The sequence below is a fragment of the Hemitrygon akajei genome, chromosome 28, assembly GCF_048418815.1.
Source record: "Hemitrygon akajei chromosome 28, sHemAka1.3, whole genome shotgun sequence".
NCBI classification, from domain to species: domain Eukaryota; kingdom Metazoa; phylum Chordata; class Chondrichthyes; order Myliobatiformes; family Dasyatidae; genus Hemitrygon; species Hemitrygon akajei.
The window spans coordinates 16,112,341-16,183,519 of record NC_133151.1 but is presented as its reverse complement, the minus strand read 5'-3'; the positions used below and the strand labels follow the sequence as shown (position 1 = coordinate 16,183,519).

Here is a 71,179-nt window from a genome sequence, read left to right as displayed (position 1 = left end):
ACAGGAGCCTGAAGACACACACTCAACGATTCAGGAACAGCTTCTTCCCCTCTGCCATTAGGGAGGAGGTACAGGAGCCTGAAGACACACACTCAACGATTCAGGAACAGCTTCTTCCCCTCTGCCATCAGGGAGGAGGTACAGGAGCCTGAAGACACACACTCAGCGATTCAGGAACAGCTTCTTCCCCTCTGCCATCAGGGAGGAGGTGCAGGAGCCTGAAGACACACACTCAACGATTCAGGAACAGCTTCTTCCCCTCTGCCATCCTAAATGGACATTGAATCTTTGGACTCTACCTCACCTTTTTTTTTTAAATATACAGTATTTCTGTTTTCGCATGTTTTTTTTAAATCTATTCAACATATGTAATTGATTTACTTGTTTATTTATTATTGTATTTTATTTTATTTATTTCTCTCTCTCTCTCTCTCTCTCTGCTAGATTACGTACTGCGTTGAACTGCTGCTGCTAAGTTAACAGATTTCACGTCACATGAGCCTGATTCTGATTGTACGGGATGGGGTTGCCCGCCTCGTGTCCAACCCTCTTCCTTTCGCACCCGGGATCGGGGCTGTCCGAGCTGCAGTTCCATGCCGTCAGGCTTTTGCATTTTCTGCCCCAGGGGGAGAAAGGGATTTTTCTTTATCCTCCCCCTCCCTCCTCTGGCCAGATTTAGTGTGGGTCAGACTGTACAGTGTGCTGGAGGCTCCCCACCCCGATTTGGTGGCTTTCCTGGACTGGTGCTCGGATGTGAGGCTGCCTCTGTGTGGGAGAGATGAGAGAGAGGCAGACTTGATTCCCTCCGAGAGGGCCACCACCCTGTCGTAGGGTTTGGAGGCTCGCGTGCCTCGGTGACCCGGAGAGCGACGTCGGCTGGAGTCAGGGCTTTACACTTTGGCTCTTGGTAGGATCACCCATGCCAAACAGGGTCAAAGGGTAGAGATCAGACTGAGAGTGGTCCACCAGTCCTAGAGGTTCAGGGCTAACAACCCTGACTGGTCAAACAAAACTGTTACGGAAACAGCAATGAAGTTTGGATCAGAGTGTGACGGTATTCCCGAGTCTCCTGACTTGCCTGACTGACAGTGGTGGAAACCGAGAGGAAGCTACTGACCCGATGGAGGAAGACCTGAACACCGACAGAGACGGAAGATCTTCATTGTTGTCCTAAACGCCAGCGGTGTAACAGGCAGTTCTTTGGGCTAATTTGTCACACGTACAAGTGAGGTGCCTCTCTTGGAGTGTTGTGAGCAGTTTTGGGCTATAGTGTGTCCTATAGTGGGGGGAGTCTAGGACCAGAGGACACAGACAGAGTGGATGTGGGGAGGATGTTTCCTATTGTGGGTGAGTCTAGGACCAGAGGACACAGATAGAGTGGATGTGGAGAGGATGTTTCCTATTGTGGGTGAGTCTAGGACCAGAGGGCACAGATAGAGTGGACGTGGAGAGGATGTTTCCTATAGTGGGGGAGTCTAGGACCACAGATAGAGTGGATGTGGAGAGGATGTTTCCTATAGTGGGGGAGTCTAGGACCACAGATAGAGTGGATGTGGAGAGGATGTTTCCTATTGTGGGGGAGTCTAGGACCAGAGGATACAGATAGAGTGGATGTGGAGAGGATGTTTCCTATAGTGGGGGAGTCTAGGACCACAGATAGAGTGGATGTGGAGAGGATGTTTCCTATTGTGGGTGAGTCTAGGACCAGAGGGCACAGATAGAGTGGACGTGGAGAGGATGTTTCCTATAGTGGGGGAGTCTAGGACCAGAGGACACAGATAGAGTGGATGTGGAGAGGATGTTTCCTATAGTGGGGGAGTCTAGGACCACAGATAGAATGGATGTAGAGAGGATGTTTCCTATTGTGGGGGAGTCTAGGACCAGAGGACACAGATAGAGTGGATGTGGAGAGGATGTTTCCTATAGTGGGGGAGTCTAGGACCACAGATAGAGTGGATGTAGAGAGGATGTTTCCTATTGTGGGGGAGTCTAGGACCAGAGGATACAGATAGAGTGGATGTGGAGAGGATGTTTCCTATAGTGGGGGAGTCTAGGACCACAGATAGAGTGGATGTAGAGAGGATGTTTCCTATTGTGGGGGAGTCTAGGACCAGAGGACACAGATAGAGTGGATGTGGAGAGGATGTTTCCTATAGTGGGGGAGTCTAGGACCACAGATAGAGTGGATGTGGAGAGGATGTTTCCTATTGTGGGGGAGTCTAGGACCAGAGGGCACAGATAGAGTGGACGTGGAGAGGATGTTTCCTATTGTGGGGGAGTCTAGGACCAGAGGACACAGGTAGAGTGGATGTAGAGAGGATGTTTCCTATTGTGGGGGAGTCTAGGACCAGAGGACACAGATAGAGTGGATGTGGAGAGGATGTTTCCTATAGTGGGGGAGTCTAGGACCACAGATAGAGTGGATGTGGAGAGGATGTTTCCTATAGTGGGGGAGTCTAGGACCACAGATAGAGTGGATGTAGAGAGGATGTTTCCTATTGTGGGGGAGTCTAGGACCAGAGGACACAGATAGAGTGGATGTGGAGAGGATGTTTCCTATAGTGGGGGAGTCTAGGACCACAGATAGAGTGGATGTGGAGAGGATGTTTCCTATTGTGGGGGAGTCTAGGACCAGAGGGCACAGATAGAGTGGACGTGGAGAGGATGTTTCCTATTGTGGGGGAGTCTAGGACCAGAGGACACAGGTAGAGTGGATGTAGAGAGGATGTTTCCTATTGTGGGGGAGTCTAGGACCAGAGGACACAGATAGAGTGGATGTGGAGAGGATGTTTCCTATAGTGGGGGAGTCTAGGACCACAGATAGAGTGGATGTGGAGAGGATATTTCCTATTGTGGGGGAGTCTAGGACCAGAGGACACAGATAGAGTGGATGTGGAGAGGATGTTTCCTATTGTGGGGGAGTCTAGGACCAGAGGACACAGGTAGAGTGGACGTGGAGAGGATGTTTCCTATAGTGGGGGAGTCTAGGACCAGAGGACACAGCCTCAGAATAGAGGGACGTCCATTTAGAATGGAGATGAAGATCTATCTCATTGGCTTGAGATGGCTCTTTAACCAGAGAGTGAATCTGTGGAATTCTTTGCCACGTGTAGCTGTGGAGGCCGAGTCATTGGTATATTTAAAGCAGAAGTTAATAGACTCTTGATTAATCAGGGCATGAGGGGACACGGGGAGAAGTCAGGAGATTGGGGCTGAGGGAGAAAATGGATCAGCCATGATGAAATGGTGGAACAGACTTGATGGGCCAAATGGCCTAATTCTGCTCCTATGTCTTATGGTCTTGTGGCATGCCCATAACTCAGCAACCCCTCACCCGTACGTCTTTGGACTGTGGGGGAAACTGGAGCAAACAGAGGAAACCCATGCGGTCACGGGGAGAAAGTACAAACTCATTCCAGGCAGTGGCGGGAATTGAACTGGGGTTGCCAGCACTGTAGCCAGCTCCTGCCTGTACGGAGTTTGCATGTTCTCACTGTAGCCACGAGGGTTTCCTCTAAGTGCTCTGGTTTCCTCCCACATTCCAAAGACATGTGGGTTAGGGTTAATAGTAAGTCAAAGATTTAGGTTATGTATTCAATCTACACTAACTTCTAAGAAAGTAGTGAAATCAAAACAGCCTTGTAAGGTGACAGAGTTTAGTCGCACGATGCCAAAGGGTTAAGGGGTATCTACACCCCCTGTTCAGTGTCAGTCTCTTCCACATTGTTGGCCAGAAGGACTGACAATCAGTGAACCACAATGAAGGCGGCCATTTTGTGAGGCTGCCGATGCAGCCTCCATTTTGTGAACTGTTTGACCTGATTTCTGACTCTGAGATCATTTAGTCAGAGCATGCAAGAGTGATGCAAGGAGTTTTGTGCTAATGACCTGCTAAAACTGAGACCATTCTCAGACAAATAGATATTTATTATGTAAAGCGGCTGGCTTGCAGAAGGAGCAGGAGGAGGCTCGGTGTCTCGGTCACCTGGTTTGAACCCGCTGGGGTAGGAAAGAACAAAAAGGCGCCAGGCTGAGGGTAAAGGCCCTAGAACAATACTGGCTGAAACCCTGGACCAGAGCCAATTGAAAAGTGACCCAGGTAGGTCAGGTGACTTCAAGCCAATGAGATGGAACAGATGCAACACTGGAACTGATACAAAGTTTTTAAAAGTAAGGAACTTCGAATGCAAGGAAGCGCCAACTCGCCGGATCCGGATCAACCATGGTGGATGTGGAGGATTCTGCGGACTCGGGAACGCTGGCCAACCTAGACTCCTTTTCCTGGGTATTACCTTTTCTATTCTTTGACTGTTTGTGAAGGTCGGGGAAACTTTGTAATCGTGCACGTTGGTATTCGGTTGCACAAATTCATGTGCTTTTCGGTGGAGACAAGAAAGGCACTTGGCAGTAAATACAGATTCTCTCTCTGCCTCCCTGATCATTATTAATCAGGGCTACATCCCCATAACAACAGGCGGTCTCGCTGCAGACTATTACTGGGTGCTATGGAAGTGTAGCAGTTAGGGCCAGTGATCCGGGTTCAAATCCCACCGCAACCTCGTGGATTTCCTCCGGGTGCTCCGGTCTCCTCCCACATCCCAAAGATGTATGTGTCAGGGTTAGTAATTTGTGGGCATGCTATATAGAAACACAGAAAACCAACAGCACAATACAAGCCCTTCAGCCCACAATGCTGTGCCGAACATGTCCGTACCTTAGAAATTACTAGGCTTGCCCATAGCCCTCTCTTATTCAAAGCTCAGACAGACAGACATACTTTATTGATCCCGAGGGAAATTGGGTTTCGTTACAGTCGCACCAACCAAGAATAGTGTAGAAATATAGCAATACAAAACCAGAAATAATTAAATAATAATGTTAATCATGCCAAGTGGAAATAAGTCCAGGACCAGCCTATTGGCTCAGGGTGTCTGACACTCTGAGGGAGGAGTTGTAATGTTTGATGGCCACAGGCAGGAATGACTTCCTATGATGCTCAGTGTTACATCTCGGTGGAATGAGTCTCTGGCTGAATGTACTCCTGTGCCTAACCAGTACATTATGGAGTGGATGGGAGACATTGTCCAAGATGACATGCAACTTGGACAGCATCCTCTTTTCAGACACCACTGTCAGAGAGTCCAGTTCCACCCCCACAACATCACTGGCCTTACGAATGAGTTTGTTGATTCTGTTGGTGTCTGCTACCCTCAGCCTGCTGCCCCAGCACACAACAGCAAACACGATAGCACTGGCCACCACAGACTCGTAGAACATCCTCAGCATCGTCCGGCAGATGTTAAAGGACAGTCTCCTCAGGAAATAGAGACGGCTCTGACCCTTCTTGTAAACAGCCTCAGTGTTCTTTGACCAGTCCAGTTTATTGTCAATTCGTATCCCCAGGTATTTGTAATCCTCCACCATGTCCACACTGACCCCTTGGATGGAAACGGGGTCACCGGTGCCTTAGCCCTCCTCAGGTCCACCACCACCAGCAGATGATTCTGCTCGCACCATGTGACAAAGTTTCCCACCGTAACCCTGTACTCAGCCTCATCTCCCTTGCTGATGCATCCAACTATGGCAGAGTCATGGATAACTCCATGGATCTATCCAAGTCTCTTGAAAGACCATATCATATCTGCCTCCACCACTGTTGCTGGCAGCCCATCCACACATTCATCACACCCTGAGTGAAAAACTTACCCCTGACATCTCCTCTGTACCTACTCCCCAGCACCTTAAACCCGTGTCCTCTTGTGACAACCATTTCAGCCCTGGGAAAAAAGCCTCTGACTATCCACACGATCAATGCCTCTCATCATCTTGTACACCTCTATCAGGTCACCTCTCATCCTCCGTCGCTCCAAGGAGAAAAGGCCGAGTTCACTCAACCTATTCTCATAAGGCATGCTCCCCAATCCAGGCAACATCCTTGTAAATCTCCTCGGCACCCCTTCTATGGCTTCCACGTCCTTCCTGTAGTGAGGCGACCAAAACCGAGCACAGTATTCAGTTCTCTGTTGGCGCCCATGGACCTCCGTTGGTCATTGAGGCAAGCAATGCGTTTTCACTGTACGTTCGGAAGTGCGGGCGATAAATAATCTTCGTGAAAACATCTTAAAGTCCGCACTGTCCGGCCCGGTTTCTCTCTAACCTGATGTTTTAGCTGGTGTTGGGCGCCATCCACTGGAGGGACCAGGGATCGCAGGCACTGGAATCTGCAGACTCAGACGGACCAAGCACATCGAACAGTACAGCACATTACAGGCCCTTCGGCCCACAGTGTTGCGCCGACCCTCAAACCCTGCCTCCCATATAACCCCCCCACCTTAAATTCCTCCATATACCTGTCTAGTAGTCTCTTAAACTTCACTAGTGTATCTGCCTCCACCACTGACTCAGGCAGTGCATTCCACGCACCAACCACTCTCTGAGTGAAAAACCTTCCTCTAATATCCCCCTTGAACTTTCCTCCCCTTACCTTAAAGCCATGTCCTCTTGTACTGAGCAGTGGTGCCCTGGGGAAGAGGCGCTGGCTGTCCACTCTGTCTATTCCTCTTAATATCTTGTACACCTCTATCATGTCTCCTCTCATCCTCTCATCCAAAGAGCAAAGCCCTAGCTCCCTTAATCTCTGATCATAATCCATGCTCTCTAAACCAGGCCGCATCCTGGATAATCTCCCCTGTACCCTTTCCAATGCTTCCACATCCTTCCTATAGTGAGACGACCAGAACTGGACACAGTACTCCAAGTGTGGCCTAACTAGAGTTTTATAGATCTGCAACATTACATCGCGTCTCTTAAACTCTATCCCTCGACTTATGAAAGCTAACACCCCATAAGCTTTCTTAACTACCCTATCTACCTGTGAGACAACTTTCAGGGATCTGTGGACATGTACCCCCCAGATCCCTCTGCTCCTCCACACTACCAAGTATCCTGCCATTTACTTTGTACTCTGCCTTGGAGTTTGTCCTTCCAAAATGTACCACCTCACACTTCTCTGGGTTGAACTCCATCTGCCACTTCTCAGCCCACTTCTGCATCCTATCAATGTCTCTCTGCAATCTTCGACAATCCTCTACACTATCTACAACACCACCAACCTTTGTGTCATCTGCAAACTTGCCAACCCGCCCTTCTACCCCCACATCCAGGTCGTTAATAAAAATAACAAGAAGTAGAGGTCCCAGAACAGATCCTTGTGGGACACCACTAGTCACAACCCTCCAATCTGAATGTACTCCCTCCACCACGACCCTCTGCCTTCTGCAGGCAAGCCAATTCTGAATCCACCTGGCCAAACTTCCCTGGATCCCATGCCTTCTGACTTTCTGAATAAGCCTACCGTGTGGAACCTTGTCAAATGCCTTATTAAAATCCATGTTGATCACATCCACCAAACTACCCTCATCTATATGCCTGGTCACCTCCTCAAAGAACTCCACCAGGCTTGTTAGACATGATCTGCCCTTCACAAAGCCATGCTGACTGTCCCTGATCAGACCATTATTCTCTAAATGCCCATAGGTCCTATCTCTAAGAATCTTTTCCAACAGCTTTCCCACCACAGACGTAAGGCTCACTGGTCTATAATTACCTGGACTATCCCTACTACCTTTTTTGAACAAGGGGACACCATTCGCCTCCCTCCAATCCTCCGGTACCATTCCTGTGGACAACGAGGACATAAAGATCCTAGCCAGAGGTTCAGCAATCTCTTCCCTTGCCTCGTGGAGCAGCCTGGGGAATATTCCGTCAGGCCCCGAGGACTTATCCGTCCTAATGTATTTTAACAACTCCAACACCTCCTCTTCCTTAATATCAACATGCTCCAGAACATCAACCTCACTCATATTGTCCTCACCATCATCAAGTTCCCTCTCAGTGGTGAATACTGAAGAGAAGTATTCATTGAGGACCTCGCTCACTTCCATAGCCTCCAGGCACATCTTCCCACTTTTATCTCTCTTCCCACTTTTATCCTACCTTCACTCCTGTCATCCTTTTGTTCTTCACATAATTGAAGAATGCCTTGGAGTTTTCCTTTACCCTACTCGCCAAGGCCTTCTCATGCCCCCTTCTTGCTCTTCTCAGCCCCTTCTTAAGCTCCTTTCTTGCTACCCTATATTCCTCAATAGACCCATCTGATCCTCGCTTCCTAAACCTCATGTATGCTGCCTTCTTCCACCTAACTAGATTTTCCACCTCACTTGTCACCCATGGTTCCTTCACCCTACCATTCTTTATCTTCCTCACCGGGACAAATTTATCCCTAACATCCTGCAAGAGATCCTTAAACATCGACCACATGTCCATAGTACATTTCCCTGAAAAAACATCATCCCAATTCACACCCACAAGTTCTAGCCTTATAGCCTCATAATTTGCCCTTCCCCAATTAAAAATTTTCCCGTCCTCTCTGATTCTATCTTTTTCCATGACAATGCTAAAGGCCAGGGAGCGGTGATCACTGTCCCCCAGATGCTCACCCACTGACAGATCTGTGACCTGACCCAGTTCGTTACCTAATACTAGATCTAGTATGGCATTCCCCCTAGTTGTCCAGGATATTCCAGGATATTGCTCCCCCTCGAGTTCAGGTGCAACCAATCCAATCTGTACAGGTCCCACCTTCCCCAGAAGAGATCCCAATGGTCCAAAAATTTAAAACCCTGCCCCCTGCACCAGCTCCTCAGCCACGCATTCAACTGCCATCTCCTCCAATTCTTACCATCACTATCACGTAGCACTGGCAGCAATCCTGAGAACGCCACCCTTGAGGTCCTGTTCTTCAGCCTTCTGCCTAGTTCCCGAAACTCACACTTCAGGACCTCATCCCTCTTCCTGCCTATGTCGTTGGTCCCAACGTGTATCACGACTTCTGGTCGCTTTCCCTCTCATACCAGGATGTCATGTACCCGGTCAGAGACATCCCGGACCCTGGCACCCGGGGAGGCAACAAACCATGTGGATTTCCTTCTCACGTCCACAAAATCTCCTGTCTGCTCCCCTGACTATAGAGTCTCCAATGACGACAGCTCTCCTCTTCTCCGTCCCATCCTTCTGCACCACAGGGTCAGACTCAACGCCAGAGGCCCTGCCACAGTGGTTCACACCTGGTCGGTTGTCCTCACTAACAGCATCCAGGATGGTAAACTTATTATTCAGGGGAATGGCTACAGGGGTGCTCTGCACTACCTGTCTACTCTCCTTCGCTTTCCCCCTCGGACTGTCACCCAACGACCTGCTTCCGACAGCCTAGGTGTGACTACCTCCCTGTAGCTCTCATCTATGACTGCCTCATTCTCCCTTATGAGTCGAAGGTCATCCAGCTGCTGCTCCAGATTCCTCACACGGTCTTCCAGATCGCCCAGCCGCAAACGGTTCTGGCAGATGTGACTCTACGGGAGAGGGGAGCTCCCCGAAGACTGCCACCTCTCACAGGAGAGGCACATCACCGTCTCAGCAGGCATTGTAAAGACTAACTCCGCCTCTTCTCGTCGAAACCTCTCGAGTCAAAGCCTCAAATCTCCACTCCTTCACTGGCCCACTCACTCACTGGCCGCTGGAGGAACTCAGCGGGTCGGGTAGCGTCTGTAAAGGCGAAACGGGCTGACATTTCGGGTTGAGACGCCAGCTTCTATCTGGGTGTTATGAACATACGGAATGATCCCCTGGCATGGGAGCATTATTGTCTGGGAAAATCAGGTTGGTGCCGGATCCCAATTTCCAGAATGTCTACAAGATGGCTTTTTTAGAGTGGCTCGTGGTTGAGCCCAGCAGGGGATCAGATGTTCTGGATCGGGCTTGGTTCGAGTACAAGAAGAGGGGTACCCTTACAATCAGATTACAAAGGCAGAACTTCTTTTAAAATTGAGATACGGCGCAGAGTAACCCCTTCCAGCCCTTTGAGCCGCGCCGCCCAGCAAATTCCCTGATTTAACGGGCGGTACACCAGCCGGTACATCTTCGGGTTATGGGAGGAAACCCGGGCACTGGGAGGAAACCCACGCGTTCACGGGGAGAACGTACGGTAAGGCATTGTGCTAACCACTACGCTAATCTCTGCCCACTCCTTACAGGACAGTGACGGGAATTGAACCCGTGACGCTGGTACGGTAAACCGTTGTGCTAACCACTGTGCTATGGCGACGCTGTCCGTTTTTCAGAGTCGGACTATGACCAATTACTGAGCGGAGTTCATGGGAACTGGCGAATAGAAATGCTGTAACGCATTCGCAAGTGGAGTGGGCCAGTGCTTGGAGAGGCTTTGGCTCGTCAGGCTTGGCCATGGTTAAGTACCTGGCGAGTTTCTCTTTCTGCTTTATCCCTCGTTCCTCGTCTGTTAGGGTCCAGAATGGCTCCAGGGACGGTGTTTTGTTCTGTGTGTGGGATGTGGGAATTCTGGGAGGCCTCCAGCTCCCGGATAAACACATCTGCACCAGGCGCACAGAGAGGACGTGCATAAGGAACTGGGGCTGCAGCTCGATGACCTTAAACTCGTACAGGAGAACGAGGAGGTGATAGACAGGAGCTACAGGGTAATAGTCACCCCTAAGGTGCGGGAGGCAGGCATCCTGGGTGGCTGTCAGGAGGAGGAGGGGACTGGGCAGTCAGTGCAGAGTACCCCTCTCAATAATAAGTACACCACTTTTGATACTGTTGGGGCGGGATAACCTACCGTGGGAAATGCAGTGACCGGATCTCTGGCACCGGGGCTCAGAAGAGCAGAGAGGTGAAGAGGATTGTGGACTTCAGGAAGGGTAAGACGACGGAACACATACCAATCCTCATAGAGGGATCAGAAGTGGAGAGAGTGAGCAGTTTCAAGTTCCTGGGTGTCAAGATCTCTGAAAATCTAACCTGGTCCCAACATATCGATGCAGTTATAAAGAAGGCAAGACAGTAGCTATATTTCATTAGGAGTTTGAAGAGATTTGGCATGTCAACAAATACACCCAACAACTTCTATAGTTCTACCGTGGAGAGCATTCTGACAGGCTGCATCACTGTCTGGTATGGAGGGGCTACTGCACAGGACCGAAAGAAGCTGTAGAGGGTTGTGAATCTAGTCAGCTCCATCTTGGGCACTAGCCTACAAAGTACCCAGGACATCTTCAGGGAGCGGTGTCTCAGAAAGGCAACGTCCATTATTAAGGACCTCCAGCACCCAGGGCATGTCCTTTTCTCACTGTTACTGTCGGGGAGGAGGTACAGAAGCCTGAAAGCACACACTCAGCGATTCAGGAACAGCTTCTTCCCCTCTGTGTCACGGTCCCTTCTGGTAATCCCCCACCTGGCTATTTACCTCAGGAATTGGGCTTCAATCCCCTCGTTTACTTTCCAGTCATTCCCAGGTTCCACTAACTACACACACCTGCTTTCCATCCGCAAATGCAGGATAAAGAGCCTGTGATCACAACAAGGATGTACACTTTTGGCCCGGGGAAAAGCCTCTCATCGGCCACCTGCGGGTTTACTTCGTCCTCTACCCGTCCCTGGTCACACATCGCCCCGGACTTCGTCACTGGTCTACCCCCTTCACATGGGAACACCCTCACCGTGGTAGACAGGTTCTCCAAGGCGGTGCGCTTCGTAGCCCTCCCCAAACTCCCTCCCTCTCAAGAAGCCGCAGGCCTTCTCGTCCACCACGTCTTCCGCCTTCACGGACCGTCTCTGATCGAGGTCCCCAGTTCCTCTCACACAGGTTTGGGAGGCCTCCTGTCAAGCCTTGTAGGTGCTTCGGTCAGCCGGTCACCTGGCTTTCGCCCTCTGACGAAAGGGCAGACGGAACGGGTCAGCCAAGACCTGTGGGGCGACGCTACGTTGTGTAACGGCGAGCAGCCCGTCGACCTGGAGCGACCCCCCCCCCCCACCCCGTGGGTTGAGGACGGTGAGCTGGGCCACCGGGAGGTCCCCACCCGAGTGTTCCCTGGGGTACCAAACCCAGCTCTTCCCCGCGCCAGAGGAGGAGATCATTTTAAGGACTCTTCGTCTCATGTCCTCTGTTTTTATTGATTGTTTATAATTATTATTTCTTTCTTTTTGTATTTGCACAGTTTGTTGTCTTTTGCACACTGGCTGAGCGCCCGAGTTGGTGCGGTCTTTCACTGATTCTGTTATGGTTATTATCTTATTGTGGATTCATTGAGTACGGCCGCAGGGAAATGAACCTTCGGGCTGTATACGGTGACAGGTTTGAACTTTACTCCGGAGTTTGAACTTTGTTGACTAGTGAACCAGCTGGTGCCAAGCAGTCGTTCCTAACTTTCACTCCCCCGACTGAAGTTTACCTTGTGCCTCGTAATCTTTTGCGTTTTGCTCCCTCGTGTTTTTGTGGAAATTTACAGTCCGTTACTGAAGTTGTCACCCACCGCTGATCTGCTTTTCCGACACGCCCCCCCTCTACACTTCCCGACTCTGGCGGTGGCCTGTCCTGGGGGGGGGGGGGGGGGGTTGGAGACCCTCCGGTGAGAGAGGGGCTCCTGCTGCTTGTTGCTCTCCCGCATTGTCGATGTTCGGGTGTAGTCGCTGTTTGTGTTGTCCTGCCCGATATCGTGGGTACGCTATGCAGGCGCTGCGATGTGCGGGGGCCCCCCTCCCGGCTGCGTTGGCTGTGAATGCAATCGGTGCGTTTCACCAAACCCCCCCGTGTTTTTCAAACCTCCGTCCACCCCAACATAAACAGAGCAATATTGTGTGTGTGTGTGTGTGCTATCCAGCGCAATGGGAACTGTACAGATCTGTAAAACACCTACTTCACAAAAAAGATTGCCCAGCATCGGAGGGTCAGCACCTTGGGTCAAGACTCACGGTATATCTTCACCTGGAGAACAACGAATAATACAGCGCAGTACAGGCCATTCGGCCCACAATGTTGTGCCGACCCTTAAACCCTGCCCCCCCATGTAACCCTCCACCTTAAATTCCTCCATATACCTGTTTAGTAGTCTCTTAAACTTCACTAGTGTGTCTGCCTCCACCACTGACTCAAGCAGTGCATTCCACGCACCAACCACTCTCTGAGTAAAAAACCTTTCTCTAATATCCCCCTTGAACTTCCCTCCCCTTACCTTAAAGCCATGTCCTCTTGTACTGAGCAGTGGTGCCCTGGGGAAGAGGCGCTGGCTGTCCACTCTATCTATTCCTCTTCATATCTTGTACACCTCTATCATGTATCCTCTCATCCTCCTCCTCTCCAGAGAGTAGAGCCCGAGCTTTAAAGGACAAGGGACACTCCTTTCAGGATGACACATTTTGGACAGGGAGGACAGGTGGTTTGAAAGAGGGGTTAAAGAGGCCAGTTCTGTCAAACTGGAAAAGCCATCCCTGAGCAGAGGGAGTGGGACACGACACCGCCTATCAGCTACTTATGGTGCACATCCCTACCCAGGCAGCTCCACGACGGTTCACACCACCACTCATGAGACTAAACGACCCTCTCATTACCTCCACGACTCTTAATGGCCCTCGTGGCAATGCTACATTTTTAAATAACTACCCAGCACGGATCAGAACTGAAGGAGCCCCTCGGATGAGTGGCCAGATGTTTTCTAGACAACACGGCCTTGACTTAACGACTGTTTTGATGTCCGTTGCTCTGAGGATGAGCTTCGTCACGTGAAAGGGACCGTGAAATGAGTATGTACGTGCTGAGGGCAGCCGGCAAGTATCGCCAGCTCCTGGAGTGGTGTGCGCAGGAGCGAGACGTGCCAGCTCCTGGAGTGGTGTGTGCAGGAGCGAGACGTGCCAGCTCCTGGAGTGGTGTGCGCGGGAGCGAGACGTGCCAGCTCCTGGAGTGGTGTGTGCAGGAGCGAGACGTGCCAGCTCCTGGAGTGGTGTGCGCAGGAGCGAGACGTGCCAGCTCCTGGAGTGGTGTGTGCAGGAGCGAGACGTGCCAGCTCTTGGAGTGGTGTGCGCAGGAGCGAGACGTGCCAGCTCCTGGAGTGGTGTGCGCAGGAGCGAGACGTGCCAGCTCCTGGAGTGGTGTGCGCAGGAGCGAGACGTGCCAGCTCCTGGAGTGGTGTGCGCAGGAGCGAGACGTGCCAGCTCCTGGAGTGGTGTGTGCAGGAGCGAGACGTGCCAGCTCCTGGAGTGGTGTGCGCGGGAGCGAGACGTGCCAGCTCCTGGAGTGGTGTGTGCGGGAGCGAGACGTGCCAGCTCCTGGAGTGGTGTGTGCAGGAGCGAGACGTGCCAGCTCCTGGAGTGGTGTGCGCAGGAACGAGAAGTGCCAGCTCCTGGAGTGGTGTGCGCAGGAGCGAGACGTGCCAGCTCCTGGAGTGGTGTGCGCAGGAGCGAGACGTGCCAGCTCCTGGAGTGGTGTGCGCGGGAGCGAGACGTGCCAGCTCCTGGAGTGGTGTGCGCGGGAGCGAGACGTGCCAGCTCCTGGAGTGGTGTGCGCAGGAGCGAGACGTGCCAGCTCCTGGAGTGGTGTGCGCAGGAGCGAGACGTGCCAGCTCCTGGAGTGGTGTGCGCGGGAGCGAGACGTGCCAGCTCCTGGAGTGGTGTGCGCAGGAGCGAGACGTGCCAGCTCCTGGAGTGGTGTGTGCAGGAGCGAGACGTGCCAGCTCCTGGAGTGGTGTGCGCAGGAGCGAGACGTGCCAGCTCCTGGAGTGGTGTGCGCGGGAGCGAGACGTGCCAGCTCCTGGAGTGGTGTGTGCAGGAGCGAGACGTGCCAGCTCCTGGAGTGGTGTGCGCAGGAGCGAGACGTGCCAGCTCCTGGAGTGGTGTGCGCAGGAGCGAGACGTGCCAGCTCCTGGAGTGGTGTGCGCAGGAGCGAGACGTGCCAGCTCCTGGAGTGGCGTGCCACAGGAGCGAGATGTGCCAGCTCCTGGTGTGGTGCCGCAGCAACAGCATCAGTGAGACCGAGGAGCTGATTGTGGACTTCAGGAAGGGTGAGACGAGGGAGAACACACCAGTCCTCACAGAGGGATCAGAAGTGGAGAGACTGAGCAGTTTCAAGTTCGTGGGTGTCAAGATCTCTGAGGAACTAACCTGGTCCCAACATATTTATGCAGTTATATAGAAGGCAAGACAGTGGATATATTTCATTGGGAGTGTGAGGAGATTTGGTATGTCACCAAAGTCTCTTGCAAATTTCTACAGATGTACCATGGGGAGCATTCTGACTGGCTGCATCACCGTCCGGTACGAGGGGGCGGCTACAGCACAGGATTGAAATAACCTGCAGAGAGCTGTAAACTCAGTCATCTCCATCTTGGGCACCAGACTCTGTAGGATCCAGGACATCTTCAAGGAGCGATGCCTCAGAAAGGCAGCGTCCATCATTAAGGGCCCCCATCACCCAGGACATGCCCTCTTCTCATTGCTACCATCAGGGAGGAGGTACAGGAGCCTGAAGACACAAACTCAGCGATTCAGGAACAGCTTCTTCCCCTCTGCCATCAGGGAGGTGGTACAGGAGCCTGAAGACACACACTCAGCGATTCAGGAACAACTTCTTCCCCTCTGCCATCAGATTTCTGAACGGACATGGAACCCATGAACACTACCTCACTACTTTTTTATTTCTATTTCTGTACTACTAATTTAATCTAACTATTTAATATTTACAAGGCATTCTACAAATATGTCAAGAACAAGAGGATGAGCAATGTGAGAATAGGACCAATCAGGTGCGATAGTGGAAACATGTAGCGGAGGTGTTGAATGAATACTTTGCTTCAGTATTCACCAGGGAAAAGGACCTTGACGATTGTAGGGATGACTTACAGCGGACTGAAACACTTGAACATATAAACATTAAGAAAGAGGATGTACTGGAGCTTTTGGAAAACATTAAGTTAGATACGTCACTGGGATCGGACGAGATAGACTCCCGGCTACTGTGGGAAGTGAGGGAGGAGATTGCCGAACCTCTGGCGATGACCTTTGCATCATTAATACCGTGGACCCCTACCATTAGCGGAGGCTGGGAAGCGCTGGTAAGTTAACTAACTTGTCCTTCATCTGGACTGAAAGAATGGAGGTGGGGGGAAGGGTTGGAGAAAGAGATTGCAGGTCATAAACTCTGCAAAACTGCAGACCGTTATCTCACTGTTATCAGAGTATTAAACAGTTCCATAGTCCAGTGAATTCCACCCTTGATCTCCCCGTCTAACACATTAGGATCTTTCAGCTTATCGTTTCCCTGCACGGCACTTTCTCTGTAACTGTAACTCTTTATTCTGCATTCTGTTATTGTTCTACCTCGACACACTGTGTAAATGATCTGATCTGTATGAACTGAGTGCGGGATAAGCTTTCCACTGTGTCCCGTGACAATAATCAACCTATTCAAATTCCATAGAGTCAAGGAGCACTGCAGTAGCAAAAGAGACCCTTCAGCCCATTTAGTCCATGTTGTTCCGGCTGCCTAATCAGCAGCGGGAGCATCGCGCGGCTTAGATTAAATGGCCGCTGCGCGCTCTTCCTTGTGTTGGGGTCCTGGGAGACCCAGGATCTCCCGGGGAACTGTATCCGGCTACAGCTCTCTGAAGACCGGGCGGGGGATCTGGAGCAGCAGCTGGGTGACCTTCAGCCTGTACGGGAGAGTGAGGAGACGGTCGGTCGGAGTTACAGGGAAGTTGCAGGGGGCGAGTAGCTGGGCGACCGCCAGGAGGAATGGAAACGTGAACGGGCAGTCAGCGCAGAGCACCCCTGTGGCCGTTCCCCTCAATAATAAACATTCCGCTTTGGACGCTGGTGTGGGGGTGACCTCCAGGGGAATGCCACCGAGACCAGGTTCCTGGCAACGAGTCTGGGTCCACTGTGCAGAAGAGAAAGAGGGAGAAGAGGAAAACGGAAGTGATAGGGGGCTCGATGGTGAGGAGATTCCGTGGACGTGAACAGGACAGGTTGCCCCCCAGGTGCCAGGGTCGGGGATGTTTTGGTTTACACCCACAACATTTTGGAGAGGGAGGGAGAGCAGCCAGATGTCTTGGTACGTATTGGTACCAATGACATAGGAAGGAAAAGCAAAGAGGTCCTGTAGAGAGAATTTAGAGAGCTGGCCAGAAAGCTGAGAAGCAGGACGTCCCGGGTAGTAATTCCTGGATTACTGCCTGTGCCACGCGCCAGTGAGGGTAGAAACAGGATGATGCGTGGCTGAGAAGCTGGTGCAGGGGGCAGGGCTTCAGGTTCTTGGATCTCTTCTGGGGGGGTATGACCTGTTCAAAAGTGACAGTTTGCACCTGAACCCGAGGGGGACCAACATTTTCGCGGGCAGGTTTGTTTGAGCTGTTGGGGAGGGTTTAGACTAATTTGGCGGGTGGGGGGGGGGGGCAGGAGGAACCGGAGTGAAGGGACTCAGGATAGGGCAGATGGTAAAAAAAGCAAAGATACCATGCAGTCAGACTGTCAGGAAGGGCAGGTAGATGATAGGACACAATTGCAGCCAGCAGGGTGAGTATCAGTGCATTGGGGATGCAGGAGCAAAAAGGGAATCAAAAACAGTACTCGAAGTGTGATATCTCAATGCAGGGAGTACACGAAATAAGGTGATGATCTTGTTGTAATATTACAGTTTGTCAGTAATGATGATGTGGCCATCACTGAATCGTGGCTGAAGGATGGTTGTAGTTGGGAGCTGAATGTCTAAGGTTACTCGTTATATTGGAGAGATAGGAAGTGTGGCTCTGCTGGTAAAGAATGGCATCAAATCAGTAGAAAGATGTGACATAGGATTGGAAGCTGTTGAATCCTTGTGGGTTGAGTTAAGAAACTGCAAGGGTGCAAGGACCCTGATGGCAGTTATATACAGGCCTCCCAACGGTAGCTGGGATGTGGGCCAGAGATTACACCAGGAAATAGAAAAGGTGAGTCTAAAGCACAATGTTATGATAGTCACGAGTGACTTCAACATGCAGGTCAATTGGGAAAATCAGATTGGTAATGGATTTCAAGAGAATGACTTTGTTGAATGCCTACGAGATGGGTTTTTAGAGCAGTTTATTGTTAAGCCTACTAGGGGATCAGCTATACTGGATTGGGTGTTGTGTAATGAACTGGAGATGATTAGGAAGTTTAAGGTAAAAGAACCCTGAGGAACCAGTGATCACAATATGACTGAGTTCAACTTGAGATTTGATAGGGAGAAAGTAAAGTCTGACGTAGCAGTATTTCAATGGAGTAAGGGAAATTACAGTGGTGTGAGAGAGGAGTTGGCCAAAGTAAATTGGATGGAGCTGCTGGCAGGGATGACAGCAGAGCAGCAATGGTGTGAGTTTCTGGGAAAAGATGAGGAAGGTTCAGGATAGAATATTCCAAAAATGAAAAAATACTCAAATGCAAAATAGTACAACTGTGGCTGACGAGGGAAGTCAAAGCTAATGTAAAAGCAAAAGAGAGGATTACAACACAGCAAAAATTAGTGGGAAGACGGAGGATCGGGAAGCTTTTAAAACCCTACAGAGAGCAACTAAAAGAATCATTAGGAGGGAAAAGATGAAATATGAAAGAAAGCTAGCAAACAATATCAAGGTGGATAGAAAAAGCTTTTTTTTAATTATGTAAAAATAAAAGAGAGATTAGTGTGGATATAGGACCGCTAAAAAATGAGGCCAGAGAAATAATAACGGGGGACAAGGAGATGGAAGATGAACTAAATGAGTATTTTGCATCAGTCTCACTGTGGAAGACACCAGCAGTGTGTCAGACATTGAAGGGTGTGAGGGAAGAGAAGTGAGCGCAGTTACTATTAAAGGGTTCCCGAAAAGCTGAAAGACCTATAGATATATAAGTCACCCAGACCAGATGAATTGCACCCTAGGGTTCTGAAAGAGATAGCAGTAGAGTTTGTGGAGGCATTAGAAATGATTGTACAAGAATCATTGGACTCTGGCATGGTGCCAGAGGACTGGAAAATTACAAATGTCACTCCACTTTTTAAGAAAGGAGGATAGAAGCAGAAAGGAAATTATAGACCAGTTAGCCTGACCACAGTGGTTGGGAAGATGTTGGAGTCAATGGTTAAGGATGTGTTGATGGAGTACTTGGTGACACAGGACAAGGTAGGACAAAGTCAGCATGGTTTCCTCAAGGGGAAATCTTACCTGATGAAACAGTTGGAATTCTTTGAGGAGATTACAAGTAGGATAGATAAAGAGGATGCAGTGGATGTTGTATATTTGGATTTTCAGAAGGCCTTTGACAAGGTGCCACACACGAGGCTGCTTAACAAGTTAAGAGCCCATGGTATTACAGGAAAGTTACTAACATGGTTAGAGCATTGGCTGATTGGTAGGTGACAGTGAGTGGGAATAAAAGGATCCTTTTCTGGTTGGCTGCCAGTGACTAGTGGTGTTCCTCAGGGGTCGGTGTTGGGACCACTTCTTTTTATGCTGTATATCAATGATTTAGATGATGGAATAGATGGCTTTGTTGCAAGTTTGCAGATGATACGAAGATTGGTGGAGGGGCAGGTAGTGTTTAGGAAGCAGGGAGGCTGCAGAAGGACTTGGACAGATTAGGAGAATGGGCAAGAAGGCGGCAAATGAAATACAATGTTGGAAAACGCACGGTCATGCACTTCGGCAGGAGAAATAAATGTGCAGACTATTTTCTAAACGGGGAGAAAATCCAGAAATCTGAGATGTAAGGGAACTTGGGAGTCCTTGTGTTGAACACCCAGAAGGTTAACTTACAGATAGAGTTGGTAGTGAGGAAGGCAAATGCCGTGTTAGCATTAATTTCAAGAGGTCTAGAATACAAGAGCAAGGATGTGATGCTGAGGCTTTATAAGGCACTGGTGAGACCTCACCTTGAGTATTGTGAACAGTGTTGGGCTCCACATTTAAGAAAAGATGTGCTGACATTGGAGAGGGTTCAGAGGATGTTCACAAGGTATCACATGAGGAATGGTCTGTACTCGCTGGATATCAGAAGGATGAAGGGGGATCTCATTGAAACCTTTCGAATGTTGAAAGGCCTAGACAGAGTAGATGTGGAAAGGATGTTTCCCATGGTGGGGGAGTCTAGGACAAGAGGGCACAGACTCTGGATAGAGGGGCATGCATTTAAAACAGAGATGTGGAGAAATTTCTTTAGCCAGAGGGTGGCGAATTTGTGGAATTTATTACCACAGGCAGCTGTGGAGGCCAGGTCTTTAGATGTATTTAAGGTGCAGATTGATTGGTTCTTGATTGGCCATGGCATCAAAGTTATAGGGAGAAAGCCAGGGAGTGGGGCTGAGGAAGGGGAGAAAAGGATCAGCCATGATTGAATGGTGGAGAAGACTCAATGGGCCAAATGGCCTAATTCTGCTCCGGTGACTTATGGTCTTATTGTGGTTATACTGTTATTGCACCAGTTTTGCTGAGCACAATAGGTAGAAGACCAAACAGTTTGCTTAGAAGTTTAAATGTTCCAAACAAACCAGCTGAAATGAGCTTTGCTGATATTGTGAAAGTAATGCAGGATCATTTAGCGCCAAAACCGTTGTTGAATACAGAACGCTTTAGGTTTCATAACAAATCAAAAGTCAGGGGAGTCCATTTCAGTGTATGTGGCTGAACTGAAGACATTGTCAGTTTGGTAATGGGCTTAATGAGGCATCAAGAGATCACTTGGGTTGCGGAATCTCACAAGAAATCATTCAAAAATGGCTCCTAACTGAAGCACAACTTACATTTAAAAGAGCAGTAGAAACTGCTGTATCAATGGAAACGGCAGACAGAGAAGCAATTGAGTTGCAGTCAGGAGTGAAAGTGAATCGCAGCAAAATTGCAGCGTCTGAACAGAAACCGACCAGGCGGAACAAATCGTGTTACCGTTAAGGCAGGGGCTCACCTACACCACACCGACGTAGTTTTAAAGGTGAACCATGCAGAGAATGCAACAATGCAGGACACCTACAAAGAGCGTGTTGGGCAGACAAAAATAAACGGACTGAACAGGGAAGAGAAAAAGATGAAAAGTCAAGCTGCCATCACGATAAGAGCCCTGATCTGCATTCTGTAGCCGAAAGATCTGAAGATGATGAGAATGACACAGGACTGAGTAGCCTTGAGATTCACAGTGTGAAAACTAACAACAGACAAGCAACAGGGCTCACACCAGAAGTGAACGGCAAATTAATTAAAGTGGGATTGGACGCTGATTTGGCTGTTACAGCCATTCCACAAAATGAGTTTGAACGGCATTTCAAAGATACTGAACTGGAGCCTGCAGATGTCCAACTAAGAACTTGGACTGGAGAAAAGATAACTCCTGTGGGAATGACTTTTGCATCAGTGAAATGCAATATCCAACAGACCGTGTTGACTTGTATGTGGTAAAAACAGGCATTGTGGGGCTGTGAATGGCTGAGACAACAGCCACGGGAATAAAGTCAAATGAAAGAGAATTAAGGAAGAGAGTTACTGGATGATGCCACACCAGTCCAAGGGTGGCATTGGAAAACTCAGATCAAGGATTAAATAGAGTTAAGTGAAAATGCCACAGCCAAGTTTTACAAAGCAGATTTGGTTCCTTATACCATCCGTGATAAAGTAGCCAGTGAGCTATATAACCATATAACAATTACAGCATGGAAACAGACCATCTCGGCCATTCTAGTCCACACCGAATGCTTAACTCTCACCTAGTCCCACCGACCTGCACTCAGCCCATAACCCTCCATTCCTTTCCTGTCCATATACCTATCCAATTTTACTTTAAATGACAATACCGAACCTGCCTCTACCACTTCTACTGGAAGCTCATTCCACAAAGCTACCACTCTCTGAGTAAAGAAGTTCCCCCTCGTGTTACCCTTAAACTTTCCCCTCTTAACTCTCAGCTCATGTCCTCTTGTTTGAATCTCCCCTACTCTCAATGGGAAAAAGCCTATCCACGTCAACTCTATCTATCCCCCTCATAATTTTAAATACCTCTATCAGGTCCCCCCTCAACCTTCTATGCTCCAAAAAATAAAGACCTAACTTGTTCAACCTTTCTCTGTAACTTAGGTGCTGAAACCCAGGTAACATTCTAGTAAATCTCCTCTGTACTCTCTCTACTTTGTTGACAGCTTTCCTATAATTCGGTGACCAGAACTGTACACAATACTCCAAATTTGGCCTCACCAACGCCTTGTACAATTTTGACATTACATCCCAGCTAGATCACATGGAGGCTGGAGGAATTCTTTTCGGGTATAGTGGGGCTCTTAGGCAATGTCACTGGTCCCAGTTGCCAGGAAGAATGGGTCTGTCAGCATCTGTGGTGATTTTAAGGTCGTCATCAACCCAGTACTGAAAGTAGATCAACACCCTTAACCCAGGAGAGAGGATATCTGGAGGGAAACGGTTCAGCAAAGTGGACTTACCTACAGACAGAGATGGAAAAGGAATCCAAAGTGCTTCTCACCATAAGCATTCACAAAGGGCTTTATCGCGATGGTAGGTTTGTTTCTGGAATGTTGCCTGCACTTGCACGCTGGCGGAAAGCTCAGGACCAGGTGCCGTATGGCTGTCCGGGCGCTCGTCGTTACCTGGGTGACATCACTGTTACCGGTCAGGATGACAAGGAACATCTCCAAAATCTCAAGACAGCGTTGAAAAGATTAGAAGATTCCGGGCTCAAAGCACAGCACAACGAGCGTGAGTTCTTCAACCGACTGCGGTCACACCATTGACGCGCAAGGATTTACACAAGTGTGCTGAGAGAATTCGAGCAGTGGTGGATGCCACTTGGCCGAACTGGGACGTGTCCCGGCTGCAGTACTTTTTAGGATTTGTCATTTACTACAACTGCTTCCTGCCAAACCCGGCTACTGTGCTCCAACCCTTGAACTATTCACTGCAGGTCAGGAAGAAATGGCAGTGGACAATGAAGGTGCTGTATTTAAATACGCGCAGCATTCGGAATAAGGCGGACGAACAAGATGGCTTTTCCCCAGGGCTGAAATGGCTAGCACGAGAGGGCACTGTTTTAAGGTTCTTGGAGTAGGTACAGAGGAGATGTCAGGGGTAAGTTTTTCACTCAGAGAGTGGGGAGTGCGTGGAATGGGCTGCCGGCAACGGTGGTGATGGTGGATACGATAGGGTCTTTTAAGAGACTCCTGGACAGGTATATGGAACTCAGAAAAATAGAGGGCTCTGGGTAACCCTAGGTAATTTTTCAGGTAAGGACACGTTCGGCACAGCTTTGTGGGCCGAAGGGTCTATATTGTGCTGTAGGTTTTCTATGTTTCTGTGGTTTGCAAGACTTTGCAAGACTCCCAGAAGGTTAATTTACAGGTTGAGTTTGTGTTAAGGAAGGCAAATACAATGGGGCATTTATTTGTTTCAAGGGGAATAGAATATAAAAGCAAGGAGATAACGCTCAACCTTTATAAGACGCTTGTCAGGCTTGTCTAGTATTGTCAGCAGTTATGGGCTCATATCTCAGAAAAGATGTGTTGTAATTGGAGGAATGAGGGGGTTAACCTATGAGGAGCGTTTGGCAGCTTTGGGCCTGTACTCACTGGAATTTAGAAGAATGTGTGGGGATCTCATTGAAGCCTACTGACTGTTGAAAGGACTAGATAGTGTGGATATGGAGAGGATGTTTTCTATGGTGGGGTTATCCAGAACTAGAGGGCACACCCTCAAAATTGAGGGCCGACCTTTCCGAAAGGAGGTAAGGAGGAATTTTTCTAGCCAGAGAGTGGTGAACCTGTGGAACGCTCTTCCACGGACTGCGGTAGAGGCCAAGTCCGTGGGCATATTTAAGGCGGAGGTTGACTGTCCCCTGATTGGTCGGGGCATCAAACGAGAAGGCAGGTGTATGGGGTGGAGTGGGGTCCAGGATCAGCCATGATGGGCTGAATGGCCTGGTTCTGCTCCTATGCCTTATGGACAAAGTGGTATGAGGTGGCTTTCCAAAAATGGTGATGTCACACTCTGTACTCACACATTATGACCCACGTCGCCCAGTGAAGCTTGCCTGTGACACTTTGCCTAATGTTGTCATGTCACAGGTTACGAGTGTTTTGAGTGAATGCCCCACAGCCTTTGCATCATAGGCTCGTTACCGCTGCAGAGAAAAAACATGCACTGATTGACCGAGAGGCCTCAAGGAGCAAAACACTCCAACCCGAACTTGTGTGGGAGAGAGTTCACCCTCGTTACTGATCATCAGCCACCGGTGGCAAAACACACCAAATGCCATCTGAACCAAAGATCCGCAGTTGCTCCCTGGCCTGCTGGGTTCCTCCAACTTATCAAGTTTGATTTCCAGCACCTGCAGATGTTCTTGTGCCTGTGATCATCAACCACCAGTGTCCATTTTCAACCCACAGAAGGGTGTTCCACTAACAACTGCCACACCAGTGGGCTCTGTTTCTTGGAGGACTCGATCACAAGATCAAATTCACGAGGACAGCTAACCATGGAAATGCTGACGGATAGTCCGGTTTACCCTGGGAAAAGGAAATACCCGAAACATTGACAAAAGAGGACACTCCTCATGACATACTCTCCCTCGTGTGAATTGAAACTCTCCCTATTACGGCAGGGATGATTCACAGGAGAGGCAGAAAAGACCCCCCGCCCCCCACTGTCTCCGGTCTACACAGCCACCCACAATAGTTGGAATGTGCAGCTCCCCCGTTTTTACCAGCACCTGGACGAACTTGCCCTTGACCGAGGTTGTCGGACGTGGGGACTGAGAGTTGTTGTTCCGTCCAAGCTGAGAGCTCGAGTGTTGGGGGAGCGACATACCGGTCGTCCAGGTGCGGTCAAGATGAAAGCATTGGCTCGAAGCCTTGCCCGGTGGCCTGGGATAGATCGGCAGAGCGAACAGCTTGCTGGGCGCTGTTCAGGAGGCCAATACGTCTAGAAGAAAGCTGTCCTGGTCGATGAGAATCACTTCCTGCAGTCCCAGAGCCAACTCCTACAACCTCCACCGAGGAGGCTCCAGTACCTGAGGTTGTTTCACCTGCCAAGCAGAGTGACCCCCAACCCCCTTGTGAGGAAAGACATTATCCCACGAGAGTAAGAAATCCTCCACAGTGATTAAATCTTTAGGTCTAATCTTCAGGGCCGATTTAAAATTTACCAAGTTTTCGATGTTTATATAGTAGTTGTACTTTATAGAATACTGTGTGTATAGTTGAGATGCATTCTTTACTGAGCTGGAGCAGGGAGGAGCCTAGTGTATTTAATATTTGAGTAATATTGTAAATATATTGTATGATTAAGCGTTCTTTGATTACATAATTCATTACGGGTTATATGTAAAAGTATGTGAATGGTATACGTCATCACGATACCATGTCATACGGGCACAGCACACTTAAGGTAAAAAACAAAACTAAGATACCTTTTTCCTGGCTCCCTGTTTTTCTTTCAATTAGTTTTATGTTTTGGAGTTATGAAACAAAACACATAGAAACTGGAGAAGGTGTGATACTCTATCTCCTATTAGGGAATGAGATAGGTGAGGTGACAGAAGTTTGTGTAAAGGGAACAGTTTGCATCTAGTGATCAGAGTGCCATTAGTTCACACCTCATTATAGGAAGGATGTGGAAGCTCTGGAGAGGGAGCAGAGGAGATTTACCAGGATGTTGCCTGGTCTGGAGAACAAGTCATATGAAGCAAGGTTAGCAGAGCTGGGACTTTTCTCTTTGGAGCGTAGAAGAATGAGAGGGGACTTGATAGAGGTCTACAAGATTAGGAGAGGCATAGATAGGGTGGATAGTCAGTACCTGTTTCCCAGGGCACCGACAGCAAACACCAGAGGGCAGATGTACAAAATTAAGGGAGGGAAGTTTAGGGGAGACATCAGGGGTAAGTTTTTTACACAGAGGGTTGTGAGTGCCTGGAATGACTTGCCAGGGATGGTGGTAGAGGCTAAAACATTAGGGGTATTTAACAGCCTGTTGGACAGGCACATGGATGAAAGAAAAATGGGGGGTTACGGGGTAGTGTGGGTTTAGTACTTTTTTTTTAGGAATATATGGGTCAGCACAACCCGGAGGGCCGAAGGGCCTGTCCTGTCCTGTAGTGTTCTATGGTTTTAGTCTCAAGGTAAATGTGCAAAAAGATGGGTCTGGTCCGCGGGCTGAGATTCTAAGTTGGAGAAAGGCCAGTTTTGATGGTATCTGGTCTCCGGTCTTCTCCAGCTCTGTATCCCTTTATCAATCACCTTTCCGGCTCTCAGCTTCACCCCACCCCCTCCAGTCCTCTCCTATCATTTCACATTTCCCCCTCCCCCCACTACTTTCAAATCTCTTACTATCTTTCCTTTCGGTCAGTCCTGACGAAGGGTCTCGGCCCGAAACGTCGACAGCGCTTCTCCCTATAGATGCTGCCTGGCCTGCTGTGTTCCACCAGCATTTTGTGTGTGTGTGTTGTGAGATGTAAGGAAGCTTGGTTTTCAAGAGATCCCAGCCGCAGTGTTCACTATCCGCTCACCGTCCCTCCCCTCCTGTGACTGACAACCCCTCCACACCTCCGATTACCTGCCCCGCCAGCAGACGCGGGCGGGGTGTGAGCAGCCCCTCTCTCCTGCCTGAGACCAGCGGACCCGCCTGGTTGTGGCCACCCCTACACTACCAACCACTTCCCAGGGAGCAGAGGGTTAATTGAACAGCGACCCTACTCAGAGTCATGCTGGGTTTTTATATCCCACTTTTAGAATCAGTTTTCAAAGGTATTAACCGTTTATTCACAAAGGGGCCAGTGTTAGATCGGACTACGGGATCCGAGAACCCCTCATCTTCTTTGCTCCGTGGGTCAGATCTGTCGTCCCCCGTTCCCGCGCTCATCCTGGTCACGTTGAGTCCGAACTTGAAATGGGTTCTGTTTACATGAACATCGCATCACCAGGAAACCCGCGCACACACCTGCCCTCGCTGGAGCCATGGAAGGAACTTCTTTAACCCGAGAAATCCCGCGGGTGCTGGAATTCCGGAGCAACGCGCGCAAAACGCTGGAGGAGCTCAGCAGGTCAGGCAGGTTCTGTGGAGATGGATAAACAGTCGACATTCTGGGCTGGGACCCTGCGTATCCATCCACAATACTGACTGGGACCCCCATCCTGTACAAGGACTGGATGGGACGGAGTTTGTCAAGTGTGCTCGGGGAAGTTTCCTTCATCAGTGCCTGGAGCTTCCAGTGGGAGAGTGGGCGATACTGGGAATGGGACAGGGCAGGTGACAGAAGGCTGTGTAGAGGGAACACTTGGCATCACGTGATCACAATGCCACTAATCTCACAGTAAACATGCAGAGAGAAAGGTCTGGCTCACAGGTTGAGATTCTGAATTGGAGAAAGGCCAGTTTTGACGGTATCAGGAAGGATCTGCCAAGTGAGGATCGGGACTGGCTGTTTCCTGGCAAAGGTGCGCCTGGCAAGTGAGAAGGGGGAAATTTTGAGAGCACGGATCTTGTGCGTGACTGTCAGAACAGCAGGTCCAGGCAGGTAGGAACAAATGAGGTAATTGAGGATGACAGGAAATGCAAGAGAACACAAAGAAAGAAATCAAGGGGGCTAAAAGAAGGCAAGAGGTTGCCCTGGCAATCAAGGTGTGTCATGGTCCGGTCCATGAAGTCTGCATTCCGGTCCATCGACACTTTATTCCGGGTTTTCCTGTTTTCCCTCGTTCCATTGGATGCCTTAATTGGGGCACCTGATTCTCGTTTTGGGCTGGCTACATAAATACTTCTCAAACCAAGGTTTCCCTGTTAATGGTGAGAGCAATGAAGAGATCGAGACCAACCTCCCCACGGAAAGATCTAATATGCTACGTTATGCTAAAAAATCTAGGAGAAGGAGCGCCCTTGAAGTTACTGCATTTTTACAACGGAGTGTGGGAGGAGGGAAGATTACCAAGTGCATGGAAAGAAGCAGTAGTAATTCCAATAAGGAAACCTGGCAAGGATCCGTCAAAACCCACTAGCTACAGGCCAATAGCACTAACATCAAATACATGTAAGGTAATGGAAAGGATGATAACAGAAAGGTTATCGTATGATCTTGAGAAGAGAGGAATGCTGGCAAGTTATCAGAGTGGTTTTAGGAAGGAAAGGAATTCCATGGACTCAGTGATAAGGTTAGAGACTGAAATAAGAAAGGCCCAGGCAAATAAAGAATCAGTAGCTGCAGTGTTTTTTGACATTGAAAAAGCCTATGATATGATGTGGAAGGAAGGCTTGGTGTCCTCATCCAGTTCTGGGGCCTGTTTCAGTCCGTGTGCCTCGCCCAGCCCAGTGCTGGAGATTCCTCGTCCCGTGCTGGATCATTCCCATCTGAATCCACAGCGGTTTACCTCGGCAAATATCCTCGGCAGTCATCCCGGCCCTGCGCTCCAAGGAGGAGTCCCGGCCCCGCACCCATGAGCCTAACTAAGCCCAGTCCACGAGCCGGGCCAAAACTAATCCAAGAGCCTCGTCCGATGCAGGAGGTTCACGTCCAGTCCTGTAGCCACGTCTCGTCCTTGCCTAGATCTGGGTTCCGAGCCGGAGTCAAGACCCAGGGTCTAGGTCCCTGTCCAGTCTCTGGCTCGGAGTCCTAGCTCAGGCTCCTAGTTCCAAGTTCCTTGTCCTGGTCCCGCTTTCCTAGTCTTAGTTCTAGCCCCGGCCCTGAATCCTAGTCTCGTCCAGGTCACAGGTAAACTGGGCGGTGGAGAAAGCTTTTGACCATTGGCCTTCATACATCAACGTTGAAGTGCAGGAGATGGGATGTTATGTTGTACAAGACAACAGTGAGGGCTAATTTGGAGGATTGTGTGCCGTTCTGGTCACCTACCGACAGGAAAGATGTAAATAAGATCTAGAGAGTCCAGAGAAATTTTATTAGGGTGTTGCCGGGGACTTGAGTTATTGGGAAAGGTTGAATGGGTTTGGTCTTTATTCCCTGGAACATAGAAGATTGAGGGGAGATCGCTAGAGGTATATAAAATGATGATGGGTAGAGTTTTTTCCCCACTGAGTTTGCGTGAGGCTACAGTACTGTGCAGGTTTATGTAGCTAGCGTGCCGATGACTTTTGGACAGTACTGTATTCGTCAACGTGCGCGCAGAGCAAGTTTGTAAATCTGGCGGGGACAAAGGATGTTGGGGGTGGTGAGGGTGGAGCGCCGTGGGAGGGGTGTAGGACAGGTGGCAGTGCCAGGGGTGGGGGTGGGGGGTGGCGCGGGTGCAGACCCACCCAACCCTGAGACACCAGGCAAGGTCACTCGATTCCAAACGGGAAATTTGTTATTTTTTGGGGGGGAGCAGAACGGGGCAATAGGTAAAATTATCATGGTGCTGCGCAGCACTGTAGCACCCTAGTGATATATTTATGTGCGCTTCAGACTCTTGTCCAGTCCTGTCATGAGTTAAAGGTGAAAGGTTCAGGGGAACATGAGAGGGATCTCCTTACTCTGAGTGTGAATCGAGCTGCCTGCGCAAGTGGGTTTAAGCGGAGTTTGGATGAATGCGAGGGGTGCGGAGGGCCACAGTTCAGGGGTAGGCCGACGGCTCGAGGCCGATTAATAGTTTGGCGCAGACTGGAATCGCTCTGTGACCACGGGCTCCCATCTTGATAAGCAGCCTCGGGTGTGGCATCATGTCAAAGGCCCCATGAAATCCCAAGTAAGGAACATCTGCTGACGGGTCTTTGTCTAGAACGGGGGCTCCCAATCCTTCCGATGGTGTGGAGCTCCCTACTGTTAACTCAGGGGTCCGTGGCCCCCCCCAGGCTGGGAAGCCCCGGTGAAGGTTCGTTAGCCGGAAAGGAGGTACCAGCAGACCCAACGTCAGCTTCCGCTCCTGAATGGACCCCTTGTACGATATCGACATTTGGCCTCGCAATCTACCTCGTTGTGATGTTGTGTTTTATTGTTCCCCTGCGCTGCACTTTCTCTGTCGCCGTCACACTTCAGTCTGCGTTCTGGTACAGTCTGACATTGTTCCACCTCACTGCCCTGTGCAATGATCTGATCTGTACGGACAGCGTCTTGTGCCATGTATCTCTGTGACCGGAATAAGCCAACTACAACACCGATACCAATGAGGGAGGGGCTCCTTCTATCCCCCTTTCAATGAGACAACAATGGGCCCCACCACCCTCCCCTCCAGGGTGCCTTCTCCTCCCAGCCCGCCGGCTTCCCGGATTCAAGTGATCGCTGGTGACCGCAGGAAACAAGAGAGGCAGGCAAGATCACATCAAACTTTATTGTGATTTGACAAATGGAGGTCAGGATGAAGAGCAAGAGGAGGCCACTCGGCCCGTCTGGTCTGTTCCAACATTCAGCGAGGTCCTGTCACAGCTTCCATCGCTGCCCGATCCCCATCAAACCAGAAGACATTGGAGCAGAATTAGGCCATTCAGCCCATCGAACATGCTCTGCCATTCCATCATGGCTGATTTATTATCCCTCTCAACCCCATTCTCCTGTCTTCTCCTCATGCCCTGACTAATCAAGAACCTATCAAACTCTGCATTATATGATTTATCATCCACAGCTGCCTGGGGCTCTGATTTTCACAGGTTTTCCCCAATTCCCTAAATATCCAGAAACTGACCCACCCCGCTTGCATTTACCCCGGAGACAGACTTGAACACCCATGGGTGCAGCCGCTCACTGGGAGAAGGTTCGTAGAGGGGATCATCACATGCCGGAGGGGGGGTGAAGACCGTCGGATCTCGGATCCCAGCTGTTATGTTCACGTACCTGGAAACAGAGGCAGAAAGGTAGGAACAATCATCTGGTCCCAGGTCCTCCCAACAGATCGCCATGGGCAACCAGACCCAACCAACGGAACCCAGAGACAGGGAGGAGTACAGAGGAGGGAGTGGTTTACGGAGATGGGAGGGGTGCAGGGGCTAGAGGGGATTAGGGAGGGGTGTAAGGGCCAAAGGAAGTTACAGAGACAGGGAGGGGTGTATGGGCCGGAGGGGGTTACAGAGACAGGGAGGGGTGTAGGGGCCGGAGGGGGTGACAGAGACAGGGAGGGGTGTAGGGGCCGGAGGGGGTTACAGAGACGGGGAGGGGTGTAGGGGCCGGAGGGGGTTACAGAGACAGGGAGGGGTGTAGGGACCGGAGGAGGTTACAGAGACAAGGAGGGGTATAGGGGCCGGAGGGGGTTACAGAGACAGGGAGGGGTGTAGGGACCGGAGGAGGTTACAGAGACAAGGAGGGGTGTAGGGGCCAGAGGGGGTGACAGAGACAGGGAGAGGTATAGGGGCTGGAGGGGGTTACAGAGACAGGGAGGGGTTTAGGGGACAGAGGGGGTTACAGAGACAGGGAAGGGTTTAGGGGACAGGGGTGACAGAGACGGGGTGGGGTGTAGGGGCCAGAGGGGGTGACAGAGACAGGGAGGGGTGTAGGGGCCAGAGGGGGTGACAGAGACAGGGAGGGGTGTAGGGGCCGGAGGGGGTTACAGAGACAGGGAGTGGTGTAGGGGCCGGAGGGGGTTACAGAGACAGGGAGGGGTGTAGGGACCGGAGGAGGTTACAGAGACAAGGAGGGGTGTAGGGACCAGAGGAGGTTACAGAAATGGGGAGGGGTGTAGGGGCCAGAGGGGGTGACAGAGACAGGGAGGGGTGTAGGGGCCGGAGGGGGTTACAGAGACGGGGAGGGGTGTAGGGGCCAGAGGGGGTGACAGAGACAGGGAGGGGTGTAGGGGCCAGAGGTGGTTACAGAGATAAGGAGGGGTGTAGGGACCGGAGGAGGTTACAGAGACGGGGAGGGGTGTAGGGGCCAGAGGGGGTGACAGAGACAGGGAGCGGTGTAGGGGACAGAGGGGGTTACAGAGACAGGGAGGGGTTTAGGGGACAGAGGGGGTGACAGAGACGGGGAGGGGTGTAGGGGCCAGAGGGGGTGACAGAGACAGGGAGCGGTGTAGGGGCCAGAGGGGGTGACAGAGACAGGGAGGGGTGTAGGGGCCAGAGGGGGTGACAGAGACGGGGAGGGGTGTAGGGGCCGGAGGGGGATACAGAGACAGGGAGGGGTGTAGGGGACAGAGGGGGTGACAGAGACGGGGAGGGGTGTAAGGGCCGGAGGGGGTTACAGAGACAAGGAGGGGTGTAGGGGACAGAGGGGGTGACAGAGACAGGGAGAGGTATAGGGGCTGGAGGGGGTTACAGAGACAGGGAGGGGTTTAGGGGACAGAGGGGGTCACAGAGACAGGGAGGGGTTTAGGGGACAGAGGGGGTGACAGAGACAGGGAGGGGTGTAGGGGCCAGAGGGGGTGACAGAGACAGGGAGGGGTGTAGGGGCCAGAGGGGGTGACAGAGACAGGGAGGGGTTTAGGGGACAGAGGGGGTGACAGAGACAGGGAGGGGTGTAGGGGCCAGAGGGGGTGACAGAGACAGGGAGGGGTGTAGGGGCCAGAGGGGGTGACAGAGACGGGGAGGGGTGTAGGGGCCAGAGGGGGTGACAGAGACAGGGAGCGGTGTAGGGGCCAGAGGGGGTGACAGAGACAGGGAGGGGTGTAGGGGCCGGAGGGGGTTACAGAGACAAGGAGGGGTGTAGGGACCAGAGGAGGTTACAGAGATGGGGAGGGGTGTAGGGGCTGGAGGGGGTTACAGAGACAGGGAGGGGTGTAGGGGCCAGAGGGGGTGACAGAGACGGGGAGGGGTGTAGGGGCCGGAGGGGGTTACAGAGACAGGGAGGGGTGTAGGGGACAGAGGGGGTGACAGAGACAGGGAGAGGTATAGGGGCTGGAGGGGGTTACAGAGACAGGGAGGGGTTTAGGGGACAGCGGGGGTTGCAGAGACAGGAAGGGGTTTAGGGGACAGAGGGGGTGACAGAGACAGGGAGGGGTGTAGGGGCTGGAGGGGGTTACAGAGACAAGGAGGGGTTTAGGGGACAGAGGGGTTACAGAGACAAGGAGTGGTGTAGGTGCTGGAGGGGGTTACAGAGACAGGGAGGGGTGTAGGGGCTGGAGGGGGTTACAGGGACAAGGAGGGGTTTAGGGGACAGAGGGGTTACAGAGACAAGGAGGGGTTTAGGGGCCGGAGGGGGTTACAGAGACAGGGAGGGGTGTAGGGGCTGGAGGGGGTTACAGGGACAAGGAGGGGTTTAGGGGACAGAGGGGTTACAGAGACAAGGAGGGGTTTAGGGGCTGGAGGGGGTTACAGAGACAGGGAGGGGTGTAGGGGCTGGAGGGGGTTACAGGGACAAGGAGGGGTTTAGGGGACAGAGGGGGTTACAGGGACAAGGAGGGGTTTAGGGGACAGAGGGGGTTACAGAGACAAGGAGGGGTTTAGGGGCTGGAGGGGGTTACAGAGACAGGGAGGGGTGTAGGGGCTGGAGGGGGTTACAGGGACAAGGAGGGGTTTAGGGGACAGAGGGGGTTACAGAGACAGGGAGGGGTGTAGGGGCTGGAGGGGGTTACAGGGACAAGGAGGGGTTTAGGGGACAGAGGGGGTTACAGAGACAGGGAGGGGTGTAGGGGCTGGAGGGGGTTACAGGGACAAGGAGGGGTTTAGGGGACAGAGGGGGTTACAGAGACAGGGAGGGGTGTAGGGGCTGGAGGGGGTTACAGGGACAAGGAGGGGTTTAGGGGACAGAGGGGTTACAGAGACAAGGAGGGGTTTAGGGGCTGGAGGGGGTTACAGAGACAGGGAGGGGTGTAGGGGCTGGAGGGGGTTACAGGGACAAGGAGGGGTTTAGGGGATAGAGGGGGTTACAGGGACAAGGAGGGGTTTAGGTGCTGGAGGGGGTTACAGGGACAAGGAGGGGTTTAGGGGATAGAGGGGGTTACAGAGACAGGGAGGGGTGTAGGTGCTGGAGGGGGTTAATAAGGGATCACAGCGATAGAAAGTTAGGAGTCAGATGACTTACGTTTCGGAGTACCAGCCCTTTCCGAAGTTATTCACACTGGATACGGGAAAGCAGTCGTAATCCGTGAAGGACGTTATGTAGTAAACTGTGAACAAGGGCAGAGCAGGTCAGGTCAGATCAGATCTGCGAGGCACGGGGTGGGAAGCGTGATGTGATGTGACGTGTGTGGGAGGGAGGGGGAGAGGGGAGAGAGGAGAGAGAGAGTGTGAGAGGAGGGAGAGGCAGACAGGAGGGGGAGGGAGAGAGATAGGGAGGGGGAGTGGGGAGAAAGTGTGTGGAGGAAGAGTGAGAGGGGGAGCGAAGGAGTGAGGGGAGAGAGGGAAATGGGGAGAGGGGATTGATGGTGTGTGATAGAGATTAGGTGAGAGGGGGTTAGGGTTGAGAGAGGGAGGGAGCGGGAGTGATAGAGAGGGAGCGAGTGACAGTGGAGAGAGGGAGGTGAGAGGGAGAGAGAGAAAGTGAGAGAGTGGGAGAGAGTGAGAGTGACAGAGAGGAGCATGACAAAGAGGAGGGGGGAGAATTGGGAGGAAGGAGGGTGGGGTGTGTGAGAGATGGGGAAAGGAGAGAGACAGAGAGGAGGGAGAAAGACAAGAGAGGGAGAATGAGAGAGGGGGAGAGTGACAGAGACAGAGAGGCATGCAGAGAGAGAGCAAAAGGGGGTGAAATAGAGAGAGAGAGGCAGAGAAAGAGACAGACAGAGACAAAGAGAGATTTATAGAGAGACAGAGACCGAGACAGAAAGTGAGCGAGGGAGGCAGGGACCTACCAAGATCTTGTGGAGGGAAGTGATTCTCTCTGCTGAGGGGGCAGTTGTGGATGAGCGGGGAGAGAGGGGGTGTAGAGTGATGTTCCTTACCTCCATCCTCAATTCCATTCCAGGCATTACACAGTAGCCCAGCGTCAGGGACCTGCAGGGTTCCAATGGAGGTAGGGCCGATGAGCGTGGCATTTTTGGGAACACCAAATTTCCGGAACGGGGCATGGAGAGGGGCCTTCAGGCAGGTCTTGTTCTGGGGGTAGTACTGGTATAACACAGACTGCGGGAAGTGGAGGAAACAGGACAGGTTACAGAGGGAGGCACTGGGACCCCGGGAAACCCCAGACCCAGAGATGGGGGCCACTGAGAGACATACCCCCCCCCACCACACCTGGACACAGACGCTCTCGAGAGACGTCATACACCAATAGACCTCAGACACAGGCGCAGAGAATCTCCAGGCCTCCCACCTGGAAATCCAGGTGCTAGACCCGGGGACCTCTGAGACCGGGACGCGATCAGGCGATTCCAATACCAGACTCAGAGATCCCAAGAGGCCTAAAGATCCAGAAGTGGGGTCCCACCAGCAGTCCAGACACCTGTGGTGTTAATACCCGGCGTGAGGGCCCACGGTCAGTGAACTCTGACAGGGCCGTGCATGGAAGGAGGAGCCTGAAGACTCAGGAAGGGGAAGGAGGGCAAACATTGGCAGTGGAGAGAGGGTCAGCAGCATTTCAGGTGACCTGTCCTGGGCCCAGGACCAGTAAGACGTGCCAGAGTCTCTGCCTTCTGAGGACATTCCCGGAGGACTGGCACTCCAACGAACCTCAACAGAGCTACTGTGGACAGTATCCCGACTGGCTGCCATGGCAACTCAAATGCACAGGCCCCCCCCCCCCCAACGCCCCCCGTCTAGCAAAGATGTGCTGACATTGGAGAGGGTTCAAAGGAAGTTCACAAAAATGATTCGGGGATTGAAAGGCTTCTCATATGAAGGACGTCTGGTATCTCTGGGTCTCTACTCACTGGAATTCAGAAGAATGAGGGGTAACTTCGTTGAAACCTATTGAATGTTGAATGAGTGGATGTGGAGAGGATGTTTCCTATAGTGGGGGAGTCTAGGACCAGAGGACACAGATAGAGTGGATTGGAGAGGATGTTTCCTATAGTGGAGGAGTCTAGGACCAGAGGACACAGATAGAGTGGATGTGGAGAGGATGTTTCCTATAGTGGGGGAGTCTAGGACCAGAGGACACAGATAGAGTGGATGTGGAGAGGATGTTTCCTATAGTGGGGGAGTCTAGGACCAGAGGACAAAGACAGAGTGGATGTGGAGAGGATGTTTCCTGTAGTGGGGGAGTCTAGGACCAGAGGACACAGATAGAGTGGATGTGGAGAGGATGTTTCCTACAGTGGGGGAGTCTAGGACCAGAGGACACAGATAGAGTGGATTGGAGAGGATGTTTCCTATAGTGGGGGAGTCTAGGACCAGAGGACACAGATAGAGTGGATTGGAGAGGATGTTTCCTACAGTGGGGGAGTCTAGGACCAGAGGACACAGATAGAGTGGATGTGGAGAGGATGTTTCCTATAGTGGGGGAGTCTAGGACCAGAGGACAAAGACAGAGTGGATGTGGAGAGGATGTTTCCTGTAGTGGGGGAGTCTAGAACCAGAGGACACAGATAGAGTGGATGTGGAGAGGATGTTTCCTACAGTGGGGGAGTCTAGGACCAGAGGACACAGATAGAGTGGATGTGGAGAGGATGTTTCCTATAGTGGGGGAGTCTAGGACCAGAGGACACAGATAGAGTGGATGTGGAGAGGATGTTTCCTATAGTGGGGGAGTCTAGGACCAGAGGACACAGATAGAGTGGATGTGGAGAGGATGTTTCCTATAGTGGGGGAGTCTAGGACCAGAGGACACAGATAGAGTGGATGTGGAGAGGATGTTTCCTATAGTGGGGGAGTCTAGGACCAGAGGACACAGATAAAGTGGATGTGGAGAGGATGTTTCCTACAGTGGGGGAGTCTAGGACCAGAGGACACAGATAGAGTGGATTGGAGAGGATGTTTCCTATAGTGGGGGAGTCTAGGACCAGAGGACACAGATAGAGTGGATTGGAGAGGATGTTTCCTATAGTGGGGGAGTCTAGGACCAGAGGACACAGATAGAGTGGATTGGAGAGGATGTTTCCTATAGTGGGGGAGTCTAGGACCAGAGGACACAGATAGAGTGGATTGGAGAGGATGTTTCCTAGAGTGGGGGCAGGAGGGTCTAAGACCAGAGTGCCTCTGAATACAGGATTTAGAATGGAGATGAGGAGGAATTTCAGAGGGTGTTGAATCTGTGGAATTTGTTGCTACACGTGGCCTTGGAGGACAAGTCATTGGATATATTTAAGTCAGAGGTTGATAGATTTTTGACTGGTCAGGGCGTGAAGGGACACGGGGAGAAGGCAGAAGATTGGGACTGAGAGGGAAAATGGATCAGCCGTGATGAAATGGTGGAGAAGACTCGATGGGCCTGAGTCTGCTCCTATATCTTATGGACTGTAAGAAGCTGCAGAGAGTAGTGGACTCAGCCCAATACATCATGGGCACCTGGGTAACATCTCCAGGAGAGCTGCCTGAAGAAGGAAACGTCCATCATCACAGATCCCTGCGCCCGAGCCGTGCCATCTTCACACAGCTCCCGTCGCGCAGGAGGTACGGCAGCCTGAAGACCCACACGGCCCGGGGTCAGGAACAGCGACTTCCCTTCGACCGTTCGGTTCTGTGACTGACCGCCTCAGTGTGACAACACCCCCACCACTTTGCACTAAAACGGACATCTGTTTATTTGTCTCAATGTGTTCCTTCTTATGCAATCGATACTGAATTTCCTTCTTCTCCTGCTTATCCGATGCTCTGTGCCTGTGATGCCGATGTGAGTAATTTCTGCATTGTACCCAAGTACACATGGATATAGGATGTGGAGGAGAACACCACAGGGAGGCCATTCGGCCCACAATGTTGTGCTGAACCAGCTAAAAAGCAAATCAAAAACCCCCAAACACCAATCCCTCCTACCTACACCATGTCCATATCCCTCCATCTCCCTCACATCCACATGCCTTTCCATATCCATGTACCTATCCCTCAATCTCCCTCACATCCACGTGCCTTTCCATATCCATGTACCTATCCCTCCATCTCCCTCACATCCACATGCCTTTCCATATCCATGTACCTATCCCTCCATCTCCCTCACATCCACGTGCCTTTCCATATCCATGTCCCTCCATCTCCCTCACATCCACGTGCCTTTTCATATCCATGTCCCTCCATCTCCCTCACATCCACATGCCTTTCCATATCCATGTCCCTCCATCTCCCTCACATCCACGTGCCTTTCCATATCCATGTCCCTCCATCTCCCTCACATCCACGTGCCTTTCCATATCCATGTCCCTCCATCTCCCTCACATCCACGTGCCTTTTCATATCCATGTCCCTCCATCTCCCTCACATCCACGTGCCTTTCCATATCCATGTACCTATCCCTCCATCTCCCTCACATCCACGTACCTTTTCATATCCATGTCCCTCCATCTCCCTCACATCCACGTGCCTTTCCATATCCATGTACCTATCCCTCCATCTCCCTCACATCCACGTGCCTTTCCATATCCATGTCCCTCCATCTCCCTCACATCCACGTGCCTTTCCATATCCATGTCCCTCCATCTCCCTCACATCCACGTGCCTTTCCATATCCATCTCCCTCACATCCACGTGCCTGTCCATATCCACATCCCTATCCCTCCATCTCCCTCACATCCACGTGCCTTTCCATATCCACGTCCCTATCCCTCCATCTGCCCCACATCCACGTGCCTTTCCATATCCATGTCCCTCCATCTCCCTCACATCCACGTGCCTTTCCATATCCATCTCCCTCACATCCACGTGCCTGTCCATATCCACGTCCCTATCCCTCCATCTCCCTCACATCCACGTGCCTGTCCATATCCACGTCCCTATCCCTCCATCTCCCTCACAAGAACGTGCCTGTCCAAACGTCTCTTAAAAGCCTCTAATGTATTTGCCTGCACCACCACACCAGGCATCCACCACTCTCTGAGTAAAAAACTTACCCCACACATACCCCTTGAACCGACCCCCTCTCACCTTCAATGCGTGCCCTCTGGTGTTAGACATTTCAACCCCGGGGAAACAGACACTCCCTGTCCACTCTGTCTATGCCTCTCATAATCTTATAAACCTCGATCAGATCTCCCCTCAGCCTCCGACACTCCAGAGAAAACAGCCCAAGTTTGTCCAGCCTCTCGTGATAGAACACGCCCTCTAAACCAGACAGCATCGAGGTGAACCTCATCTGCCCTCTCTCCAAAGCCTCGACATCCTATAATGGGGTGACTAGAACTGTATTCAATACTCCACTTGTGGCTGAACCAGAGTTTCATAAGGTTGCAACTTAATCTCTCAACTTTTGAACTCAACGCCTCGGCAAACATTCCTTAAGCCTTCTTAACCACCCTATCGACTTGTGTAGCCACTTTCAGGGAGCTGTGAACTTGGATCCCAAGATCTCAGCCACACTGTTAAGGATCTTGCCCTCAACAGTATACCTTGCATTTTCCCTACTGAGGTTCAACACCTCACACTTGTCTGGGTTAAACTCCATCTGCCACTTCTCTGCCCATCTCTGAAACTGATCTATATCGCGCTTGTATTCTTGCCCGTCTTCTGCACCGATACACAAGCTCGATTTAAACACAGGACATGCTGCAGATGCTGGAAAGCCAAGGCCTCACACACACAAAATGCTGGAGGAACACAGGTCAGGCAAAATCTGTGGAGAGGAATAAACAGCTGACGTTTCAGGCCAAGACCCTTCTTCAGGTCTGGGAAGGAGGGGAGGAGGAAGATGTCAGAATAAGGTGGGGGGGAAAAGGGAAGGAAGAGAAGCAGGAAGGTGATAGGTGAAGGCAGGCAGGTGAGGGAGAGGGAGGAAGTAAGAAGCTGGGAGGTGATAGGTCGGAAAGGGAAAGGACTGAAGAAGGAGGAATCTGATAGGAGAGGAGAGTGGAGCATGGGAGAAATGGAAGGAGGAGGGGAACCAGGGGGAGCTGATAGGCAGCTGAGGAGAAGAGGTAAGATTATGGTGGGGGGGGGGAGGTCAGAGTGGGGAATTGGAGAGTGGGAAAAAAGACCAGTAGCTAAAGAAATCGATGGTCATGCCATCAAGTTGGAGACTACCCAGATGGAATATCCTGCTCCTCCAACATGAGTGGCCCCTCATCGTGGCAGAAGACTTTGGGGTTTCTTTGGCCGCTGATAATTCCGAGTGAAAATGCAACTGGCCAGCTCACCTTCTCGAAGAGCAGGATGTCCACCTGCTGCCAACTCCGTTCCCCTCTGCTGATGAAGAAATTACTGTAAAACCTCTTGTTAATCGCGTCGTAGGAGAACGTCCCGTAGTCCCCAGAAAACTGGAGTGGGATAAACTGTGGAAGGAAGAGAGCAAGTTAGGCAGTGACCACAAGCCATAGGGGGCAGAGTGAGGCCATTCAGCCCATCGAACGTGCTCTGCCAATCCATCATGGCTGATCTATTATCCCTCTCAACCCCATTCTCCTGCCTTCTCCCCGTAACCTTTGGTGTCCTGACTAATCAAGAACCTGTCAACCTCAGCTGTAATCATACCAAAGACGAGGCCTCTGCAGCCGCGTGTGCTGATGAATTCTGCAGATTCTCAGTGAGGACTGGCACACTGACAGCCCCTGGGGAGGTGGGGGGGGGGGGGTTCAGATTCCGATTTATCGATCGCGCCTACATGTGAAATGCCTCGCTTGCGTTAACAACCGACGCAACGCAAGGACGTGCTGTTGGGGGGGGGGGGGAGCAGCCCACAAGTGTCGCCACACATTTCGGCGCCAACGTCCCGTACCCACAATGCTCGGCAGGACCACAGAAGACGCAACGAGCGACAAAAACAACATCAAAACAAGCCTTGTTCACCCTTCCCACCCCACACACACACACACACCGTCCACCTTCTGGTGGGCTCACGGATATGGAGACATTGGGATTCAACTATATAGATTTCCAGATTCGGGATTCCGGACTTCTGATCGGTCTTCGAGCTACGACCTTCGGCATCAACCCGACGACCGAGGACCTCGAAATCCAGGGCCTCGACTCAGGATTCTCTGGTGACCAGGATCCCCAAGACTAGGCCTCAACACCAGACCTCTAATGAGCACTAGGCCCCCAGTAGCAGATCTCTGATAACCCTAAGCTCCAGGTCTTGAATGTCTGTCTCTCCGATGACCCGCTAAACACTAGGCCTGAGTGACAGACTCTCCAGTAACCGGTACCCTGAACACCAGGCCTTGACACTGGGCTCTCCGATGATCAGGACCCTAGGCCTCAAAATCCAGACTCGGTGACTCGTGTACCCACCCTTGTACTCTCCTGCCTGATCCCTCATCCCAGAGAGGGGCAGTGCACGCTCGGAACCAGGGCGGCCATGGGCATGGGACATTCCACCTCCCTCAGACCCCGTGGACCAAGTGAATTTACGGAATCCTCTGGTTCAAGTGTTGGGTGGTTCAGGGCGAGTTATTGGCCACAGTCCCACTCGAGCAGCTCTTCTCGGAAGGCCACTGCGTTCGAGCGGCCTCTCCCCCTGGAGCTGGTGCTTCACTTCCAACGACCTCCACATTTCCCCCCCCCCTCCCCTTTCTTCCGTGGATACCTGGAGAAGACGAATCTCAAGAGTTGTTATACCGAGTGAGTACTCTGACAATAAGCGAGCCCGCGGGCAGTGCCGGATGAAGCTGTCAGCTCCGCGAGACGGTTCTCCCGAGAAGTAAAACGCCAGAGTGACGCCATTGCAGCCCGCGGCGCTCTGGGGTTGAGAGTTCAATTCCGGCGCCGTCCGTGACGGGGATTCCTCCGGGTGCTCAGGTTTCCTCCCACGGCCCAAAGGTGTGCCGGTCAGTGGGTCAATTTAACATTTGCAAACCGGTTGGGCCGGAATTTATTCCTCACTGTATCTCTAAATCGACAGATAGATAGATAGACAGGTAGACAGATTTCTGGAGGCTGCAGGCAGACAGACTGAACTTCACAACCTCAAGAGGTTCCACAGATGTTGGAAGCCCAGAGCGATGCACGTGGAATGATGGAGAAACATCCAACGTTTCGGGCCGAGACCCTCCACCAGGACCGGAAAGCAAGTGGGGGTGGGAAGGAGTCAGAATAGCAAGTCGCCAGGAGGGAAAGAGGACAAGTTGGCAGGGGAAAGGTGAGACCAGGAGAGGGAGGAGGTGGGTGCCTGGGAGAGAGGAAGTAAGAAGCTGGGAGCTGATAGGTGGAAGAGGTAAAGGGCTGAAGAACGAGGGATCTGATAGGAGCGGAGAATGAACCATGGGAAGGAGGAGGGCAACCGGAGGGAGGTGAAGGGTAGGTGAGGAGAAGAGAAGGGGTGTGAGGTCTCACCTATCACTTGCCAGTTTGTACTCCTCCCCCCTCCACACCAACCACCCAGCAACCCCCCCCACCCCCCGACCTTGAAAGCGGTGTTAAAGTTAAACTCACCACGGACAAGATTCCTTCCATTTGGTCCGGAGAAGCTGTGGGATTCAGGGGGAGGGAAAAACGGGAGAGGAATCAGTTGGCGCCCGCTTGGGTTGAGGCGAAGTCATCTGGCGACGAGCTGACCGTGATTCTGGGACGGCGGAGAATCGTCCACGGTTTCCAGATGGGGACGTGTGGGGTGGGGCGTGCGTTTACCCGAGAGCAGCTCGATGTGGGGTGGGGGGGGTCGGAGGTGTAAATCCTGACACCGCAGGGTCCCCGCAGCACGTGCAGGCCATTCGGCCTACTGTACCATACTGACCAAGGTGCCCAGATGAACAGGTCCCAGTTAGACCCCACGCTCTGAACATTACCCCTCAGTTCCCTCTGAATCTACTCCCCCTCCCTCTCGGCTCTCACCCGTGCCCTCTGGTTTCAGACTCCCCCACCCTGGGGAGAAGACTGCGTCTGTCCACCTCATCTACCCCCCACCCCCGCACCATGAGTTTATAAACCTCTATAAGGTCACCCCACAGCCTCCGTCACTCCAGGGAAAGCCCGTTCAGTCTCTCCCTGTATCCCGGGATCAGCCCGGGGAATCTTCCCCACCCTCTTTCCAGATCGTTGATATCCCCTCCCTCCTCGACCGCTAGGCGTCCGACCCCCCCGCAAAGGTCTGGAATTTCACTCACTGCAGCGTTGGGGGCTGTCCAGCGCAGAGGCCAGGGCCAGTAGGCAGAAGATGGGCAGAGTGGCCAGCAGCTTCATGCTGAGACACGGGGCTCCAAGATTCACCTGGGGACGGAGCGGAGAGCGTCTAATCGGTTTCTTCAGCTGTGGGATGTTCAGCGGGGGTTCACAATGTTCAATGGAGATCCAGACCCGTGTATCCGACCCTCCAACCCCTCAGTGTATCAGTAAACGCCTCTGACCCCTCCCAGACTCTGTAACACCCCTCCCTCTCCATCCAACCCCTCCCAGACTCTGTAATACCCCCCTCCTTCTCCATCCAACCCCTCCCAGACTCTGTAATACCCCTCCCTCTCCGTCCAACTCCTCCCTCTCTGTCCAAATCGTCCCAGTCTCTGTAACACCACTTCCTCTATGTCGAACCTCTCCCAGACTCTGTAATACCACTCTCTGTCCATCCAAACCCTCCCAGACTCTGTAATGCCCCTCCCTCTCCCTCCCCGTCTCTGTCACCCTCTCCCCTACACCCCTCCCCGTCTCTGTCACCCTCTCCCACCCCTACACCCCTCCCCATCTCTGTTACCCTCTCCCTCCCCTACACCCCTCCCCGTCTCTGTCACCCTCTCCCTCCCCTTCTCTGTGACCCTCTCCCTCCCCGTCTGTCACCCTCTCCCCTACACCCCTCCCTGTCTCTGTCACCCTCTCCCTTCCCTACACCCCTTCCCGTCTTTGTCACCCTCTCCCCTACACCCCTCCCTGTCTCTGTCACCCTCTCCCTTCCCTACACCCCTTCCTGTCTCTGTCACCCTCTCCCCTACACCCCTCCCCGTCTCTGTCACCCTCTCCCTCCCTGTCTCTGTGACCCTCTCCCTCCCCTACACCCCTTCCCGTCTCTGTCACCCTCTCCCTCCCCTACACCCCTTCCCGTCTCTGTCACCCTCTCCCTCCCCTACAACCCTCACTGTCTCTGTGACCCTCTCCCTCCCCGTCTCTGTCACCCTCTCCCCTACACCCCTCCCCGTCTCTGTCACCCTCTCCCTCCCGTACACCCCTCCCCATCTCTGTCACCCTCTCCCCTACACCCCTCCCCGACTCTGTCACCCTCTCCCTCCCGTACACCCCTCCCCATCTCTGTCACCCTCTCCCTCCCCCGTCTCTGTCACCCTCTCCCTCCCCGTCTCTGTCACCCTCTCCCTCCCCTCCCTCTCCCTCCCCGTCTCTGTCACCCTCTCCCTCCCCTCCCTCTCCCTCCCCGTCTCTGTCACCCTCTCCCCTACACCCCTCCCAGACTCTGTGATCCTCTCCCTCCCTTACACCCCTCCCTGTCTCTGTGACCCTCTCCCTCCCCTACAACCCTCGCTGTCTCTGTGACCCTCTCCCTCCCCGTCTCTGTCACCCTCTCCCCTACACCCCTCCCCGTCTCTGTCACCCTCTCCCTCCCGTACACCCCTCCCCATCTCTGTCACCCTCTCCCCTACACCCCTCCCCGACTCTGTCACCCTCTCCCTCCCGTACACCCTCCCCATCTCTGTCACCCTCTCCCTCCCCCGTCTCTGTCACCCTCTCCCTCCCCGTCTCTGTCACCCTCTCCCTCCCCTACACCCCTCTCCCTCCCCCGTCTCTGTCACCCTCTCCCTCCCCCGTCTCTGTCACCCTCTCCCTCCCCGTCTCTGTCACCCTCTCCCTCCCCTACACCCCTCTCCCTCCCCCGTCTCTGTCACCCTCTCCCTCCCCCGTCTCTGTGACCCGAGCCGGGGGTGTGCTGACAGTTTACCGAGCTCACTCACTCACCCGTCCGGTGGTGACTGTTCGCTGAGACGGGGGTGGGGAACGTGTGGCGCTGCCTTTGCCCTCTCCCTCACCGAGACAAACATCAGCTGATCCGCGCTGAGCGGGCGGCAGGCCGGGGCAGCCAATGAGGGCACCTGCCTGTGACAAGACGGGGGCAGAACCTGTTTCACCGTGCCAAGCCCTCTGCGGAAAGTCCGCGTCCCAGGGATCAGGGAGAGGGAGAGGGAGAGGCTGCTTACCAAACCAACAGGCAGCAGCGAGCAGCCACAGTTACTGGGAGAGAGAGTGAGAGAGAGAGAGAGAGAGAAGGCCTTTCTCTGCAGAAAGATCCCACTCGTTACACTGATTGAACTCGTATAAGACATAGGAACTGAATTAGGCCATTCAGCCCATCGAGTCTGCTCCTCTATCCCACCATGGCTGATCCCAGATCCCACTTCACCCGACCGATCAGGAAATGATCAACTTCCACCTCAATTACACCCACGGACTTGGCCTCCAGTCGAGGCCTCCCCTGTAGATGTCGACCCACTGTCTGGGACCCCCTGTAAATATAGAAACACCCCCTCAGGGACCTCTGTAAATACCGACACTCTCCGAACAATCTCATGTAGAGAGCTATCTATTGGGTATTCCGTGTAAGCACGGACACGGTTCGAGACCACGCCAACACACGCGGTCACTGCCCCAGTCGAAAGATGCGGGAATTTTGAGTGTACATGCTCTGTCACACACTCACACTGACATATGTTCCTGTCACACACTCACATGATCACAATTCTATCTCCTTTACCATAGCACTGGAGAGGGATAGGAACAGACAAGTTAGGGAAACGTTTACCTGGAGTAAGGGGAAATATGAGGCTATCAGGCAAGAACTTGGAAGCATAGATTGCGAACAGATGTTCTCGGGGAAAAGTACGGGAGAAATGTGGCAAATGTTCAGGGGATATTTGCGTGGGGTTCTGCAAAGGTACGTTCCAATGAGACAGGGAAAGGATGGTAGGGTACAGGAACCGTGGTGTACCAAGGCTGTTGTAAATCTCCTTCCTTGCTGATCGCATTTGCCAACGTTTTCAGATTTCATCTCCAACCCGGTAATCCTGCTTTTCCCTCTGACGAACGAGTCCCCAAGAGGTCATTTACCGCAGAATGAGTTATCAGATGAGGCTCACTCGACGTAAAGGATTGAAGATCTGTGTCGGTACCGGATTGTTCTCCATTCTTGACTCGCGTATCATGCCCCCCACCCCCCCCCGCTCGAGGCTCCATGTCTCAGGTGGGCCTTCGGTGCGGGAAGACTATCGTCATGTGGCGCGCGTCTCAGGACTGAAATGAGATTGGATTTCCTGTCCTTAGCAGAGAAAACCAGACGTTCGGTCAGATGAAAGAGTGACAGCTTTGGTCTAAAAGGTTTCATCTCGGTCGCCAATTTGACACCCAAAGTAGAGCTCACGGGCTTTCTTCACCAAAGTTTACAACATTGGTAAATGCGAGATTGTCCACTTTGGAAGGAATAATAGAAGAGCAGATTATTATTTTTTAAACGGTGAAGGATTGCAGCATGCTGCTGTGCAGAGGGACTTGGGAGTGCTTGTGCATGAATCACAAAAATTTGACTTGCAGGTACAACAGGTTATTAAGAAGGCAAACGGAACATTGGCCTTCATTGCTAGAGGGATTGAATTCAAGAGCAGGGAGGTCATGCTGCAACTATACAGGGTACTGGTGAGGCTACATCTGGAGTACTGTGTGCAGTTCTGGTCTCCGTACTTGAGGAAGGATATACTGGCTTTGGAGGCGGTGCAGAGGAGGTTCACCAGGGTGATTCCAGGATGAAGGGGTTAACCTATGAGGAGAGATTGAGTCGCCTGGGACTATACACTCTGGAATTCAGAAGAATGAGAGGAGATCTTATAGAAACATACAAAAGTTGTTTCCATTGGTAGGTGAGACTAGAACTAGGGGACATTGCCTCAAGATTCAGGGGAGAAGATTTAGGACGGAGATGAGGAGAAACTGTTTCTCCCAGAGGGTGGTGAATCTGTGGAATTCTCTGCCCAGGGAAGCAGTTGAAGCTTCTTCGCTAAATATATTTAAGAAACAGTAGGTAGGTTTTTACATAGTAGGGGAATTAAGGGTTATAGGGAAAGGGCAGGTAGATGACCCTTGAACGCCCCTGCGAACGCGCACCGTGACAGAGTTACCGTGTGGAACGAGCGGCCGGTCCGGTCCTGCGAACGCGCATCGTGACAGGGTGGCCGCGTGGAACGAGCCGCCGGTCCGGTCCTGCGAACGCGCACCGTGACGGGGTGGCTGCCTGGAACGAGCCGCCGGTCCGGTCCTGCGAACGCGCACCGTGACAGGGTGGCCGCGTGGAACGAGCCGCCGGTACGGTCCTGCGAACGCGCACCGTGACAGGGTGGCCGCGTGGAACGAGCCGCCGGTACGGTCCTGCGAACGCGCACCGTGACGGGGTGGCCGCGTGGAACGAGCCGCCGGTCCGGTCCTGCGAACGCGCACCGTGACGGGGTGGCCGCGTGGAACGAGCCGCCGGTCCGGTCCTGCGAACGCGCACCGTGACAGGGTGGCCGCGTGGAACGAGCCGCCGGTACGGTCCTGCGAACGCGCACCGTGACAGGGTGGCCGCGTGGAACGAGCCGCCGGTACGGTCCTGCGAACGCGCACCGTGACAGGGTGGCCGCGTGGAACGAGCCGCCGGTCCGGTCCTGCGAACGCGCACCGTGACGGGGTGGCTGCGTGGAACGAGCCGCCGGTACGGTCCTGCGAACGCGCACCGTGACAGGGTGGCCGCGTGGAACGAGCCGCCGGTACGGTCCTGCGAACGCGCACCGTGACAGAGTTACCGTGTGGAACGAGCGGCCGGTCCGGTCCTGCGAATGCGCATCGTGACAGAGTGGCTGCGTGGAACGAGCTGCCGGTCCGGTCCTGCGAACGTGCACCGTGACAGGGTGGCTGCGTGGAACGAGCTGCCGGTCCGGTCCTGCGAACGCGCACCGTGACAGGGTGGCTGCGTGGAACGAGCCGCCGGTACGGTCCTGCGAACGCGCACCGTGACAGGGTGGCTGCGTGGAACGAGCCGCCGGTCCGGTCCTGCGAACGCGCACCGTGACAGGGTTACCGTGTGGAACGAGCTGCCGGTACAGTCCTGCGAACGCGCACTGTGACAGGGTGGCCGTGTGGAACGAGCCGCCGGTACGGTCCTGCGAACGCGCACCGTGACAGGGTATCTGTGTGGAACGAGCTGCCGGTGGAAGCATTCTTGTGGGCGCAATAACAACAGTTAAGAAGCTTTTGGCCAGGTACACGGATGGGTAAGGACTCAGGGGACGAGGGTCTATGCAGGCTCTCCACATCCTCTCTATCTAGGCCTTTCAATATTGGGCAGGCTTCAATAAGACCCCTTCGTCATTCTTCTAACCTTCGGCGAGTACAGGCTGAGAGCCACCACCCGCTCATTCTCCTCCGGACCCTCCCCAGTGCCAGCAGATCCGTTCTCAGATCAGGGGCCCCAAAACTGCTCGCCGCACTCCAGCGTCAGCACCACTCCCTGCCCTTTCAATTCTAGTCCTCCCGAAATGAAGGCCAACATCGCATTTGCCTTCCTCACTTCTGGCTCAGCTTACACTGAAGATCAGCGTTTGCCAGTCACCCATACAGATGATCCCACGCTCAAGAGCTAGGAAGGAACGGACAAAGAGCAGGTACTGTGTTGCAAGTTACAGAGAAAATGGTTACCCTGGACAACAAAGGCTTTCCTTCCTAATACTTCTGGGTGTATCTTGTGAACTTTGGGCTGCTGATTAAGAAAATCACCATGAGAGATCTCTATCACGCACCATCTTATCTTGAAATCCCCTATATTTAGAACATAGAATATTGCAGCAAATTACACGCCCTTTGGCCCACAATGTTGTGCCGATCCTCAAATCCTGCCTCCAATATAACCCCCCACCTTAAATTCCTCCATATACCTGTCTAGTAGTCTCTTAAACTTCACTAGTGTATCTGCCTCCACCACTGACTCAGGCAGTGCATTCCACGCACCAACCACTCTCTGAGTGAAAAACCTTCCTCTAATATCCCCCTTGAACTTCCCTCCCCTTACCTTAAAGCCATGTCCTCTTGTACTGAGCAGTGGTGCCCTAGGGAAGAGGTGCTGGCTGTCCACTCTATCTATTCCTCTTAGTATCTTGTACATCTCTATCATGTCTCCTCTCATCCTCCTTCTCTCCAAAGAGTAAAGCCCTAGCTCCCTTAATCTCTGATCATAATCCATACTCTCTAAACCAGGCAGCATCCTGGTAAATCTCCTCTGTACCCTTTCCAATGCTTCCACATCCTTCCTATAGTGAGGCGACCAGAACTGGACACAGTACTCCAAGTGTGGCCTAACCAGAGTTTTATATTGTGGACATGTACCCCCAGATCCCTCTGCTCCTCCACACTACCAAGTATCCTGTCATTTACTTTGTACTCTGCCTTTGTACTCTGCCAAAGTGTACCACCTCACACTTCTCCGGGTTGAACACCATCTGCCACTTCTCAGCCCACTTCTGCAACCTATCGATGTCTCTCTGCAATCTTCGACAATCTGTATTTACAGGGGGTCCCGGGGAGTGTGTCAGTATTTACAGGGGTCTTGGGGAGTGTGTCGGTATTTACAGGGGGTCCTGGGGAGTGTGTCGGTATTTACAGGGGGTCCCGGGGAGAGTGTCAGTATTTACAGGGGTCTCAGGGAGTGTGTCGGTATTTACAGGGGGTCCCCGGGGAGTGTGTCTGTCTTTACAGGGGCTCCCGATGTGGGTGTCAGTATTTACAGGGGTCTCAGGGAGTGTGTCGGTATTTACAGGGGGTCCCGGGGAGTGTGTCGGTATTTACAGGGGGTCCCGGGGAGTGTGTCTGTATTTACAGGGGGTCCCGATGTGGGTGTCAGTATTTACAGGGGTCTGGTCCCGATGTGGGGTGTCAGTATTTACAGGGGTCTCAGGGAGTGTGTCGGTATTTACAGGGGGTCCCAGGGAGTGTGTCTGTATTTACAGGGGTCCCGGGGAGTGTGTCGTATTTACAGGGTGTCCCAGGGAGTGTGTCTATATTTACAGGGGGTCCCGGGGAGTGTGTCGATATTTCCAGGGGTCCCGGGGAGTGTGTCAGTATTTACAGGGGGTCCCGGGGAGTGTGTCTGTATTTACAGGGGGTCCCAGGGAGTGTTTCTGTATTTACAGGGGTCCCGGGGAGTGTGTCTGTATTTACAGGGGGTCCCAGGGAGTGTGTCGGTATTTACAGGGGGTCTCGGGGTGGGTATCTGTATTTACAGGGGGGTCCCGGGGATTGTGTCAGTATTTACAGGGGGTCTCGGGGTGGGTGTCTGTATTTACAGGGGGTCCCGGAGAGTGTGTCAGTATTTACAGGGGGACCCGGGCAGTTTGTCTGTATTTACAGGGGGGTCCCGGGGAGTGTATCGGTATTCACAGGGGGGGTCCCGGGGGAGTGTGTCAGTATTTACAGGGGGTCCCGGGGGAGTTTGTCTGTATTTATAGGGGGTGTCGGGGAGTTTGTCTGTATTTACAGGGGGTGTCGGGGTGGGTGTCTGTATTTACAGGGGGTGTCGGGGTGGGTGTCTGTATTTATAGGGGGTCCCGGGGAGTGTGTCTGTATTTACAGGGGGTCCCAGGGAGTGTGTCGGTATTTACAGGGGGTCCTGGGGAGTGTGTCAGTATTTACAGGGGGTCCCGGGGAGTTTGTCAGTATTTACAGGGGTCCCGGGGAGTGTGGTCTGTATTTACAGGGGGACCCCGGGGAGTTTGTCTGTATTTACAGGGGGGTCCCGGGGAGTGTATCGGTATTCACAGGGGGGTCCCGGGGAGTGTGTCAGTATTTACAGGGGGTCCCGGGGAGTTTGTCTGTATTTATAGGGGGTGTCGGGGAGTTTGTCTGTATTTACAGGGGGTGTCGGGGTGGGTGTCTGTATTTACAGGGGGTGTCGGGGTGGGTGTCTGTATTTATAGGGGGTCCCGGGGAGTGTGTCTGTATTTACAGGGGGGTCCCAGGGAGTGTGTCGGTATTTACAGGGGGTCCTGGGGAGTGTGTCAGTATTTACAGGGGGGTCCCGGGGAGTGTGTCGGTATTTACAGGGGGTCCTGGGGAATGTGTCAGTATTTACAGGGGGTCTTGGGGTGTGGTGTCTTTATTTACAGGGGGTCCCGGGGAGTGTGTCAGTATTTACAGGGGGGTCCCGGGGAGTTTGTCAGTATTTACAGGGGTCCCGGGGGAGTGTGTCAGTATTTACAGGGGGTCCCGGGGAGTGTGTCAATATTTACGGGGGGTCCCGGGGAGTGTGTCAGTATTTACAGGGGGTCCCGGGGAGTGTGTCTGTATTTACTGGGGGTCCAGGGGAGTGTTTCTGTATTTACAGGGGTCCCGGGGAGTGTGTCTGTATTCACAGGGGGTCCCAGGGAGTGTGTCGGTATTTACAGGGGGTCCCGGGGAGTGTGTCGGTATTTACAGGGGGTCCTGGGGAGTGTGTCAGTATTTACAGGGGGTCTCGGGGAGTGTGTTGGTATTTACAGGGGGTCCCGGGGAGTGTGTTGGTATTTACAGGGGGTCCCGGGGAGTGTTTCTGTATTTACAGGGGGTCCCGGGGAGTGTGTCGGTATTTACAGGGGGTCCTGGGGAGTGTGTCAGTATTTACAGGGGGTCTCGGGGTGGGTGTCTGTATTTGCAGGGGGTCCCGGAGAGTGTGTCAGTATTTACAGGGGGTCTCGGGGGTGGGTGTCCTGTATTTACAGGGGGTCCCGGGGATTGTGTCAGTATTTACAGGGGGGTCTCGGGGTGGGTGTCTGTATTTACAGGGGGGTCCCGGAGAGTGTGTCAGTATTTACAGGGGGACCCGGGGAGTTTGTCTGTATTTACAGGGGGTCCCGGGGAGTGTATCGGTACTCACAGGGGGTCCCGGGGAGTGTGTCAGTATTTACAGGGGGTCCCCGGGGAGTTTGTCTGTATTTACAGGGGGTGTCGGGGTGGGTGTCTGTATTTACAGGGGGTCCCGGGGAGTGTGTCAGTATTTACAGGGGGTCTCGGGGAGTTTGTCTGTATTTACAGGGGGTGTCGGGGAGTTTGTCTGTATTTACAGGGGGGTGTCGGGGTGGGTGTCTGTATTTACAGGGGGTGTCGGGGGTGGGTGTCTGTATTTATAGGGGGTCCCGGGGAGTGTGTCTGTATTCACAGGGGGTCTCGGGGAGTGTGTCTGTATTTACAGGGGGTCCCAGGGAGTGTGTCGGTATTTACAGGGGGGTCCTGGGGGAGTGTGTCAGTATTCACAGGGGGTCTCGGGGAGTGTGTCTGTATTTACAGGGGGTCCCAGGGAGTGTGTCGGTATTTACAGGGGGTCCTGGGGAGTGTGTCAGTATTTACAGGGGGTCCCGGGGAGTGTGTCGGTATTTACAGGGGGGTCCTGGGGAGTGTGTCAGTATTTACAGGGGGTCCCGGGGAGTTTGTCTGTATTTACAGGGGGTGTCGGGGAGTGTGTCAGTATTTACAGGGGGGTCCCGGGGAGTTTGTCTGTATTTACAGGGGGGTGTCGGGGTGGGTGTCTGTATTTACAGGGGGTGTCGGAGTGGGTGTCTGTATTTATAGGGGGTCCCGGGAGACCTTCTCTCTCTCTCTCTCTCTCTCTCCCAGTAACTGTGGCTGCTCGCTGCTGCCTGTTGGTTTGGTAAGCAGCCTCTCCCTCTCCCTCTCCCTCTCCCTGATCCCTGGGACGCGGGACTTTCCGCAGAGGGCTTGGCACGGTGAAACAGGTTCTGCCCCCGTCTTGTCACAGGCAGGTGCCCTCATTGGCTGCCCCGGCCTGCCGCCCGCTCAGCGCGGATCAGCTGATGTTTGTCTCGGTGAGGGAGAGGGCAAAGGCAGCGCCACACGTTCCCCACCCCCGTCTCAGCGAACAGTCACCACCGGACGGGTGAGTGAGTGAGCTCGGTAAACTGTCAGCACACCCCCGGCTCGGGTCACAGAGACGGGGGAGGGAGAGGGGTGTAGGGGAGGGAGAGGGTCACAGAGACGGGGAGGGAGAGGGTGACAGAGACGGGGGAGGGAGAGGGTGACAGAGACGGGGGAGGGAGAGGGGTGTAGGGGAGGGAGAGGGTCACAGAGACGGGGAGGGAGAGGGTGACAGAGACGGGGGAGGGAGAGGGGTGTAGGGGAGGGAGAGGGTGACAGAGACGCGGGGGAGAGGGAGGGGAGGGAGAGGGTGACAGAGATGGGGAGGGGTGTAGGCGAGGGAGAGGGTGACAGAGACGGGGAGGGGTGTAGTGGAGAGGGTGACAGAGATGGGGAGGGGTGTAGGCGAGGGAGAGGGTGACAGAGACGGGGAGGGAGAGGGTCACAGAGACAGGGAGGGAGAGGGTGACAGAGACGGGGAGGGGTGTAGTGGAGAGGGTGACAGAGATGGGGGAGGGGTGTAGGCGAGGGAGAGGGTGACAGAGACGGGGAGGGGTGTAGCAGGAGGGGAGAGGGTGACAGAGACTGGGAGGGGTGTAGGGGAGAGGGTAACAGAGACAGGGAGGGGTGCAGGGGAGGGAGAGGTTGACAGAGACTGGGAGGGGTGTAGGGGAGAGGGTAACAGAGACAGGGAGGGGTGTAGGGGAGGGACAGGGGTCACAGAGATAGGGGAGGGAGAGGGTCACAGAGACGGGGAGGGGTGTCGGGGAGAGTGTAACAGAGACCAGGAGGGGTTGGACGGAGAGGGAGGGGTATTACAGAGTCTGGGACGATTTGGACGGAGAGAGAGGGGCATTACAGGGTCTGGGAGGGGTTGGATGGAAAGGGAGGGGCATTACAGAGTCTGGGAGGGGTTGGATGGACATAGAGGGGGTATTACAGTCTGGGAGGGGTTGGATGGAGAGGGAGGGGCATTACAGAGTCTGGGAGGGGTTGGATGGACATAGAGGGGGGTATTACAGTCTGGGAGGGGTTGGATGGAGAGGGAGGGGCATTACAGAGTCTGGGAGGGGTTGGATGGACATAGAGGGGGGTATTACAGAGTCTGGGAGGGGTTGGATGGAGAGGGAGGGGCATTACAGAGTCCGGGAGGGGTTGGATGGACAGAGAGGGGGGTATTACAGAGTCTGGGAGGGGTTGGACGGAGAGGGAGGGGTGTTACAGAGACTGGGACGATTTGGACAGAGAGGGAGGAGTTGGACGGAGATGGAGGGGCATTACAGAGTCTGGGAGGGGTTGGACGGAGAGGGAGGGGTATTACAGAGTCTGGGAGGGGTTGGATGGAGAAGGAGGGGGGGTATTACAGAGTCTGGGAGGGGTTGGACGGAGAGGGAGGGGTGTTACAGAGTCTGGGAGGGGTCAGAGGCGTTTACTGATACACTGAGGGGTTGGAGGGTCGGATACACGGGTCTGGATCTCCATTGAACATTGTGAACCCCCCGCTGAACATCCCACAGCTGAAGAAACCGATTAGACGCTCTCCGCTCCGTCCCCAGGTGAATCTTGGAGCCCCGTGTCTCAGCATGAAGCTGCTGGCCACTCTGCCCATCTTCTGCCTACTGGCCCTGGCCTCTGCGCTGGACAGCCCCCAACGCTGCAGTGAGTGAAAATTCCAGACCTTTGCGGGGGGTCGGATGCCTAGCGGTCGAGGAGGGAGGGGATATCAACGATCTGGAAAGAGGGTGGGGAAGATTCCCCGGGCTGATCCCGGGATACAGGGAGAGACTGAACGGGCTTTCCCTGGAGTGACGGAGGCTGTGGGGTGACCTTATAGAGGTTTATAAACTCACGGTGCGGGGGTGGGGGGTAGATGAGGTGGACAGACGCAGTCTTCTCCCCAGGGTGGGGGAGTCTGAAACCAGAGGGCATGGGTGAGAGCCGAGAGGGAGGGGGAGTAGATTCAGAGGGAACTGAGGGGTAATGTTCAGAGCGTGGGGTCTAACTGGGACCTGTTCATCTGGGCACCTTGGTCAGTATGGTACAGTAGGCCGAATGGCCTGCACGTGCTGCGGGGACCCTGCGGTGTCAGGATTTACACCTCCGACCCCCCCCCCCCCCCACCCACATCGAGCTGCTCTCGGGTAAACGCACGCCCCACCCCACACGTCCCCGTCTGGAAACCGTGAACGATTCTGCGCCGTCCCAGAATCACGGTCAGCTCGTCGCCAGATGACTTCGCCTCAACCCAAGCGGGCGCCAACTGATTCCTCTCCCCGTTTTTCCCTCCCCCTGAAACCCACAGCTTCTCCGGACCAAATGGAAGGTATGGTGACCGTTGTGAGTATAACCAGCATATTGTGTTTATGGATTTCAAAACCCAACCGCGTTTGGGCCACTTCCCCTGTCCCGGAAACCGAGTTCCTAGTTGCACTTTATTGTGATGGCTGCTACCAAGGGCAGCCATCAGGGTGCGGTCATTAACTGATGGCCTCTCATTACAAACTGCCAGCTCCAATCAAGTTCAGGTTTGATTGTTACTCTCCCATGGGCATTATGCAGCCAAACGAAACGTCGCTCTTCCAGCACCAGGGGGGCAAAGCGCAACACATACAGTCATACACAGCACAGAGCGTTACGATCCAGCGCAGACCGTCACAATGAGCAATACTAGCAGAAGTCCCTGAATGGCATGGCCTGATGGGACGTTGACCCGGAGCCACTTTTCTGCAAGAAACAGGCCCACAGTGCCCACGGTCTCCCTGTATCCGGAGTGTGGGCCCGCCTCTCCCTGGGACCCCTGTTGCAGGAGGGCGCACCAGTCACCAAGACCTGCAGCTTGAAGCCTAGTCATCAGAGAGCCTGGTGCTAAGGCCTAGGGTTCAGGGTACTGGCCAGTGGAGAGTCCTGAGCTGAGGCCTAGTGTTCAGGGTACTGGCCAGTGGAGAGTCCTGAGCTGAGGCCTACTGTTCAGGGTACTGGCCAGTGGAGAGTCCTGAGCTGAGGCCTAGTGTTCAGGGTACTGGCCAGTGGAGAGTCCTGAGCTGAGGCCTACTGTTCAGGGTACTGGCCAGTGGAGAGTCCTGAGCTGAGGCCTACTGTTCAGGGTACTGGCCAGTGGAGAGTCCTGAGCTGAGGCCTAGTGTTCAGGGTACTGGCCAGTGGAGAGTCCTGAGCTGAGGCCTACTGTTCAGGGTACTGGCCAGTGGAGAGTCCTGAGCTGAGGCCTACTGTTCAGGGTACTGGCCAGTGGAGAGTCCTGAGCTGAGGCCTAGTGTTCAGGGTACTGGCCAGTGGAGAGTCCTGAGCTGAGGCCTAGTGTTCAGGGTACTGGCCAGTGGAGAGTCTGGTGCTGAGGCCTAGTGTTCAGGGTACTGGCCAGTGGAGAGTCCTGAGCTGAGGCCTAGTGTTCAGGGTACTGGCCAGTGGAGAGTCTGGTGCTGAGGCATCTCTGGAGAGTCCTGAGTTGAGGCCTGGATTTATATTCATCAGCGAGTCCTGGGGTTGATGATTAGGAATGGTCAGCGTGGCTTTGTCAAAGGCAGGTCGTGCCTTGCGAGCCTGAATGAATTTTTTCAGGATGTGACGAAGCACATTGATGAAGGAAGAGCAGTAGATGTAGTGTATATGGATTTCAGCAAGGCATTTGATGTTTCCCCATGCAAGGCTTATTGAGAAAGTAAGGAGGCATGGGATTGCTTTGTGGATCGAGAACTGGCTTGCTCACAGGAGGCAAAGAGTGGTTGTAGACGGGTCATATTCTGCATGGAGGTCGGTCACCAGTGGTGTGCCTCAGGGATCTGTTCTGGGACTCCTACTCTTCGTGATTTTTATAAATGACCTGGATGAGGAAATGGAGGGATGGGTTAGTAAATTTGCTGATGACACAAAGGTTGGGAGTGTTGTGGATAGTGTGAAGGGCTGTCAGAGGTTACAGCAGGACATTGATAGGATACAAAACTGGGCTGAGAAGTGGCAGATGGAGTTCAACCCAGATAAGTGTGAAGTGGTTCATTTTGGTAGGTCAAATATGATGGCAGAACATAGTATTAATGGTAAGACTCTTGGCAGTGTGGAGGATCAGAGGGATCTTGGGGTCCGAGTCCATAGGACTCTCAAAGCAGCTGCGCAGGTTGACTCTGTGGTTGAGAAGGCGTACGGTGTATTGGCCTTCATCAACCATGGAATTGAATTTAGGAGCCGAGAGGTAATATTGCAGCTATATAGGACCCTGGTCAGACCCCACTTGGAGTACTGTGCTCAGTTCTGGTCGCCTCACTACAGGAAGGATGTGGAAACTATAGAAAGGGTTCAGAGGAGATTTACAAGGATGTTGCCTGGATTGGGGAGCATGCCTTATTAAAAATAGGTTGAGCGAACTTGGCCTTTTCTCCTTGGAGCGACAGAGGATGAGAGGTGACCTGATAGAGGTGTATAAGATGATGAGAGGCATTGATCGTGTGGATAGTCAGAGGCTTTTCCCCAGGGCTGAAATGGTTGCCACAAGAGGACACAGGTTTAAGGTGCTGGGGAGTAGGTACAGAGGGGATGTCAGGGGTAAGTTTTTTACTCAGGGAGTGGTAAGTGCGTGGAATGGGCTTCCGGCGACGGTGGTGGAGGAGGATACGATAGGGCCTTTTAACAGACTTTTGGATAGGTACGTGGAGTTTAGAAATTTCTAGGCTTACCCACAGCTTTCTATTTTTCTAAGGTAGGGACATGTTGGGCACAACTTTGATGGGCGAAGGGCCTGTATTGTGCTGTAGGTTTTCTATGTTTCTATGTAATCAAAGGCCAAAGGTCGACTGGAAACCTGGAATCTGAGGCCTGGTGGCCAGAGCCCTGAATCCGCGACTCCACTGGGGAAGTCAAATCCAAATGTAAATCTTAATCTAAATCTGAGTCCCACCCCGGGTCTCCGTCCAAGCCCGCACCTGAACCTGAATCCTATTCCCCTCCCAGGGGCCTGGAGACCCCAGATCTCACCGTCTGACTGACTGCCTTCCTTCCACACAGTTTCACCCAGTCAATTTCATAGACAATTACGGGAACTTCTCCTACGACGCGATTAACAAGAGATTTTACAAAAGCGTGTTCGTCTTCAGAGGGGGACGTCAGCAGTGGAAGCAGGTGGACATTCTGCTGTTCCAGGAGGTGAGGGGACGGGCACCAAACTGGGCCCATTTTCACTCGGAAAGGCCTGACTCCTGCTGTGCGTTCCTCTCCATTGGCGCTCCCCGAGTTCCTTGCGTTTTGAGTGCATTGACCTTAAAAAAAAAGCTCAGAGTTAAGTCTAATGTCACCTGCACAAGTCCACGTGTGCACAGGCGCGTGAAAATCCCACTGGCAGCAGCCTCGCAGGCTCGGAGTATCAGGCACGTTGGCCTTCATAAATCAATGTACTGAGTAAAGGAGAGGGAACGGTGTGTTGAATTTGAATAAGACGTGGGTGAGGCCCAATTCGGAGGGATGGTGTGCCATTTTAGTCACCGGCCTACAGGAAGGATGGAAATAAGTGTAGCATCCTTGTCCCCATTTTACTCCCGTTCGCCTCGGGTGAACACCCATCGCCCCGCTAATAGTGCAATACTTCGGTGTAATGCCCCCACGGTACATGCCGACAGCACAAACACCAGACAATACACCAAAGGCGAGTGAATAATTGCAGCTTTATAGTTATTCCTTAGTGATGGGTTAGCGGAAACAGATAACCTAAAGACGCCAAATCAGTAAGTTCATCTGTTTGTGCACAGATTTAATACGTTGGAGCTCACGCCTCCGGTTCCATCCACAATGACCGTCCGAGCCTTCGTCCACAGTCCGAACCGCCAATGTCCAGTATCCGCTGTCCGCTCCTCACACGTCCGTCCTCCTCGCTCGCCTCCCGAAAAAGGCCACGAACTCCCACTCAGCTCACACGTACAAGATAACATAACAATTCTCCATTGGTTAGTTCCCCCCTCATCTGCAGTCATAACCCAAACATTCCAGACACAGGAACCCATTACAGCATCAAATAACATCACAGAGAAGCCATTTTGTTAAATAACAACACCGAGCAGCCATTTTGTTAGCCTGAACAGTTAACACCACGGTTTTCTGGTACTGAGAGCCCCACATAAGGTTGAAAGAGTACAGAGAAAATTTACAAGGACGTTGCCGGGTCTGGAGGACCCAAGTTACGGGGAAAGATCGAATAGGTTTGGACTTCCGAACACAGAAGATTGAGGGGAGATTTAGCAGAGGTATATAAAATGATGAGGGGTATAGATCGGGTAAATGCAAGCTGGCTTTTTTCAGCGAGGTTGGGTGGGACTTCAACCAGAGGTCACGGGTTGAGGGTGAAAGGTGAAAAAGTTTAAGGGGAACGCGAGGGGAAACTTCTTCACTCGGAGGGTGGTGAGAGAGTGGAACGAGCTGCCGGCGTAAGTGGTGGACGCGAGCTCGATTCCGACGTTGAAGAGGTTTGGGCAGGTACATGGATGGAGGGGAGTGGAGGGCTGTGGTCCTACGGTGCAGGTCGATGGGAGTAGGTTAAACGATTCGGAATGGAGTAGATGGGCCAAAGGGCCTGTTTCTCTGCTGTACTTTTCTACGACTCTATTCACAATAAGCGTAAATTAAACCTGCATGCAATTTCTTCCCCTCGGCAATTGATCTGATCAACCATTCTACTTTGCCCACCACCACCCCCTCTATTACCCCGTCACTGCACTGGAAACACTTTAGACATCGCAAATACTTCTGGTACTTATGCACTCACAAACACAAGACGTCCTGTGGATGCTGGAAACCCAGAGGCACGCGCACAAGATACTGCAGGTCAGGCAGCGTCTACGGAGAGGAATAAACAGACTGAGGCCCTTCCTCGGGACTTTAATGCACACTTTCATTTCGTGCTCATCCTCCAACCTCTAACATTATTTTTGTATAGTCCTTTAGTCTTTACCGTTAGTGAATGTTTACCGCACCCCGAGCAGCACGCCACAGCAGATTCCTAATGCACGGAGACGTCCGTTTGTCCGTTAGGTGTCGAGGGCGATCACCGTCTTCCCACGGCGATGATTGAGGTGCTTTGCCACCGTCTTCGTCTGGGCAGCGTCTCCACCAGCCATTGTAAATACTCTTCAGAGATTGTCAGTGGTCGCATAACCAGGACTTGTGATCTGCACCATCTACCCCCACGGCTTCAAGTGACCCTGATCAGGGGCTAAGCCGGTGCTACCCCTTGCCCACGGGTGACCTGCAGGCCGGCGGAGGGAAGGAGCACCTTACACCTCCGTTGGTAGGGACATACCTCCACTCCGCCACCCTCATGTCAATTTGATAAGACAATAAAGTTGATTTCAAAAAAAGCCCACATGTCCACAGCCATTTATGGTAATAAATTGCACAGGTTCAACACCGCTGGGCTGAAGAAATTCGTCCTCATCCCTATTCCAAATGGAATGCCCCTCAGTTCTGAGGCTGTGCCCTCTGGTCCTAGACTTCCACCCCCACCCTCCCCCTCCCCACCACTATCGGAGGCGTCACCGTCACATCCACCCGATCTGGGCCTTCCAATGTACGTACAGGGTTCAGTGAGATCCTGATCTCTCGGATTGTGCCTCGAGGGTCCCTCCGTACGAGTCCCGGCCCTCGCGGGGTCCGAGTGCCCCCCCCCTGTAACCTGTCCTGTTTCCCCCCCACTTCCACACAGTCCGTGATGTACCGGTACTTCCCCCACAATGGGACCTGCCTGAAGTCCTCGCTCCGTGCTCCATTCCGGAAATTTGGTGTTCCCAAAGACGCCACGCTCCTCAGCCAGCTTTACATCGGCAGCGTTGCCATTCCTAAGGCGGGAGTTCGGACCAACGTCTGGAGTGGAGTGGAGGATAATGGTAAGAAATGTCACTCTACACCCCCTCTTTATCCCTCTCGTTCCCTCTCTCAGCTTCAACCAACCCCCTCAGGAGGTGGCAGTCATTTCTCTTCCACACTGGGTTGGTTCTAAGCCATCTCTCTCTTCTCCTGTCTTTCCTTCTGCCCTCCCTCCCTCACTTCCTTCTCTCCCCTCTCTCTGTCACGCTCCCTCACCCTATCTCTTCATCACTTTCTCTAGTACTCTGTCTCTCTCAATATCTCTGCTTCTCCCTGTACTGACCGAGTGGATCACCCGCCTTTGTAGGATGGGAGCCAGTTGAAAACTGCAAGTCTCATCTGGCGGGACTCATTGCTTTAGCCAATAAAAATAAGTCGGGTGCCAGCGGAGCGGTCATTGCTGGAGCGGGGCAGCGTTAGAGTGCTCCATCTTTGGCTCGGCAGGCTTGAGCAGGCCCGGGCAGAGGATCTAAGTAAGTTTCCAGTAAGTTACTTTTCCAGTGTGCCTAGAGTGGGTTAATGAGTCCCTTGTGGGAGCTTTGGGGACCTCCAGTCTCTCTGATAACCACGTCCGTACAAAGTGCACCAACACGCAGCCCCTTGGAACTGGAGCCTGAGCTCCCACGGGAGACTGACAGGGGGCTGGTACCTGGGCGACTGTCAGGGGAGGGGAAGGGGGAGAGACAGCCTCTGAGAGGCTCCCCTCGATAATGGTGCCCTTCCAGGGAGAAGCCATCGCGAGCAGGTCTCTGGTACTGAATCTGGCTCAGAAGGGAAGCAGGCTGCAGAGAGAGGGGATTCAATAGGCAATAGACAACAGGTGCAGAAGTAGACCATTCGGCCCTGTGAGCCTGCACCGCCATTCTGAGATCATGGCTGATCATCTACTATCAATACCCGGTTCCTGCCTTGTCCCCATATCCCTTGATTCCCCCATCCATGAGATACCTATCTAGCTCCTTCTTGAAAGCATCCAGAGAATTGGCCTCCACTGCCTTCCGAGGCAGTGCATTCCAGACCCCCACAACTCTCTGGGAGAAGAAGTCTTTCCCTAACTCTGTCCTAAATGACCTACCCCTTATTCTCAAACCATGCCCTCTGGTACTGGACTCTCCCAGCATCTGGAACATACTTCCTGCCTCTATCTTGTCCAATCCCTTAATGATCTTATATGTTTCAATCAGATCCCCTCTCAATCTCCTTAATTCATTGGTCAGGGGAACAGACAGGAGGTTCTGTGGACCAGAACGAGATTTCCAGACGGTTTTCTGCCTCCCGGACGCCAGAGTCCAGGACTTCTCGGATCGACTCCTCAGCATCTTTAAGTGGGAGGGTGAGCAGCTGGGGGGGTCATGCCCCACGTAGGTACCAATGACTTGGGCGGGACGTGATGCGGTTCTGCATAGGGAATTGAGGGAGTTAGGTGCTAAGTTAAAAGGCAGGACCTCCAAGGTTGCGATCTCAGGATTGCTACCCGTGCCTCGTGCTTGTGAGGCCAGAACCAGGAAGATTATACAGTTTAATATGTGGCTAAGGAGGTGCTGCAGGAGGGAGGACATCAGATTCTTGGATCATTGGGCTCTCTTCCAGGGAAGGTGGGACAAGTACAGAGGGATGGTTTACACCTGAACTGGAGGGGTCTAATATCCTAGCAGAAAGATTTGCCAGTGCTGCATGGGGGTGGGGGGGGAATTAAACTAGAGTTATGGGGGGGGGAAGGGGGGGGAGAAGAGCATCAGAAAGTTGTGGAGGCAGATGTTGGTAAGACCTCAGACAGTCAGGAATCAAAAGGTTGAGCACGGTGTGACTAGTGTGCTGAGGTGCGTATGTTTCAAAGCAGGAAGTATCGCAGGAAAGGCGGATGAGATCGACACACCTGGAATTATGATATTGTAGCCATTAGTGAGACTTGGTTACAGGAGGGGTAGGACTGACAGCTCGGTATTCCGGGATTCCGTTGTTTTAGGCGCGACAGAGCGGGAGGGATTATAGGGAAGAGGGGCGGCACTACTCGTCAAGAGAAAATGTCACAGCTGTGCTCAGATTGGAGAACTCATCTGGCGGGTAGAACTGGGGAATGACCACGTTAAAGGGATTTTTTTAAATATAGACTACCAAACAGTCCGTGGGATTTATAAGAAGATTTGTAAATAGTTTGCAGACTGTTGCAAGACACATAAGGTGATTTTAACTTCCCACGTATTGACTGGGGGTCCCAGACTGTAAAAGGACTCGATGGGATACAGTTTGTCAAATGCGTTCAGGAAAAGTTCCCTTCCTCAGCGTGTATAAGTTCCAGCGAGAGATTGTGTGACACTGGATCTGCTATAAGGGATGAGGGAGGCAGGGTGACTGAAAGGGGAACACTTTGTATCCAGCGATCATAATGCCATTAGTTTCAAAGTAAATATCAATAAAACGGTCTGGCCCGTGGGTTGAGATTCCAAGTCGGAGAAAGGACAGTTTTGAAGGTATCAGAAAGGATCTGGCCGGTGTGGATTAGGACGGCCTGTTTTCTGGCAAAGGTGCACTTAGTAGATTGGAGGCCTTCGAAAGTGAAATTTTGAGAGTACAAAGCTTTTGTAAATATCTCCCCCCTCCGCGTTTGGGTTGTTGATTTCTGTTTCTATATCGATTCTCCCCCTCTCTCGCCGTCATTTCCTCTCCTGTCTCTCCATCCCTTCTCTCTCCCCATCCCTACCTGTCTCTCTACCCCTCTCTCTCCCTCTCTCTTTCCCTTATTACTCTCTCCCTTTCTCCCTCCTCTGACCCTCTCTCTCCCCTCTCCCTCCCTTCCCCTTTCTCCTCTCTTCCCTCTCTCCCTCCCACTCTCTCCTCTCACTCTCCCCCTCTGTCCCCTCTCTCTCTCCTCTCACTCTCCCCCTCTGTCCCCTCTCTCTCTCCTCCCCTCTTGTTCCCCTTCCCTACCCATTTCTCCCCCTCTCTCACCCCCTTTCTCTCTCTCCCACCCCTCTTGTTCCGCTCCCCTCTCTCTGTCCCCCCCCACTCTGTACCCCTCTCTCTCTCTGTCCCCCTCTCTCTCTGTCCCCATCCACTCTCTGTCCCCCCCACTCTGTACCCCCCCCCCTCTCTCTCTCTCTCTCTCTCTCTCTCTCTCTCTCTCTCTCTCTCTGTCCCCATCCTCTCTCTGTACCCCCCTCTCCCCCTCTCCGTGTGGATGACACGTGCTGGCTGTTCAGATCAGCTGTGCGGGTCGGACATTTTGCGCGGATGTCCCGTACTGACCCGTTGCTCTCCGTGTTTCCAGTGAAGTACGTGATGACCTTCACAGATGTAAAATGTCTGCTCCAGTACCGAGCGAAATTCCACGAGGATCGCTGGTTCTCGGAGTCGTAAGTTTCCTGCTTTTAATCTCTCTTTATTCTATCCCGCCCCTGTCGTATTCTTTCTTCCTTCTGGCCCCTACATCCCTCGTCTCCGTAACCCCTTCTGGCCGCTACACCCCTCCCTGTCTCTGTAACCCCTCCGGCCCCTACACCCTTCCCTGTCTCTGTAACCCCTCCGGCCCCTACACCCTTCCCTGTCTCTGTAACCCCTCCGTCCCCTACACCCCTCCCTGTCTCTGTAACCCCCTCCGGCCCCTACACCCCTCCCTGTCTCTGTAACCCCCCTCCAGCCCCTACACCCCTCGTCTCTGTAACCCCTCCAGCCCCTACACCCCTCCCTGTCTCTGTAACCCCTCCAGCCCCTACACCCCTCCCTGTCTCTGTAACCTCCTCCGGCCCCTACACCCCTCCCTGTCTCTGTAACCCCCCTCCAGTCCCTACACCCCTCCCTGTCTCTGTAACCCCTCCAGTCCCTACACCCCTCTCTGTCTCTGTAACCCCTCTGGCCCCTACACCCCTCCCTGTCTCTGTAACCCCTCCGGCCCCTACACCCCTCCCTGTCTCTGTAACCTCCTCCGGCCCCTTCACCCCTCCCTGTCTCTGTAACCCCATCCAGCCCCTACACCCCTCCCTGTCTCTGTAACCCCTCCGGCCCCTACACCCCTCCCTGTCTCTGTAACCCCTCTGTCCCCTACACCCCTCCCTGTCTCTGTAACCCCCCTCCAGCCCCTACACCCCTCCCTGTCTCTGTAACCCCCTCCAGCCCCTACACCCCTCCCTGTCTCTGTAACCCCTCCCACCCCTCCACCCCTCGTCTCCATAACCCCTTCTGGCCGCTACACCCCCTCCCTGTCTCTGTAACCCCTCCGGCCCCTACACCCCTCCCTGTCTCTGTAACCCCCTCTGTCCCCTACACCCCTCCCTGACTCTGTAACCCCTCCGGCCCCTACACCCCTCCTTGTCTCTGTAACCCCCTCCAGTCCCTACACCCCTCCCTGTCTCTGTAACCCCTCCGGCCCCTACACCCCTCCCTGTCTCTGTAACCCCCTCTGTCCCCTACACCCCTCCCTGACTCTGTAACCCCTCCGGCCCCTACACCCCTCCTTGTCTCTGTAACCCCCTCCAGTCCCTACACCCCTCCCTATCTGTGTAACCCCTCCAGCCCCTACACCCCTCGTCTCTGTAACCCCTTCTGGCCGCTACACCCTTCCCTGTCTCTGTAACCCTTCCAGCCCCTACACCCCTCCCTGTCTCTGTAACCCCTCTGGCCCCTACACCCCTCCCTGTCTCTGTAACCCCCTCCCACCCCTACACCCCTCGTCTCCGTAACCCCTTCTGGCCACTACACCCCTCCCTATCTGTGTAACCCCTCCGGCCCCTACACCCCTCCCTGTCTGTGTAACCCCCTCCAGCCCCTACACCCCTCCCCGCCTCTGTAACCACCTCTGGCCACTACACCCCTCCCTGTCTCTGTAACCCCCTCCGGCACCTACACCCCTCACTGTCTCCGTAACCCCCTCTGACCCCTACACCCCTCCCCGTCTCTGTAACCCCCTCTGGCACCTACACCCCTCCCTGTCTCTGTAACCCCCTCTGTAACCTACACCCCTCCCTGTCTCTGTAACCCCCTCTGGCCCCTACACCCCTCCCTGTCTCCGTAACCCCCTCCAGCCCCTACACCCCTCCCTGTCTCTGTAACCCCCTCCCGGCCCCTATGCCCCTCCCATCTCTGTAAACCACTTCCTCCTCTGTACACCTCCCTGTCTCTGGGCTCCTTTGGTTGGGTCTGGTTGCCCATGGCGATCTGTTGGGAGGACCTGGGACCGGATGGTTTTCCTTTCTACAATATTTCTGCCTTTGTTTGCAGCTTCTATAACCTGGTCCTGGGAATCCGAGATCCGACCGTCTTCACCCCCCCTCCGGAATGTGATGATCCCCTCTAAGAACCTTCTCCCAGTGAGCGGCTGCACCCATGGGTGTTCAAGTCTGTCTCCGGGGTAAATGCAAGCGGGGTGGGTCAGTTTCTGGATATTCAGGGAATTGGGGAAAACCTGTGAAAATCAGAGCCACAGGCAGCTATGGATGATAAATCATATAATGCAGAGTTTGATAGGTTCTTGATTAGTCAGGGCATGAGGAGAAGACAGGAGAATGGGGTTGAGAGGGATAATAAATCAGCCATGATGGAATGGCAGAGCATGTTCGATGGGCTGAATGGCCTAATTCTGCTCCAATGTCTTCTGGTTTGATGGGGATCGGGCAGCGATGGAAGCTGTGACAGGACCTCGCTGAATGTTGGAACAGACCAGACGGGCCGAGTGGCCTCCGCTTGCTCTTCATCCTGACCTCCATTTGCCAAATCACAATAAAGTTTGATGTGATCTTGCCTGCCTCTCTTGTTTCCTGCGGTCACCAGCGATCACTTGAATCCGGGAAGCCGGCGGGCTGGGAGGAGAAGGCACCCTGGAGGGGAGGGTGGTGGGGCCCATTGTTGTCTCATTGAAAGGGGGATAGAAGGAGCCCCTCCCTCATTGGTATTGGTGTTGTAGTTGGCTTATTCCGGTCACAGAGATACATGGCACAAGACGCTGTCCATACAGATCAGATCATTGCACAGGGCAGTGAGGTGGAACAATGTCAGACTGTACCAGAACGCAGACTGAAGTGTGACGGCGACAGAGAAAGTGCAGCGCAGGGGAACAATTAAACACAACATCACAACGAGGTAGATTGCGAGGCCAAATGTCGATATCGTACAAGGGGCCCGCTCAGGAGTCTGACAGCAGCAGTGCGGAGGGGTCTGGTGGTACGTCTGAGGGCAAATTTCCTTCGTATCGTACAAGGGGTCCGCTCAGGAGTGGAAGCTGACGTTGGGTCTGCTGGTACCTCCTTTCCGGCTAACGAACCTTCACCGGGGCTGGGGGGCCACGGACCCCTCAGTTAACGGTAGGGGGCTCCACGCCATCGGAAGGATTGGGGGCCCCCTGCTTTAGACAAAGGAGAGTCGCTGGATGTTACCTACTTGGGCTCTCAGAAGGCCTTTGACGAGATGCCGCAGATGGCAGCCGGCGGTCATAGAACACTGCAGCACAGGAAAGGGCCCTTCAGCCCATCTAGTCTGTGCTGGATGTTTAATCCGCTGAGTCCCATCGACCTGCACAGGGTTGATAGACCTCTATACCCCTCCTATCATGTACTTACCTAAACTCCTCTTAAATGTTACACCCTAATTTGCCTCCAGACAGCAAACATCTCCTCCTCTGTGATCTGTACGGGGTCCGTGATCTTGCTTCTGCTGCTGCCAGCCTCGCTCCTACAGACCGTGCGTCCGCACCCTGGGTTAAGGGACCCGCAAAGTGTGGATTGGGATGAGCTGTTTTCCGGCTGGGTAAGCGGGGGGTGGGGGGGGGGGGCTTTCCAAAGTGAAAATTTGGGAGTGCCGAGTTTGCATGTTCCTGTCAGAACAAAAGACGAGGATAGCAGGTTTCGGGAACCTTGGTTTTCGAGAGAGATTGAGGCGCTGGTTAAGAAAATAAAGGAGGCACATTAGAGGCAGGGAGGAACAAATGAGGTTCTTGAGGAGTATGAGAAATGCAAGAGCACAGTTGAGGAGGGAAAAAAAGATGTAAAAACATTTAAGATCTCCCCACTCTCTTTGGGCTCCGTGCATAGATGATGACCAGTCTGATCATCCAGAGGACCAATTCTGTTCCTCACAATCCTTTTGCTCTGAATCTATCTGTAGAAACCCTTAGAATTCTCCTTCACCTTGTCTGCTAGAGCAACCTCATGCCTTCTTTTACCCCCCTGATTTCCTCCTCAAGTCCTCTTGCATTTCTTGTACTCGTCGAGTACCTCAGTAGTTCCTCATTGCCTACACCTGCCATTCACTTCCTCCCTTCTCTTAACCAGGGCCCCAATGTCGCTCGAAAACCAAGGTTCCCCAATCCTGTTATCCTCGCCTTTTGTTCTGACAGGAACACTCAAACTCCACTCTCTCAAAAATTTAACCCCTGATGGTCTCTCACTCATCAAATACGCCTTTGCCGGAAAACAGCCTGTCCCAATCCACACTTGTCAGATCCTTTTAAACTGGCCTTCCTCCAAGTTTAGAATCTGAGCTCGTGGAGCAGACCTATCCTTTTCCATAGTTACCTTGAAACTAACGGCACCCTGATCACTAGATGAGAACTGTTCCCTTCGCACAAACTTCACTCACCTGCCCCATCTCATTCCCTAATAGGAGACAGAGTATCACACCCTCTCCAGTTTCTACGAGGGGTGATTGATAAGTTCGTGGCCCAAGGTAGAAGGAGACGAGTTATACAGCTCTCATTACACGCACATGCAGTTCAACTCTTTGAGTGATTATGCGGAAAGTTTGAAGTTAATAACTCACCTTCTACCTTGGGCCACAAACTTATCAATCACCCCTCGTATGCATTTTGTTTCATAACTCCAAAACATAAAACTAATGGAAAGGGAAAAAAAGGAAGCCTGGAGATGGGTATCTTAGTTTTGATTTTACTTTAAGCGTGCCGCGCACGTACAACGTGGCGTCGTGATAGTGTATACCATTCACATACTTTTACATATAATCCGTAATGAATCGTGTGCAAAGAATGTACCGTTCAGGGTAAAGATTTAATCACTGTGGAGGTTTTATCACTCTTGTGGGGAAACGTCTTTCAGGAAAGACACTATCCAACAAGAGTGGGCGGGGGTGGGGGGGTCACTCTGCTTGGCGGGTGAAACAACCTCGGCTCCGTGGAGGTTGTAGGAGTTGACTCCGCGGCCGCAGGGGGGCGGCCCTGACAGCTCTCTGGAGGCAGTCGCACCCCGAACAGCGCCCGGCAAACTGCGCGATCCGCCGATCTCTCCCAGGCCACCGGACAGAGCTTCCGGCCAACGCTTTCACCTTGACCGCGCCTGGACGGTCACGTGTCGCTCCCCCAACACGCGAGCTCTCCGCTCGGACGGTAAAACTACCCTCAGCCCCCACGTCCGACAACCTCGGTCAAGGGCAAGTTCGTCCGGGTGCTGGTGAAAACGGGGGAGCTGCACATTCCAACTATTGTGGGTGGCTGTGTAGACCGGAGACAGCGGGGGGCGGGGGGTCTTTTCTACCTCTCCTGTGAATCATCCCTGCCGTAATAGGGAGAGTTTCAATTCACACGAGGGAGAGTACGTCATGAGGAGAGTCCGCTTTTGTCAATGTTTCGGGTATTTCCTTTTCCCAGGGTAAACCGGACAATCCGTCAGCATTTCCATGGTTAGCTGTCCTCGTGAATTTGATCTTGTGATCGAGTCCTCCAAGAAACAGAGCCCACTGGTGTGGCAGTTGTTACTGGGATACCCTTCTGTGGGTTGAAAATGGACACCGGTGGTTGATGATCAGTAACGAGGGTAAACTGTCTCCCATACAAGTACTGGTTGAAATGTTTTACATCCCAAACCGGGCTCAAGGCCTCTCTGCCTACCTGTGCGTTATTCTTCTCTGCAGTAGTCAGAGAACATGATGCAAAGGTTGTGAGAGATCGTCCACTTTGGAAGGAATAATGGAAGAGCAGATTATTATTTAAATGGTGAAGGATTGCAGCATGCTGTTGTGCAGAGGGACTTGGGAGTGCTTGTTCATGAATCACAAAAGTTGGTTTGCAGGTACAACAGGTTATTAAGAAGGCAAACAGAAAATTGGCCTTCATTGCTAGAGGGATTGAATTCAAGAGCAGGGAGGTCATGCTGCAACTATACAGGGTACTGGTGAGGCCGCACCTGGAGTACTGTGTGCAGTTCTGGTCTCCGTACTTGAGGAAGGATATACTGGCTTTGGAGGCGGTGCAGAGGAGGTTCACCAGGTTAATTCCAGAGATGAAGGGGTTAACCTATGAGGAGAGATTGAGTCGCCTGGGACTATACTCACTGGAATTCAGAAGAATGAGAGGGGATCTTATAGAAACATACAAAAATTTGAAAGGCAAACACAAGAAAATCTGCAGATGCTGGAAATTCAAGCAACACAGACAAAATGCTGGTGGAACACAGCAGGCCAGGCAGCAATCTGTAGGGAGAAGCGCTGTCGACGTTTCGGGCCAAGACCCTTCGTCAGGACTGACCTTTTGAAAGGGATAGATAAGATAGAAGTAGGAAAGTTGTTTCCATTGGTAGGTGAGACTAGAACTAGGGGACATTGCCTCAAGATTCAGGGGAGAAGATTTAGGACGGAGTTGAGGAGAAACCGTTCTTCCCAGAGGGTGGTGAATCTGTGGAATTCTCTGCCCAGGGAAGCAGTTGAGGCTTCTTCACTAAATATATTTAAGAAACAGTTAGGTAGGTTTTTACATAGTAAGGGAATGAAGGGTTATGGGGAAAATAGCTGGTAGATGGAGCTGAGTTTATGGACAGATCAGCCATGATCTTATTGAATGGCGGGGCATGCTCGATGGGCCGGATGGCCTACTCCTGTTCCTATTTCTTATGTTCTTACGTTCTTATGGGGCGTTCACCTAAAACGCTCATAATGCTGGAGCAGACTCGATGGGCTGAACAGCCAAATTCTGCTTATGGCGTCTCTGCCGTACTGCTCCGCCTGACAATACCAAACCACTGCGCATCGGAGAGCCCCGGGAGCCGCCAGCGCAACGCCGTTCCAGCCCGGGGCGCCGGAGTTCGGGGTTCAATCCCAACGCCAGTTCCAGCCCGGGGCGCCGGAGTTCGGGGTTCAATCCCAACGCCAGTTCCAGCTCGGGGCGCCGGAGTTCGGGGTTCAATCCCAACGCCGTTCCAGCCCGGGGCCCCGGAGTTCGGGGTTCAATCCCAACGCCAGTTCCAGCTCGGGGTGCCGGAGTTCGGGGTTCAATCCCAACGCCGTTCCAGCTCGGGGCGCCGGAGTTCGGGGTTCAATCCCAACGCCATCTGTGGAATGTATGGGTTTCCTCCCACAGTCCAAAGACGCACCGGCTAGTAGGTGAATCGGTCATTGTACATCGTCCCGTGATGAGGCTAGGGTTAAATCGGTGGGGTTTTGCTGGGCCAGTACGGCTGGAAGGGCCCGAATGGCCTGTCCCCCCTGCTATCTCTCCAAATGCACAATAAATATACTGAACAATTTGGTCTTCTTTGGTTTTATTTTTACTGACGAGAACACAGATAAGATGTCCACAAATAACAAAACAGAGACTTGAACCGGACACCGAGAGGGACGGACATTCACAGAGGGGCGATACGATGACGGTTTAGGGCAGTGGTTCGTAAACAAATACATATGGACAGAGCAAGGCAGGTCGGTGCGGGGCAGACGGGACGAGGAGCAGTCTGCCTCTCTCCAGTTGGGTGTCAGGGGCTTGGGTAGCTCGCCCAGCCTGGGCACTGTCGATCTACCTCACACACCCTCACTTCCCTCTCACTCAAGCCTCACTTCCCCTCAACTCACCGTGTGTG

At 53.0% G+C, this 71,179-nt stretch overlaps 1 protein-coding gene across 1 annotated transcript; it reads left to right on the top strand.

The window, feature by feature from the left end:
* The first annotated feature begins 15,674 nt into the window (after positions 1 to 15,674).
* On the top strand, positions 15,675 to 66,125 carry LOC140717714 (ependymin-like). Its single transcript, XM_073031393.1, has 8 exons — positions 15,675 to 15,953; positions 52,420 to 52,557; positions 54,053 to 54,194; positions 54,838 to 54,872; positions 57,549 to 57,686; positions 60,232 to 60,412; positions 63,661 to 63,745; positions 65,607 to 66,125. The coding sequence occupies exons 1-8, from the start codon at positions 15,894 to 15,896 to the stop codon at positions 65,680 to 65,682; spliced, it is 855 nt and encodes a 284-aa protein (XP_072887494.1). The 5' UTR covers positions 15,675 to 15,893; the 3' UTR covers positions 65,683 to 66,125.
* Positions 66,126 to 71,179: the final 5,054 nt, after the last annotated feature.

Coding starts and splice junctions, on each gene's coding strand:
- LOC140717714 (XM_073031393.1), top strand. CDS start 15,894: ATGACCTTTGCATCATTAATACCGTGGACCCCTACCATTAGCGGAGGC. Junction 54,873..57,548: donor TGGAAGGTATGGTGACCGTT/GTGAGTATAACC, acceptor CCTTCCACACAG/TTTCACCCAGTCAATTTCAT. Junction 60,413..63,660: donor GAGTGGAGTGGAGGATAATG/GTAAGAAATGTC, acceptor CCGTGTTTCCAG/TGAAGTACGTGATGACCTTC.